The sequence below is a fragment of the Electrona antarctica genome, assembly GCF_951216825.1.
Source record: "Electrona antarctica genome assembly, chromosome: 16".
Classification (NCBI taxonomy): Eukaryota; Metazoa; Chordata; class Actinopteri; order Myctophiformes; family Myctophidae; genus Electrona; species Electrona antarctica.
The window spans coordinates 43,905,625-43,977,713 of record NC_136797.1 but is presented as its reverse complement, the minus strand read 5'-3'; the positions used below and the strand labels follow the sequence as shown (position 1 = coordinate 43,977,713).

Sequence of the window (72,089 nt, the reverse complement as noted above, 5' to 3'; positions counted from 1 at the left end):
CTCTCCGTCGCCGACACCATCAAGCCCACCGTCAACGTCAAGTCACGGTTCTACAACTTCTGAGAAACGGTCCCGAGACCAATTGACACCATCCAAAACGCCCAGGAGGGAGAAAAAAAGATGTCTAATTCCTCCGAGTCCTGGTCAGACCACATCAACCTCCGCACGGCGAAGTATTGTTGAGGTAAGGTTTTATTACAGTCTTTAAACAATTAAAGTTCTACTCCCTAAACGTGAGTGTTTATTAGGATATGCCCCTGTAAACAAGTTAAACTGTATGTGACGATTTCCCGTTTATCGACCTTAAATGTCCTGATGAATTGAAAATGGAGGACCCTGATGTAAAAAAACTCTTTGTTCTGGTTATATCCTCACAGTAACCGTTTTTGTGTTGACCAGTACTTTCGTTTGAACTGTCTGTACCCATTCTACAAACTGAATATAAATGTCAATAAATCATCCGTAATAGCATCTTGTAGTCAGTCCTGCCCCATATTAGTATGGCTATGCGAGGCTAATACAGTGCCCCAACCCCCCACATAGTAGTGTGGAATGTGGCTTTCATGTTTAGCAGAGATGGGGGTTGGGCAGTAACTTGCAAAAGTAATCGTTCAAGGTTTTTCATGATCCTTCAGGGTCATGGTAAATCCAGGGGTTGAAAGTTGGATTGCCATTAAAAATCCTGCTAAACTAATACTTAGAATGGATTCAGAATCATGAATAACCCCTAGTTTGACACATTACATGCTTCTTAAAGCATCATTAAAGTTAGATTTATTTTGCCTTAGGCCTATAGGTTTCTAATGGTACTCCAACTTTTAGCCCCTGAATTTAACATGATCCACAATTTATATAATACTCAATTTTTAATGTGTTATTTGGATGACCCTAAGAATCATAAAAAGCCTACCATTTTTATTTTGGGTCAGGACCTTTTTATCTTAGCTTGCCTGGCATGGTGGTGGAAATTAGTGATACTGGGATTATGTTTGATGGAATATTTCCTTCCTTTTTCAGGTAATCACCACATACCCTTCTAAAACGGTTGCCAAGTTTAGCCAGCCAGAAGAGGCTGGGATTGTAACCAACATCACCAATCAACAATGGAAGACGGCTGCTAAAAAAATTCTGAATCACAAGGATCTAGCAGAAGAGGTCAAGATTAAGGTTCTAGATATCATTGAAAGTGAATGTAAAACCCTCTGTAAGCATGACAGTGATTGCATGCTGTATAGGTCATCAGCAGAGGATCTGCAGTCTTTTTCTTTTGAACATTTAGAGTCAGATCTGAAACGTCTAGCGCCATTCATGATATCCATATTTGCCACCATCACAAGAAATTCTGTGCCTGCCACCTGTGCTTCAGCCGCTACGGCATTGAGAGGAAGAGAGCCCCGACTGTCAGCGTTTGCATATTTTTTGAACAGCATATTACAGCATGGGGGGGCAAAGAAGGCCGTTTTTCAAAGGCTGAGCAAAATGGGCGTCACAACCACCCACGATAATGCTGTACGGAAGCAGCAAGAGTTGGCTAACCTTTGTGGTGAGGATGTTCAGGGCTTAAAGTTGCAAATCGAAGAATACCTGAAGAAGTCTGGAGAAGAAGAGGACCCTGAGCCAGTAGTTGTCCCTGAGCCAGTAGTGGACCCTGAGCCAGAAGCCACCCATCGAACCATAGAGGAAGAGGAGCCAGAGTTTGAGCAGGAGCTGGACAGCCTCTATCGAAGCATGGAAGAGCTCAACGTGTTAGGTGAGTTTCCAGTTTTCACTTCTGGTTATGTCTTTGTGAGTAGAATGAGTGAGTAGAATGAAATGTGTGTGTGTGTGTGTGTGTGTGTGTGTGTGTGTGTGTGTGTGTGTGTGTGTGTGTGTGTGTGTGTGTGTGTGTGTGTGTGTGTGTGTGTGTGTGTGTGTGTGTGTGTGTAAACTAAACATGTATCTAAATGGTTGTTGCATTTATCCAACAGGGGAAGCCTCGGTGGAGGGTGGCGAAGAGACAAGCAGCACACACGAAGATGGCGAAGCTGTGTTACCATTCAGTGACCTCAATAACAATGAATTCATGGCAACTGTCATACCGGCCCCACACACATATTCCATTATTTTTGACAACTTAGATTTTTTTTGCAGAACACACCATCAGTCCCAAAAAAGCAGCAACCAGTCTTTTCACTGGATTCACCATATGGCTGTACGCGACAGAATTCCCATATTCCAGCTCAGCAATCGTAGACCAATCCAAGACCTCCTTCACTACGACGTTGGTAACTCTCTTCCATCTGTCCTAACGCAAGAACACATGCGGAAGGAGTTCATTGTCCTTGGCAGTCGAATGCTCACATGTCACCTGGATGCTTTCAAACCCCTTGAAAAGCTTGTAGTGCATCACATACCACACCAGTACTCAGATGAAATGGCACAGCGCTCCACTGATGTAAGTACTGTGACCTACATGTGGCCTGGAAAACTGACAAATCTGCTAGTGATATAAATAATTGGGTTCGTCTATTTGTCTGGCCATTCCAGGCAAAACAAAATGTAACATGCCTTCATATAATGTGTAATCCACTAGCAAGTCTAGCACGTTTATATATGAATGTCTGTCTTTGTTCACAGTATCCCCTGGGTCTCATATTCAAAAATGAAAATTTAACCACGGAATTGACTGAAGTGCTGTTCCAACTTCAGAACAAGTAAGTATCTCCACTGTCACTTATTGCACTTATTGCCAAGCGGGGACAGATTCTTGATTTAGTTTTGAGCCTTCCTTTCTGTGTATTCTAAGGTATGTGCCAAAGCGAGCAGGACTCAGAGGGGTGTTCCCAGTGTTCTTTGGCGGTGACCGGCTGACAGAGGCAAACTCCCGGACTATCCAGTGGTCCATGGTACAGGGAAACACCCCAGAGCAAAGACTGGAGGGCATGCACTTCAAGTTTGAAGACTGGCATGCCATCAGAAATCTATTTGAAGTGAGTGTCATTAAATAGTGGATATGTAATTTTAAATCGACTATGTTACATGGTACCACTTTTTTTTGTAATTAATTATCCAACTCTTGTGCAAAATCATGTGATAGTTAATTCAAATGATACTGTCCACACTTTAAAAAGTAGAACCTGAACCACAAGACATAGACATACAGTACAACAGTCATTACTTTGGACATACCATAGTAAAATAAACTTTAATTTCTAACTTTATTTTATGTAAATTTAGATCTATCATAAGGTGTTCTTCAAGGATGCGTCGACCAAAGATCATGGGACTCTTGTTGCTAACATGAACATGTTAAAGTAAGTTGCAATTTATTTAGCCGCATTACTTAGGACATTTTCAGTTCCCCCCCCCCCCCCCCCCCCCAACCAATATCGTCATCGGAAAAGTGTTGTATGTACTTTATGTGATTTTTTTTTTCACAGTGATTTGTCACCTGCAAACTGAACATGAACATGTCTGGATATTGAATGAATTGTAGTACTGCACACTGGGACGTGAAATGCAGTCCTGACAACATGAAATTGGCATAGTCTTGCCAGGGGAGGAGGTATGGATAGCACAATGTTGGCAGTTGTTAACGTTCTGCAGAAGACGTTGAGGACACACATAAGATATTTGTTTTATAGTGAGGGGTTATGTCCCTATATGCCACAGATTTGCAAAAATGTTGAAAATTAGAATGAACAAAAATTAACATGAGGTTAGTCATGAGAGAGAAAAAAAGGAACCCTGTGTGTCTCTGGAATACACTTGCATAAAGCAAAAGTGGGCAGTCAATGCACACTGCCCTTCATGTAAATGTACTCCAGTATTTTAAGTCTGCACAATGTAAAACAACTGCCCCTGTGTTATTACATTTCTAAATACACTGTGTGTGTATCTGTGAGAGAGAGGGTGCGTAGAGTGAGGGAGACAGTGACACATACAACTATGTATGTTTGAGTGTGAGAGACCGTGAGTTGAGTGAGGGAGACCGAGAGACTCAAATAAATATGTATGTGTGTGTGTGTGTGTGTGAGTGTGAGAGAGGGGTGAGCGAGAGAAGTAGAGACTGAATGAAAAATATTTTGAATTGAAATTAAAATCCAGATTTCTGATTGACAGATGCAGCAATGCTAAACAGGGACCAAAGAAGGCATACAATGCCTACAAACAGTTTGTTGTCAAAGACACAACTGCACTGTTCCTGGCAGCTGCGATGGAACACTTTGGCTTGACAGATGTAAAAGGTAACTTATATCTAATAACATTATATCTAACATAATGTCTCAGTAGTCAAATGAATGCAACTTAGTATATTGAATATACTTCAAAATGTATAAGAACTGTTGTGATTATTGTTGTACTGTTGTTTTTGTCAACCAAGAATTCCTTTTAATGTTTTGACAGAAATCCCAGACGATTTCATTCCACCTGCAGTTCTCGCTGGAACTAGGGATCAGCAGCGGAAGTGGCTGGCTGACATGGTAGCAGGCTGTGTCGACTGTTACCTCCACTTGGATGATGACCCAGATTCTTTCAGAACTTCCGATTTTCCGTGCCGCATGCAAGACCTTGTGTGTCAAAGAACATTCACAAGCAGGTCAGAGCGATCAAGGCATGAGAAGGACGTTCATGACATGGATATGACGCCTCCGGAACGGGACCACAAAAAGGAGCACACAGAAGCAAGAATGAGCTTTGGGTTTTTCCTGCTAGACATGTTAGATGCAGTGAAAGAGGGTGACGGTGAAAGGCTAATGAGATTGTACATACTGGCACTTAAGTTCTACAGGGCGTATGGTCACACACAGTATGCGTACAGTACATTTCTTTTGACTGTGCAGCTCCAAGCCACACTATCCCCTCGAATGGCTCACTCTTTGACCTGGAACAGATTCTGGAATGGTAGGGGGGGGAAAGGTAAAAACATGCCTCTCGACCTGCACCTAGAACACCTAAACGGTTTTTTGAAATCATTTTTGAAGGGTCTAGGGCCTAATCTTTCAGAGAGGTCAGCATCTAGGATCAGCCAGTCCATAGGAGTCCTCAAGCAGATGATGGACAAAACTGACAGGGAGCTGAAACTGTCAACTCCCAGTGGCATTCACCGTGCAGCTGGAGAGAAAGACGACATTGTGGCCCTGGTTAAGGTGTTTAGGGAGGCACAATTATTCCAATGCCAAGTCGGAAGACAGTTCAGTGCATTCCCTAACTTCAGTAGGGATTTGTTTCAAAATGTTCGCTATGCTGACTATTGTAAGTGGATGAAAAACAAGCTCAGAGAGTGGAGGAGAACCCCTATTTAAAAAGACAGCAAGGGTATCTACTGTACACGTCTTTAGTTTCAGGATTTCTGCATGCACCTTGTGTTTATTGTACATACTTTTAACGTACTTTTTGGAAACTGCTGGTAAATTATACACTTTTGTACCTGACCAGATTAATAAAAACGTCTTGATTACATCCTCTGCATTTATTATTTCGATTTTCGATGCATAATATTCATGATGCCATTTTATTTCCCATTTGTATTTTCAGAAAGAGGTCACAGTCTTCACTTGTATAACAGTTTAAGCTACTGAAGGTTTCAATGTTTTTGTCTCATGACCTTCAAGGTATCTAGCACCTGTCCTTGTAGGTTTGCCAAAGGTATCCCTGTATTTGCAGATATTTAACCTCTAGACGGGAACCACCTTTTGGTGTTCTAAGCATCGTTATACTTTAGATATTGACAAATAGCAGATCTACAAGCTCATAGCGCGGCACCGAGTGCCAAAATCTAGAAAATGTGGCGCAAATCTTTGAATATATATTCTTTCAGAGCGAACGTTTTTAACTCAAATCTTTGCTTCTGGGAGGGTTCCCCGGAAACAACATATTTTCAGATGGAGCTCCACGGCCAAATTCAAATAATTCTGGGGGTCCTTGACATGCAAAAGGTTGAGAACCACTAACATAGAAACATGAAGTTTTTCAGAAAACTGTCAGGATTTAGAAGACATTTTGTAGAATGTCAAATGTCCTCAGGTCAATGGGTTAATGTAGTTGACTGTCATTGTTCAATATATTACAAAACAAACATTAGTTATTAATTCTATTCAAATTGAAGAGACCATTGTATTACTCTTGGTTACATTGATTGCAATTAAGTGAGAATGTTATTGACCGTATATTCAATTCATTGCTTTTTCCTTGAAATAATGGCAGTCACAATGCATTTTTATTCTACATATCAGGACGGATTCTGCCAATGCAATTCAATTGTAATGGAGTGGTTTGATGCCGTGTGAAGATTTCTGATCCGCCCTCAGAATCAAAGTGTGGTGTGACTGTGCCCTTATATTCATTTCATTTGGATTCATGCATTTATAGACGTGATGAGCATGGATTCTCTTCCACATGCAATGCAACACATGGCTCTTAGATCATACCATAAATGTCTCACTTTCTAAATTTATCGTCTTTGTAATTCCATGAACCAACGTTATAACAACTATTTGCTCAATTATTGAAATGAAATATCCATAAGCTTTTGAAAAGGTGACACTTTATTAAACATTTGGCAATACAGGTTATACAATTCAATGTGATCATCCATTTACACAAGTTGCATAAATTATGTACATTTGGAACAACATTTTCAGATGGGAGTCAGCAGCCAATTACATATAATTCTGGCGGTCCTTGACATGACAAAGTTTGTGACAGTCTTGATTTGGAAGACATTTTTTTGAAGTACAATCAGGTCTAAATGGGTTAATACAAATGCATGATCTACAACTGCTCCCGACAGATAATGATGCAGCACCTTCTAGACTAAATGATGTACACCTTCTAGACTAAATGATGCAGCACCTTCTAGACTAAATGATGTATTTGCAAACATTCTGCAGAATAACAAAAATATGTCATTCTGTCATTTGACTAATTTCTGACACTCCTGAGATTCCTGACAATGACATTGACGACCCTGAGCTGCTGAGTGGTGCATGCATCTGGTCTACATCATCTGCCTCATCAAAGTAGCCAGTATAATACATATCTGGCAGTTCCAAGGGCGAAGGGTCACTGGTCTCAAAGTCAATGTCAATGTCGTGAAATACATCGTCAATTACTTTTAGAATTTGCCTTGCATAGCGCTCAAAGAACACAGGGATATTGCATCTTATATATGCCAAGTCAAATATCTTAGGGCTGTGTTGGATAACAGCATCAATGAGTTCAGTACCAAAGCCAGTGCAGCCTACTTTAGAAGTGAACAGATGTGCATTTTTAGGAACCAAACTTTCCTGGTAAACCTCCAGCTTCTCCCTTAGCAACAATTTATGTTCTTTTAGTACCTGCCTAGATCTAGTAGCAACCTCATCCAGTTCAAACATCTCATAATTGGGTGTCAATTCTTCACAAACTACACTGGGGCAAGAACATATAGAGTGACAATAGGTGCAACATAGATGTCCTGGGTCCACACTTGTAGTACCTTCTTCAAACCTACTGTATAGGGCCTTTCGAAAGCATCCAGTTTTGGATTTCAGTAGCAACACTTTCACTCCCTCATCAGTCCTTTTATGCTGTTTAACCACATACACTGCAGCATGTGACTGTGAGCCATCTCTGCCTGCCCGGCCTGCTTGCTGAACAATAGCTTCAAGGTCCTCAGGTGCCCCATACATTATCACATGATGTACATTAGGAAAATTTAAGCCCAAGCCTAAAGCTGTTGTTGCGACGACAACTCTACAACTCCCATCGCCAAAGAGAGATGACAGGATTCGGCTTTTGGTGGTGTCGTCCGTTTGGCTGCTGAACATTCCTATCAGTAGATTGTCTGGATTCTGTTCAGGGTCTCTTTCAACCCATGCATCCGTGTCCAGCTCTCCTTGGAAATAAGCAAAAACTCTGACAAGTGCCGGAATTGACCTGCAGTAGATAAGTATGGGAGACATGGAAAGACCCTTGTCCTTTACCTCTCTCACAACCCAATCCAGGCATTCTAGCGTTTCCTGAGAGACAAAAATCAATCCCAGTCTGATGTTGGTACGGTTGGGGCTAACTGTTAGAGTTACTGTATTGTCATTGTCCATGAGAAGCAATTTCTTCACCAAATTCCTGGAGTTGAGATCAGCAGATGCAGTCAGTGCCAGCACAGGTGTACCTGAAATGACAAATAATTGCACCGTCAGCTTAATTTGTAACATGCAAATGCTTAATAAAATATATATATATATATATATATATATATATATATATATATATATATATATATATATATATATATATATATATACACACACACACAACAAAATTGCACTGATCACACTGCCATCCGTCAACATATATTCTAACCAAAGTTAATGACACTGTTCAGCTACAGCTAGTCACAATATGGAATTGTCTACACCATTTGAATCTACAATTGGCAAAATTTACTTCACACATGTACAACCCAAGAATGTTGGAGTATAATTCACATTTTCAAAAGAATACTAAGGTACACGTGGTTGAGAAAATATTACATTGTGTGCATTTCTTTTTAAGATATACTGACCTTCCTTGACGAGCCCTCTCAATTCTTTCAACCTCGAAAAACTCTCTCTGAAAGCTACTGCGTCTTTGTTTGAGGGCAGTCCCCTGAGAAAATAACAGAACATTAAATTATAATCAATTGCAGACAGAGAATACACTGTGACAAGCTATTTGCAGCCACTGGGGAAAATAAAGAAAGAAAAATGCTGCTGGTATATACAATATACCAAGAACTATTTGCACATACATACATTAATGCTGCTATATACAATATGACAAGACTATGCACATTTGATGGATGTACATTACGCTCTTGAATCTTCTTTTTTCACCTTCGTCCCTTTTGCCTTCCCTCCCTTTCTTTATTATTTTACGTTTTTTTATCACTATTCTACTGTTGTCTATACTGATGATTGTCTGAAGGAAGCCTAAGCCAAAATTCGTTTTACTCTTATGTATAAGTATAATGTACCTGTATTCAAGATAACAAGATGTAACAATACAGTACAACCTTGAATACAGAACATTGCCTACTATAAATTATTTGAAATGCTATAGCATTTTCTTTGCAGCTTTCTTTAGAATAGTTTATGCTATCACTACAAGTACGATCCAATACTTGTACCCAAAACTAGCAAATACTAAATGTTAAGAATTATCGACGTGAATCCCACGTCTTGCTTTGTTTGTTCTGGTGAATTGGTGTTGTTAGCTTCTGTTAGCCACAATAAGCTAGCCTGGTTCCAGACAAATCTGCCATTGCTAGTTTATAGTTCAAACAATACAAACAATACATAGACGTTAGTCATGAGAATATTTAGCAAACATTACGTACCATTTGTATGCAAGGTGAACCTCATCCACGACAATACCCATTAAATTGGCCTTGAAAAAATCCGAAGAAAACATGCCTCTCCACTGTTTCTTCATCACCCATTGTTCCGGGCCACCAAATATAATTTGTGCATGGCCATTAAGGATTTCAGCGTCGTCGTGGACTCCGAGTTGATAGGCAGTAAGTCCCATCCTGGTAGCTTCGCTAATCTGGTCTTTCATCAGAGCGAGCAACGGAGAGACAACAACAACCAGTGGGTTTTCACTGAGTCCTAACTTTTTGCCGACGAGCGGAGCTAGTTGATAAATCAGGCTTTTACCAAAACCAGTCGGTAAAAGACAAAAAGTATCCCGCTTCCCAACAAAAGCCTTAAGGGCAACTGATTGTTCATCTTTTAGAAAAGAAATATGTTCCAACTCATTCACTACTGTTGTTATGGCGGCGTCCATCTTTGCTCGACTCTGGGCTCTTGCAAAGTACGTCAGAGGCTCAGCGCCCTCTGGTTGGCCGAAGCCTTTTCAGGCTCGGCAGGAATCTCGGATTCTTTTCAGAGTTGACAACCACCAGACTAAATCCGCCTCGGGGCATATATGCAATAGGGGCGGGTTTAGTGTGGCTGCGCCAGGCTAGGTGTGTCTAACCCACTGGACTGAGAGAGAGAGAGAGAGAGAGAGAGAGAGAGAGAGAGAGAGAGGTAGGTGTGACGGTCCCTCGTTCCTGCGTGAGTCGTAACAGATTATTTGAACAGTCTAACGTATACACATACGTAAGATGACATGCCATACCTATGTCTCAGACCGGTTCACTTCACTTGTTTGGTTTGTGTGCGCAGCAGTGTAGCTCTCCGCTCGAGATAAATTAATATCATGTGCTCAGGTTAGTTTTGATTGTGTTTGTTTATATTCAAGGTGTCCATAAAGTCTCTTTACAAAAAATCAGACCCGTCTGAAGTGAGTGGTGCTGTACTGGTAATGTACTGTAGTGTACCGCCCTCCTCCCTGGCCTATGTGTGCGTGTGTGTGTGTGTGTGTGTGTGTGTGTGTGTGTGTGTGTGTGTGTGTGTGTGTGTGTGTGTGTGTGTGTGTGTGTGTGTGTGTGTGTGTGGTGTGTGTGTGTGTGTGACGCTGCTCAACAGTGTGCCCTCTAGCGGTATTGGCGTGGTACTTCCATGCTCATCCGTGCTCATACAGACACACAGACATACACACAAAGCCACATAATAGGAGTGGATAGCACCATTCAAAAGTAGATTACAAAGGCAATTGAAGCTATCTTAATCAGACTTGTTTTTTTTGAGCGGTGCCTCCGCTCCATTACTGAGCTATGTCCGTCCGTCCATCTGTATGTCTGTCTCTGTGTCTGTATGTCCAAGCATGGAAAGCTGCAACATGGTAACTTTCTCGACCGTTTCGGACGCGGGCGGTGTGATTTATTTTACCTCATTTAATACACCATTAGTCGCACAAAGCACATGAAGACGGTAATGTTCGCTGTAGCATAGCCTCATCAATGGTTGCAATTGCATCTGTTATCTTTTGCTTTAGTTCAGTAATGTCCCGTACCTTTGTTCGATACACGATATCTTTAACATTGCCCCATAGAAAGAAATCCAGAGGTGTGATATCTGGTGAACGTGGTGGCCACGGAACTAATAATACATTTTAGAATTGTAAAGAGACTTTATGGACACCTGCGCTGCGATGTGTTGTGAGCTTGACGCTTGTAGATCTGCTATAATTCTTTGTGCGCACACTGTGCTCAATTAATGAAAGTGCAGATGCGCTCATTGCGCTAATGATGCGGCCAGGTTCAGATCCTCAGAGGGGCGAGAGGGGAATTATTTCAACCCCTGTTGCCCGCGGGACCTGCGGGCAACGGGCCGGCCCGCGCAACACTAGTAACAGGCATTTCTGGCATTCATGGCTGGAGGTGACTCTTTAATAATAATTCCTTGACTTGTAACATACACTGTGAGAAGCTGTGAGTCTGTGAGCTGTGTGTCTGTGAGAAGCTTTCAAAGTTGACTAAAAGTAAAAATAATGTATGCTAATTATGTTAACTAGGAAAGGTTGTATATCTTCACAATGGTAACGGATGCATTTCTGGACACCACAAACATGGACTTAGACTCTTAGATGACCTTAATAAGCTCCCTAGAAGCAAAGTTATTGCCATTTTCTGCTTTTGGCAAATAATTAGCTAATTATGCTAATTACTAGGGTTGTCCCGATCGGATCGGGTGACGGAAATCGGCTCTGATCACATGATTTTAAAAAGATCGGAATCGGGGAGAAAATATTTTTAATTGTAAATCTCAAAGAAAGCTCTATAAGCAATGAGATTTTGTAAAAACTGTTTATGCTAGTTATTTTCCTTCTGGTCCCAGTCAGAGATCATCTAACAAAGACTAGTCACACTCAGAGGCGTAAAAGACACATATGAAAATATGAAAACAAAGGAAATGCAACCCCCGCTATGCATGATGGCATAGGTGTCTGTAGTACTCTGAATGAGAGAGATACTCTTTAAGAGTTTTAACTTGACTTACATTAGGATATTTGCTATTGTGATATGGCATAAGTGTTATATAAAAAATATAAAGATCGGATCGGGAAATATCGGTATGTCTCAAAATCAAATGATCAGAATCGGATCGGGAGCAAAAAAATGTGATCAGGACATCCCTACAAATTACACAGAAACAATTGAGACACGTTGTTTTGGCATTCTGGGAACCCCAAGAATCAAGATATACCCGTCTCCAAAAATTTACATTCCAAAATTACGGCCATCAGAATCTGAATGATTGGCTCCCCTACTATTATATGGCAGGTACAGAATTCATTCCATGTTGATCTGACCCCCCGTGTAAAGCGCCAGCGCTCGCCCAGAAGTCTGCCGTCAACGAGGCGGACGCGTGCACCAAGGTCGCTTCTGGCCCTCAGGCGTCTTACTGGTGTAATTAGCTCTAGTGACTGTCAGTCTATCAGACCGCCATGTGAACTGCTTCTGCTTAAGGCGCTGCAGCCCCTTCATCCTGAGGCCAACAACAGAGCTGGCCTTCTTAACACATATAATGCCGGGGAATGATTCAGAAAAGGAGCTAGAGTGCCAAGTAGATGAGGGAGATTTTACTCTGAAAAGCCCCGCCTTCCATTTCCCCCCAAAACTATCCCCCCAGCATACCACTGCGTAAAAGAAAATGCTACAGAATATAACAGACAACACACAAAATACTTAAGAGTAGCCTACTGCACACATTCGCCTGGGAGACTGCTGGGCGAGTGCTACCGCTTTGGCATGGAGGGTCAGATCAACATTATGGAATTATGTACTGACCATATATGGAGCGTGTGTTGAGTGTACAGGGTTTGATGAAGTCAGATCAACATATGGAATGTCAGAACAGGCCAGCTCCATATATGGAGATCTAAGGGTGGCAGTGGGGGCAGTGTATTGAGAGTACAGGGTTTGATGAGGGCTCAGGTTAGGCTGGGCCTTAATTTCAGGGCCTGTTGAGAACTCTAGTTTTTGCCGGCTGCCCCTTTTTTCATGATTCTGGGTGCCTGCCATGCAATGGCAGAAACACGGGTTCAGATCCGCCATACTTAATCGTAATAAACAATACATGTTCCGCAAAGTTTGACGTTTATGGCCGACCGCACTGTTTACCAAAGCCCCGCAATGGCCTCGTGTGACGTTTAAATGTTTTGTTTTTTGTTTCTGCGTAACAGTATGCCAGAGTTATGTGGCTTGAACTTCATTTTCTGTTTGTCCCTGTGTCTTCCCATTGACTTTGAATGGGGAATCTTCGTGTAGTTTATTGCGAATTAAGTCGGCACGGTAACGCGAAACGGAAAGAAAGGCACAAGAACACCATTCCCGGCCGAGCCACAAGTTTTATATTGCGGGGCTTTGGTAAACTTTTGGAATAAATATTACGATGTTGATGATTAAGTATGGCGAATGCCACATAATCTGTAGTCTTTTTCCATACTATTTATGTCTTGTCATATGAAATGGCCATGTGAAAATGATGCCCCATCTCTCTTTTAAATTTGTGAGCTGATGCATTTATTGTAAAGGCAAAAGTTTCTGAACGTCTGCATATTTCCACGTGCTGAAAATAGCCGATCTACAAGCGTAGCTTGAACTTGAACCCAGGGGGGGGCGAATCCCCCAGACGATTCTTTTATTAATTATTTTGCCGTTTTTATACAATACAAATATTTACCTGATTGCTGTCAGTGTTGCCTTATAGTTCACTTTAGAAAACTGCGGAAATAAGTAGGCTAGTTCATTGCAGAGGGGCGGGCTGGCGGGGGCATCTTTGTAATGTCTCGAATGTCCACACAATGATTATAATCAAAATAGTAAAGTTTACTGAAAAGCTTTGGTAGGATAACAACACAGCAGCATGTACATAAGAGTCACAACAACTCACGTTAGTCACCCAGAGACGACCTGCTTTACGGCAGATTTGTAACCTTAGTGATGCCGGTCTCTTAAAGTAATGCTAAATGTCATTATAAATGACTACCCAGTACTGCTGCTTTGCTTTGTGGGACAGAGGCATAATGTTAAAAATGTATCTGGCTCTTCTTACAAGACTACGGAGAGGTTGACACCATGGCGGATGGAAGAGAAAGAGCGAACGTCATGTACCTTGCCAATGGCCATGGCAACAAATTGTACTACGCTAAATGCCGATTCGAAGTCCAAGCTACTCATTTGGATGTTCAAGTGGCTATGAGTTTGTGAGTCACACACTCACCTTGTTCTGTAACTCCATAGAGGCAATGGAGGCAAAGGCATTTAGCGTCACCTCTGTGTTCAAGCTGATGAGTGACCTTCATGGCAAACTTGAGAGGAGGCATGATGACCACTTCTTTGGAATGGCTGTAAACACCAAGACCAGACAAGGAAGTGTGATGCAGACTTCACTGCATTCTATGCCAAGGCCATGAAGTACATGGGAGAGAGATATGATTTTGATGAGAGCAGCCTTCACAGCAAAATATCCAAATTGGATCTCTCATGTGATGTTCTCTTTGAAGAGTACAGTGCTGCTGTCCAGGCCTGCAATCTAAAGGACATCAACTTTGACGACCTGTATGAGGAGTACGGGTGTGTGAAGGCAGTTTTGAGCTCTGAAGAAATGAAGGAAGCCCGCAGTGAGGAGCGATATCTGAAGCTGTTCAGCAGAAAATATGTTAAACTCAACAACATGAAGAAAGTGGCGGCATATATATTCTCCATACCATGCAGTAATGCCCACACTGAAAGGGTGTTTAGTATGATGACAACAGCGTGGAGGGATGAAATAAATCGTCTCCAAATTGACAGTGTCAAGGCAGAGCTGCAAATCTGCGTAAATTTCACTGAAGACTGCACAAAGATGTACACAAGGTGTTCCTGTCCAAATGGAAACTCCTGGAGGCAGCCCGCAAAGATGTAAAGTACAAGAAGAAATAGATGGTAATATAAGTACACATTCTATTTTTCAGTTATATATAAATATGAACCTTTATTGAGAAAAGGATATCCCATTGAGATGTATCCCACCTAATCACCCAGAGAATAAGGCACTTAATGCATCATGATACTCATATAATGAACATAGATCAAAAATCAGAAATCAAATCAAAAACAGACTGTTACATATACTGTATGCACATGCAATGCATGTGCCGTGTCGTTATGCATTAACGACATGAAATAAGTACACAACTACAAACGTTATCAATAACTCTGTAATAACTCTGTATAACAATGCAATTTTGACCTAACAATGTTGTATTGTGTGTTGCAGGATGAAGCCAGCAAGAGAGCCATCCACACCAGTACCATGCAGGCCTTCATAGTCAAGACTCCACTTTCACCTTTTTTATTTTTTTATTTTATTAAGAAATTACATTTTTAGATTTACATTGGCTTTTACCAAAGATACACTTATTTATTAAGATACACTTATTTATTACATTTGAGCTATTACATACTCGAATGTTATAGCCAGCTCGTAAAGAATATTACACATAAAATAATAAAGGTGCATTAGCATATATATGTTCCCTGTACTTTGTTGTCTCCACCAGGCCGAAGGCATGGGGAGAGAGTATGTTTTGCACTCCCTCCGTGTGTGTGTGTGTGTGTCCGTCCTTCCGTCCGTCTGTTACCAGCTAATCTCCGGCACCGTTAACCCGGTCGATGCCAAACTTTGCACACACACTCCCTGGATGCCAACGATGAACCTCTGCCCCACCTTTTCCAGAACGGCCTGTTATAGCGCCACCATGAGGCAGCTTTTCACATGTTTTACCTAAAACTGCACCGATCTGCGTGAAAGGTTGCATGCACACTCCCTAGAGGCCAAGGACAAACCTTTGACCTGCATTTTCCGCATCTGCCATTTATAGCGCCACCAGGAGGCCGACTTTTGTAAAACACATTTTTTGATATTACTCCTCCAGATTCTGTCCAAAAATCTCACAAATCGTTACACAGTATCTCTATGGTCATGTGCGCAAGTCAGATCTGTCCGACATTTCATATTCCATCCTAATTGGCTATAATTGGCTTTCACAGTTTGCAAGATTGTCCCATTTGAACAAAAGCCTCAAATCATGAACGCAGCGTGCAATTTACGTGAAATCTTTCACACATTTTCTTACTAGGCTGAGGAATATATCCCACCCTTTTCACATTGGCCTGTTATAGCGCCACCGACAGGTTGATTTTTGCAAAACACATTTTTGGAACAAAATGCCTCAAATCATCCAATTGCCATCAAAGGCGTATGAAGAAATGGCACCGTTTTCACATTGGCCTATTATAGCGCCACCAGGAGGCCACAACCTGACCTGCCCTGGTGGAGACCTGTGCCCCGAGGGGCACTTTTTCTAGTTTTAAACATGCAATGGACCTTGTGCTGGATATGGTGGTAAAAAGCAGGTATGTGGTGTAAATACATGCGAGAGGCTGCGTTGGTTACACACACAGCAAGCCCCGCATAAGTGTCCTCCTTTCTGAGGTCTTGCTCCTGGCCACCCTACTAAGCACAAGTGTGTATGTGAGTCTTACTCCAGCTCATAGGGAGTGTAATTAAAGTTGCACAATGGTGATAATCATAATAAAAGTATATACATAGTAGTTGGAGCCATCTGGCTGTCGTTCCATTCAGTGGGGGCTCCGATTTCCCATTTCCTCCTGTCTTAGTTTGCTGATACCTCTCCCTGGTTGGGAGAGGTATCAGCAAACTAAGGCATAGTGACACTATGCCATAGTAAACCATGTGTCGTACATTAGATTATGTCAACCTGGAGTGTTGACATTCAGTAATTGGGTCTCATGATGAAAATAAGATGTTCTTAAAATACACTTCTATATAGCCAAACACAGGAAATCAGAGGTAAAAAGGGAAAAGAAAATTCAGATTTTACAGGGGCCAGTTTAAAGTCAACTCATGTTGATATGGTGATGTAAAACAAACTGTGCCAACAAACATTAAATGCCATTAACAATAAAGAAACAATATGACGTAAATGTTCCCTTCATTGTCAATGGCGTTTTTAAAACAAACATTGAACAAAAACAAACATTAAACCTGTATATAGGAGGCCCTCAAAAATATTTGAAAAAAATGGCAGATTTACAAGCTCACAGCATGTCACATCCTGACGATTCTGACACGTTGTGAGCTCGTAGATCGGCTTATGTTTTTCTTTAAGCATTTGGAGTTTTTTGACTAGAGATGATAGTTTTATAAGATTTATATTTTTTCTCAACTTCCCTTCAACTATGCAATGTCCTTCCCCCACCACTAGATGACACCAGATACTGGTCTCTTATGAACCAAATCCCAAGAAAAAAGATGGACTACCCCATTCCTCATCCAAAGTGAGCCATGCAGTGATTTGCTCAAGATTGTATTAGATCATTAATTTCCATTAACACTGTTCCATTAACAATGATTCTCTTCCACAACAAATTATTCACTAAAGCCATGCACAGGTCTCTGCTACACTTATGATTAAGAATTTGACATGAACTCTGGTTCATGACCTCTTCCCGATGGCTAAATCTGGGCCTTGAGATCAACATAAGGTCACAAATTAAATTCAAACACTGAAAATCCCAGAAAATGTTTTTGAAGCAAGAATGCTGAAATGCGTGTATGAATAAATTGGTTCAACATGGTTTCTGTTGTGGTTAATTTGTTTTTGATGATTGCGTTTGTGGTTAAATATATTTAATGAGAAGTTATAAATGGCCTATACCTCCGATTAATATGATTATCTTGTATCTGATCAAATTTAGGAATAGTTTATGTAGATAGAAGTGTGCTTTTATTTGTGATCCAAGCAGTGACGTGCCTCACCTGTCATCATGAGAAGAAAAGAAAGGAAATAATAAAATAAAATAAGTATTAATATTTGTCCTCTGGTCTATGCTTTCAATGCAATTTTGGTGTGGTTCCTAATGTATTTTGATAATTTTTATAGTGAAAATCGCTGAAATTCTGTATTTTGCTGTTCAAAAACAACGGAGAGACGAGAGGTGAGGCACGGACGAGCGGAGCCTCCCTCCATATTGTGCAACTGGATTGAGCGCGTGCAAATGGCGCGTGCTTGTTGACATTTCTATGCATGGTGGAAAATGCTTGCCTTGAGGCGGCCAGTACCTCTGCCTCAAGGCAGGCGGCGATAGTGAGCCATCAGGCTCACAGCCTGAGCCTGAGCCTGCTCAGGCTCAACAAATGCGACGCTAGAGCTTAGCTGTGATTTCTCGCCCTGAAAATGGAGGATTTGATTTCTAAACTAAGAAATTTCTCAAAGCTGGACTTTCAGTCAAAGAAAGAACTCGTAAATATTGGGAGACCGACGCCAGAACTACGAGGTTTGCTTCAAACTACGGGAGTCGGGAACAGACGTGAAACTACTCGTTATTTTCAAACGGATTGGTATACTCGTAAAGACTGGCTTTGTGGCTGTGCTATAAAAAAACGTCTTTACTGCTTTCCCTGCCTTTTATTCTCAACGAGTGGACCCAAGCAGGATTTTGTGATTTGAAAAACTTGCCAAGAAGCATTGACAAACATGAAAGATCACAAGCTCACATTCAAAATCAGATTTCTTTAAAAACCTTTGGAACCTCACGCATTGATCTGGCTCTGGATGAACAACGACGACTTAATATCAGCCTCCACAATGCCAAGGTAAAAGAAAAAATCGTGAGATTTTGAAAGACCTCATACATACAACCTGCTTTTTAGCTAAACAGGAGATGGCCTTTCGTGGTAATGATGAGAGTGCAAGCTCTACCAATCGTGGAAACTATGTGGAACTAGTGCATGCATTTGCAGAGAAAGATGAAAGGTTAGCGAGACACTTGGAGACAGCCACTGTGTTTTCTGGCTTATCAAACAGAATACAGAATGATTTAATTGAAGCAGTCGGTGATGTGATCAAAAATGACATTAAAAAAGAGATTAATGCAGCCCCATTTGTCGCAGTAGAAGTGGATGAGACAACTGATGTCACAAATAATGCTCAGATATCTGTCATTTTACGTTACGTGGTTACACGTGAACAGCAAGACACTGACTCACAGGCGACTTCACTTGTAGGCTGTGAGGTTAAGGAAGCATTTTTGGGATTTGATGATGTGAGTGATGATAGACGTGCCACTGCTATAGCCGAGTATGTTTTTGGAGTTTTGGAGAGGTATGACTGTGTCAGTAAGCTGGTAGCCCAGACATACGATGGAGCGGCTGTGATGGCGTCACATCTTAATGGGGTGCAGGCTAAGATCAAAGAAAGGGTCCCAGAGGCCATGTTTACCCACTGTTATGCACATAAATTAAACCTTGTGCTCTCACATTCTGCAAAATGCATGCCTGAGACTAGAACGTTTTTTAAAACAGTGGAGGGACTAGCTTCATTTTTCGGCAAGTCAACAAAACGCACTCACTTACTGGATGAAGTTGTGAAGCGGCGTTTACCTAGAGCAGCGCCCACGAGATGGAGCTCAAATTCAAGGCTGGTGCAGTCAATAAGCATGTACCAAGCTGATCTGCGTAATCTATTCCGGATCATGAACGAAAATCCTGACAACTGGGATAACGACAGCCTGATGATGGCCACTGGGTATGATAGGTGGTTATCCAAAGCATCAACATGCTTTTACATTATGGCATATGAGGACATCTCTTTGAGGACTCTCTTTAGAGTGCTGCAGAACAATGGACAATGGACATTGGATTTTGTTGTGCACGGATACGTGAGACAATTGCTGTTGTTGAGCGTATGAGACAAGAGTTTGACAATTTCTATGAGCGGTTTGAGCAGAGATGCTCTGCACTTGGCCTGACAGATAATGAGAGAAGTAAAACGCCAGTCAAAGATGAGAGGAAACGGAAGTTTTTCAACATTCTGGACAATGTCAATACTCAAATGAAAGCTAGGTTTGATCATTTTGGTGAGCTAGCTTTCCTTGGATTGGTCGATTGTGCAAAATTTAATGAAATGTCACAACACTTTGATGACACCAAACTGCAGAGCTTGTCAAAGTATGCCAGGTATTTTACCTTTGTCAGGCTAAAGTCCGATCTGATTGGTCTGTATAGTTCACAAACGGTGAGGAGTGAATGCAATTCTCCTGTACAGCTTCTACATTTTTTAGCCCAGAATAATCTAATTAAGACTTAGTTACTCCAGCTGGTGCTCACTATACCTGCTACAACGGCATCTGTGGAAAGGTCCTTTTCTGCATTGAAAAGAATCAAAACATACAGTCGGAATAGGACTGACCAAGGACGACTTTCTTCACTCGCTATTATCTCAATTGAGGTAGAGAGGCTTTTAAAACTCAAAAGACAGGCGAATGGACATTTACAAGTAAAGGTAAGATACTGCAATACACAGTGGTGTTTAAAATGGTTTTCAATTTTATAAAAAATGGGACGACTGTAACGCCCCTGATAGGCTGGTGCCGGCGCCGCCCGGTGGATCTTTGCTAGCTGGGTATTAGCATCCTACTGTATGTTTGTAAATCTGACTTGTGAGTCAGTGCCTCCCCAACTCCAACCCTCACTGCACGTCAGGGGCGCCTAACTTCGTTTCCAGGTGGGGGAGCACAGATTTGGACTCATGCGCGCGCGTAGCGCGCGCGCAAAAATGCGCGTGCATGTGCCTCGTGCACGCGCGTTTTCGCGCATTTTCACAAGGAAAAGTGGCTTTTACTTTCCCTCTCCACACGCAAGTTATATGAACAAACTGACAAAATGCATCATAAAAAGGCATAGGCCTATTTAGGCTACACATGACATTGGCAAGGCGCCGATATCAAAACAAAACATATAAATTATAGCCCTATTATACAACAGACGAGCTGACAGCGCAGCGCGCTTGGGCTCGGCGACCCCGGTGTTGTATCGTCATCATTCATCATAGATCCCTCCCCGTCAGAATCTAATATCTAACATTAAATTGCAGCAGCATTCAGCAGTTCAGTTGGCACGGCGGCCATAGTAATTAGTAAATACTATATTATTTCTCACTGCAATAGTGACTATTAGAGAAATAATATAGTTAAATTGTAAATGCTTTACCTTAAACCCCAAATGTGCTCTTGCGCTCCGGGGTGGTTAATTCCCTCATCATGGCATTTACTGTATATCCAACGTGAGTTACGTGTCCAGAATGTCATTATGTAGGCTACGTGAGATGGACACTGCTGCTTGCGCTGCTGCTGCTGCTGTTGTTGTTTTTATTATTGTCCTCCTTCTCCTCCAACAACGTTAGCACTCGTTCCCTGCTGAACACTGCTGCTGGTGCCCATGAAGGCCAAGGGTTCATTAACTAGACTTGATTTGGGCTTGGACCCACCAAATAAATCACTCATTCTCTTCTGAGCCATGTTGACAACAACAACACACACATTCAGGCTGACCGGAGAAATTCAAATCCGTGCGCCCCGTGCGTAAAGGTAACCGGAAATAGCGTCAGCAGCAGAGCAGTAGCCTCGGAAACCCAGACGTTTTTATTTCCAGGGAGAAAAAGCAGAGCAGAGACGATGATAAAAAATAAAAAATAAAAAGTCACACAAATGTAGTTTAAGAATACTATTTATTTTATCCTCCAACCAGTCCACTTTTTATTTATATAAATAATAACGTGACATTATATCTATATCTTTTTTTGGTAGGCTACTGCACATTCATGTCATGAATAATAATTTAAGAAATCATAGCAGATTATATGAGTTAAAAAAAAAGGATCTCAATTCCACAGCTGTGGAAAAAACTTCCAGCTGTAGTACAGTCATGGCCGGCCTGTAGATGGCCACAAAAAAAAAGAAAAAGCTTATTCTGGTATTTCACACAGGTGTTGCCAAATAACTAATTAACTTGCCAGTCAGCGCATATGACATATCTAGGTCATATCAATTTAATCAGCAGAGCAGTGCTGCTTCTCTCTCTGAGTCTGCACACACTGACTGACCAGCTAAAATGTATGCCTACTTTAAAACATAATATGACAAACCTTGGATTAATTCTTCTGAAAACTAGCAGCAAGCACAAAGTAAGTGATTCACACAGGTGGGCAAGCCGGGCATTATTGGATGCAATGCGCGAATTAGTAGCCTATTTATTTTTTAACACGCAGCATCCCACTCTCTCTCCCTCTCTCTCTCCGCGCGTGCCGCGCTCACGCACACATAGACAAACACCCTCTCCTCCTCTCTCTCTCTCTCTCTCTCTCTCGCTGTCGCGCACCGTGCGCTTCGAGCGTGGCGGCGGCGGCGGCCGGGGGGGGGGGGGGGGGGGGGGACTGAAAGTGGTGTCGCAATGCGCCCCCTCTTTTTAATCTGGTGTCGCAGCTGCTCCGTTTGCTCCATGGCTCAGGCGCGCCTGCTGCACGTCACTGGATCCAAGCTGCCTCTGGGGATTCTAGTGGCCAAAGAAGCTCTGCTAACAGACTAGATTTTCAGGATTGCGGAACCCCTTTGTGTTTTAAGCATTGTTACACTTTAGCTATTGAAAAATAGCAGATCTACAAGCTCATAGTGCGGTGCCGCGCTATGAGCTTGTAGATCTGCTATTTTTGAAAAATCATGAAAATGTAATTCTGGGGGTCCTTGACATGACATAGTTTGAGAACCACTGACATAGAAACATAAGGGCTTTTCAGAAAACTGTTAAGATTTAGAAGGCATTTGTAGAATCGTCCTCGGGTCTAAATGGGTGTAAATTAACCATCCGTCAGGCTTAGGCTCAGTCCAAAACAAAGGGCACTTTAATCCCCAAGTAGGCTCTATATCAGTGTTCCTCAAAGCTGTTCCAAATGGACCCTTATACAGGTCTGTAACTTTGACGCGCGTGTACAACACAAGTGGAACCAAATGGACCCATATGTACTGTACTGTCAGAGTCATTTTGGATCAAGCATTAATCTCAGCAAGGCAGATGGCTTCTTGGTTAGAGTGGGTGACACTATTATCACACGAAAAGATGAAATGACCTACCTAGGTTCCATCCTGGAGGCCCCCCCACACAACTCTCAACCCAGGACCTTCTAGCTGTGAGGCAGTCCGGGAGCTAGGCCCAGCCCTCATACTAATTTTTGCTACCTTTTTTTCCACTATTATTTCCTGTTAGCATATACCTTGGGCCATCTAAAAATGAAGGGACCACCCCCAACTCGGGGCCGTTTGGTTTCAGGGGCCCTGGTGTGTGTGTGTGTGTGTGTGTGTGTGTGTGTGTGTGTGTGTGTGTGTGTGTGTGTGTGTGTGTGTGTGTGTGTGTGTGTGTGTGTGTGTGTGTGTGTGTGACAATGCCAATGTAGCTACTTGGCTAAATGTCTACAGACAATATCTACATTAGCAAGAAAGAAAAACAGCAAGTATCACTTGCTTTAGCAACCGCATGTTTTTTATATAAAATAAAAATAAATATTTCTTACGATAGCACGCTAACGTTAGTTCTGCTCCATACATGCAGCTAGAAGCTATGTTTACTTTTGCGCCAAACAATAGCTTAAGAATAAGCCTCAACGCGTCTCATCCGCGGCACACTGAGGGCTTTTAGGTATGCTATTTACGGTGCAAGTCTGCAAGACAACTTTATACAGACACCGCGTGGGAGACCATAGTTGGGCTAAAAGGTTAGCGTGCTAATGTTAGCATAGCATCTTCAACTAGTACACATACTTATAGCTTGTATTGGTGCTGTTACCTCTTTTTACATCTGCGTTTAGTTGTGCGTGGTATGGACGCTTCGTCGTCAACGAGGTACCTCTTGTACCGGACAAGTTTGTCCATTATTGTGTCAGAAAAAGTTAAATAATGTCTTCAGAACAGAAGCTTCTTTCTCATCTCTCGTTCTCAGTCTCCACTGCTGCTCTGTTCTCCAGTCTTCCTCTTCCTCTCTTAGACGCAACATCCGGTAGCGGTCAGCTGATCTATCAGGCATGACGTAACAATCTTTATTTGGTTATTACAATTACATTGTTCTACATTGTTATACACTTTAAGCACATTAATTACCTTCCTGCGCAATTTTCATTTATTTAATTGTATTATTTTATATGGCCTATGATTAATTTTCAGCCAGTACGTCGTCACATCCGGTGGCTGTCCGCCCAGCCAGCCCTCCATGCCCGCTTTTTTTATAGTCTTGCGTTGTCTGGAGATTGGAGAACCAGGAGAACGCGAGACTTTGTGGTTGCCCGCTCGAGCTTCTGACACTGACAGACAGGAGAGACAGAGAATGTCCGTCAGTCCGTCGTTTAGTCAAACTAAAGTAAAGAATAAGGTAATAAAATAAGTTAAACAAAATGTTTGCGTTGCTGGAGTTCCTGGAGGATATGGACAAGGGAATGAGAAGCATTGTTCCATTTGCGTGGATCAGAAATGGCCAGGAATATGAAGACGAATATCTAGCTGAAGGAGAGCTGGAGCTCTCTGAGCCAGTTTTGGTAGAGTGGAGAGAGCACATACCAGGACGCAAAAAGAATAAAGAAACGCCATGGCCAGTCTACCAAGCAAACGTCCTCAGTGTTTCAAGTAAGTGAACAAACAGGCAGACATACATTCCCTCATTTATGTTAGACAGTCGGCAGGCATAGCCTGTTAATGTTTGTGCCTTTACTTTTGGCGTGAAGTATACAGTATGCGTCATGTGAACCATGGCATAATTACAGCATGAATGACACGTCACGGTTCAACTTAATTTACAGCAAAGCCTAAACATACATCAGAGCGTCATGTGAACCAGTCATTGAATTACAGGAAATAAAGCAGGAGTTGACTGGCGGTCAACTAACAAACTGTCTAGCTTTATTTCCTGTAATTCATTGTTGTGCGGTGTCGACATGTTGTATGTTTGTGATTCATGTTATATTTACTAGCCCTTACCCGTTGTGAGATATTGCCCCCACCTTGTGGCCGCAGGGGGTACTTTCGCATTTTGAATTCACTAATAAATTCATTATTAATCATTAATGTGTAAAATCGAAAAAAGGGCTTTGTTAAGACCTCCATAGTAGTCAATGCCTGTGTTCAGAATAATATAATATCTTAGAACATTTAAAACGATTTTAAACAACATAGACCGTACATACTTCAATGCAGCCAGATAGCAGATAACGTCAGTCAGTCTTTCTTTCTGACTCCCCAGCCCGATTGGCGTGATTAAAAATCAAGATATATCCCTGAATCCATTTTTGTTTCCGACCCCTAATTCGGAGGGCTAACTTAAAAAAAGATCAGAACTCATTTATAGTTTCATAACACTTATTTCCATGTTCCAGCTAATGAGAAGTCTCTGAAGAAGATCTTGGCCGAGATGGAGAGACAAGAGCAACCAGGGCAGGGCAGTAAACGGGCCCCCAAGCCTAACCTGAAATACGTGGAGGAGGAGGGGGGAATGGATCTTTCTAAGAAAAAGGTAAGTGTGGTCTTTTGTGTGTTTATTATGTACATGCTACCACAAAGTAATCCAAGATTCTAATTAAACCAGTATCTAATTCTAAATGACACGTCATTAATGCGCTCAGATATTTTTCGTCATCTGTCTCCCAATTGCCCTTGAAGAGTATAGTCAGATTTTTCCATAAATGGTAAATGGTGCATTTATATAGCGCCTTTATCCAAGGCGCTTTACATAGATTGTGTATTACATTCACCCATTCACACACACATTCATACACCTTTAAATAGATTGTGTATTACATTCACCCATTCACACACACATTCATACACCGATGGCAGCAGAAACCATGCAAGGCACCAACCAGCACATCAGGAGCAATTAGGGGTTCAGTGTCTTGCTCAAGGACACTTTGACACTCTAGGCCCCCAGAGTAACACCCTAGAGTCTAGGGTGTTACTCTGGGGGAGCCCGGCTTCGAACAGGCAACCTTGCAGTTACCATCCAGCCACTCTACCCCTGAGCCACCGCCGCCCCATGTTTTGATGTGTAATAGTAGGCGGGTCCACTGCATGGCAGCAGAATATTAGAAGGCTTTCTTACCCAATTCAGAATTGACCTCTGGGACATAACATTTGAAATGCTACACTGGTACCCCTGGAGTTACACCTGTCTATATGAAGACGAATATCTAGCTGAAGGAGAGCTGGAGCTCTCTGAGCCAGTTTTGGTAGAGTGGAGAGAGCACATACCAGGACGCAAAAAGAATAAAGAAACGCCATGGCCAGTCTACCAAGCAAACGTCCTCAGTGTTTCAAGTAAGTGAACAAACAGGCAGACATACATTCCCTCATTTATGTTAGACAGTCGGCAGGCATAGCCTGTTAATGTTTGTGCCTTTACTTTTGGCGTGAAGTATACAGTATGCGTCATGTGAACCATGGCATAATTACAGCATGAATGACACGTCACGGTTCAACTTAATTTACAGCAAAGCCTAAACATACATCAGAGCGTCATGTGAACCAGTCATTGAATTACAGGAAATAAAGCAGGAGTTGACTGGCGGTCAACTAACAAACTGTCTAGCTTTATTTCCTGTAATTCATTGTTGTGCGGTGTCGACATGTTGTATGTTTGTGATTCATGTTATATTTACTAGCCCTTACCCGTTGTGAGATATTGCCCCCACCTTGTGGCCGCAGGGGGTACTTTCGCATTTTGAATTCACTAATAAATTCATTATTAATCATTAATGTGTAAAATCGAAAAAAGGGCTTTGTTAAGACCTCCATAGTAGTCAATGCCTGTGTTCAGAATAATATAATATCTTAGAACATTTAAAACGATTTTAAACAACATAGACCGTACATACTTCAATGCAGCCAGATAGCAGATAACGTCAGTCAGTCTTTCTTTCTGACTCCCCAGCCCGATTGGCGTGATTAAAAATCAAGATATATCCCTGAATCCATTTTTGTTTCCGACCCCTAATTCGGAGGGCTAACTTAAAAAAAGATCAGAACTCATTTATAGTTTCATAACACTTATTTCCATGTTCCAGCTAATGAGAAGTCTCTGAAGAAGATCTTGGCCGAGATGGAGAGACAAGAGCAACCAGGGCAGGGCAGTAAACGGGCCCCCAAGCCTAACCTGAAATACGTGGAGGAGGAGGGGGGAATGGATCTTTCTAAGAAAAAGGTAAGTGTGGTCTTTTGTGTGTTTATTATGTACATGCTACCACAAAGTAATCCAAGATTCTAATTAAACCAGTATCTAATTCTAAATGACACGTCATTAATGCGCTCAGATATTTTTCGTCATCTGTCTCCCAATTGCCCTTGAAGAGTATAGTCAGATTTTTCCATAAATGGTAAATGGTGCATTTATATAGCGCCTTTATCCAAGGCGCTTTACATAGATTGTGTATTACATTCACCCATTCACACACACATTCATACACCTTTAAATAGATTGTGTATTACATTCACCCATTCACACACACATTCATACACCGATGGCAGCAGAAACCATGCAAGGCACCAACCAGCACATCAGGAGCAATTAGGGGTTCAGTGTCTTGCTCAAGGACACTTTGACACTCTAGGCCCCCAGAGTAACACCCTAGAGTCTAGGGTGTTACTCTGGGGGAGCCCGGGTTCGAACAGGCAACCTTGCAGTTACCATCCAGCCACTCTACCCCTGAGCCACCGCCGCCCCATGTTTTGATGTGTAATAGTAGGCGGGTCCACTGCATGGCAGCAGAATATTAGAAGGCTTTCTTACCCAATTCAGAATTGACCTCTGGGACATAACATTTGAAATGCTACACTGGTACCCCTGGAGTTACACCTGTCCCTCTAATTCACACTCTCCAAAGGTCATTGGACAGGTCAGGTATGTGGGTATAGGTTATGCTGAGGCTTGGCACATGGTAAGCTGATGAACTCTGCTCTTCTACTATTAGCCATCCCACTGTCCTGTGACTCCTCTGGGTGAAGAGGGGGATGAGGAAATCCCTGGCCCTTCAAAGAAAAAGGTAACTTCAACTGTGTAGGTTGTTCTTGTAACATTACAATAACTTAACACTTTCTTTTTCCTTTAATGAAATCCCGCCTGTCTGTCTGTCTGTCTGTCTATCTATCTGAGAAGAATCAGAAAAGGTCAGCTGATCTGGAGATGGAGTTAGGTGAAGGGCTTTCAAAGAAAAAGGTATTATCATGTGTGTTGGATAGCCTTGTACACTACTATAAGTTCAAGATGATCTTTTTAATGTTATATTTGTCATGATCTGTCTCTTCACAGACCATGTCAGCCCTGGCCACTCCCACTTTCCATTCCACACTGCAGTCCCATTCACTCACCTTTCTCCAACTCCCTCGTCATCCCACCTGTGAACACTCTACAATCAGCCTTCCCCCTATATAACTGGACTCATTGCAAACCACCTTTGTCAGTTCATAGTTTGTTGTTTCCGATGCATGTTCTGGTTTCGTGTTGTTCCTGTTTGACTACATTGTCATTCTTCTGTTTGATTCCTGCGTTCTGGATTTACCTGCATACAACTTCAGTGTAAGGTTTTTCTTCATTAAATACTTTGAAATCTGCCCTTGTTTGCTGTGACTCTGCATATGGGTTCAACTCTCGCTGCATCATAACAGTATGAACTGACCATAATCATGAACCCAGCAGAGTTACTACTTTTCACAAAGAAGGTGTTGAATTTTGAAAGTGTGGTGAATCGTCTTGTGGCCTCTCCTCCTAACCTGCGTGCTGAACTTCGAAGGGAGATTTCTGTCCAGCAGCAGTGGTTTATAGAGAGGCCATGGGTGAGCCATTTTGTCCCCCATTTTGATGTGGTTTGTGGGAGGCTTAAGAACTTTGAAACCAGCTCACTACCACATGCTTCTCAGCCAGCTACCCACTCCATTAGGGTTGGAGTGTTGAGCTTGCATCCCACTACCCTGGATGCTAACCAGCAAAACACTCACTATTTTTCCCATTTCTGTGGCAATGAAGAGGTTCCCGTTTTTTCCAATCAACTTCACGCTCAGAATCCGTTTTTTGGCACCCGTCTGGCTCGGGGAGGTCCCCGTTGCGTCAACAGGCGGGGGGGCGTCTCCCTGGGTCTCCCAGTCACCAAGCCCACCCGGCCAGCCTGTCCTGACAGTGTGGGGAACCGGGGGCCTGCTAGGAAAAGGCATGGCCGCCTACACCGCCAGGAACCTCCACCCAGCCTACCCAGCTCTCCGCCGTCCTGTTCAGGCCGCCCTCCTGAGACTCTGTGCACAGCCCTGGTCTCCCTCCTCCGGACCCTCTCCACCCACCCTGCTCGTTCCTCATTGAAGCGGTGGGACGTCTGGAATCCGTCCCTTGAGAGGGGGGTACCCCACGAGCCCTTGCCAGCTGTCTCCATTGGTGACCTGCCTGCGCCCTCTGCACCCTCACCGGCTGAATCTCCTGCTGACCTGCCAGAGCCCTTGCCAGCCATCTCCCTAGATGTCCTGCCTGCGCCCTCTGCACCCTATACAGCCATATCAGCCGATGACCTGCCAGAGCCCTTGTCAGTCGTCTCCTGTGGTGACCGGTGTCAGCCTGAGGTTATGGAAGCTCTGCTCCTGGGCTATCTGGTCGGCTGCTTCCTACAGCTGCCAGGTGTGTTGGGCGATGGCCCCTCGTCATCCCACCTGTGAACCCTCTACAATCAGCCTTCCCCCTATATAACTGGACTCATTGCAAACCACCTTTGTCAGTTCATAGTTTGTTGTTTCCGATGCATGTTCTGGTTTCGTGTTGTTCCTGTTTGACTACATTGTCATTCTTCTGTTTGATTCCTGCGTTCTGGATTTACCTGCATACAACTTCAGTGTAAGGTTTTTCTTCATTAAATACTTTGAAATCTGCCCTTGTTTGCTGTGACTTAGCTCCTTTCGGAACCCTACGTTAAAGTTTCTGACATTTTGATGACTTTATGTAGGGTTCCTTCTCACCGGATTCAAGCGACATGGGATGCAATCTGATTTCCCCTGACTTACCCCTGTGCTGCGGTGTGGGTGTCACGCTGACATATTCCAAAAGAAGCATATGGACGCTATAGGATACAACGAACCCTCTCACCCCCCCCCCCCCCGAACGGCACAGAAGCCGTTAAGTATTTTTAATGTTTGTACGACCGTTTGGCAGCTCTGAAATTCTCTCTTCGGTCCCTCCTTGTTGACATCTCGGTTGGCTAGCTGCGCCTACGAGGCGCGTAGGGAGGCGCAGCTAGCCAACCGAGCTGCTGGAGGCGGTACAATGGGATGTCAACAAGAGAGAATTTCAGAGCTGCCAAAACGGTCGTACAAACATTAAAAATACTTAACGGCTTCTGAGCCGTTCGCGGGGGGGGTCAGAAGGTTCGTTATCTCCTATAGCGTTCATATGGTTCTTTTGGAATATGTCAGCGTGACACCCACACCGCAGCACAGGGCTAAATCAGGGGAAATCAGATTGCATCCCATGTCGCTTGAAGCCGGTGAGACCGGACCCTACGTGGTAGGTCCAAAGGAGCTCAACCCGGGGGGTCCGGAGACGGGCTAGCTGTGACTCTGCATATGGGTTCAACTCTCGCTGCATCATAACAATATTTACTTAACCCATTCAGAACGGGAACCCCTTTTGGTGTTTTAAGCATTATGTTATACTTTAGCTATTGAAAATGGCAGATCTACAAGCTCATAGTGTGGTGCCGCGCTACAAGCTTGTAGATCTGCTATTTTTTCTTGTAGATCTGCTACACTGACAGAAAACTGTCAGTGGCATTTGTGTTCTTGTGGTTAATTTAACATTTGTTGAATTTGCACCCAGATATCTGCCACACAGACATAACTTCCTGGACTGAACAGAACAAAACAGGAATATAACAACTGTAGGATATAACAACTATAATATAAAAAAGGCCCACAGAATACACACTCCATTATTTATTATGGCTTCAACTTTATTAAAATGAGATTTGGATGCAAAATGGGAGCGTTGTTCCTTTAACCAATTATACCTGGACTGACCTAAGCATGCATACATTGATTGATGTTCATTAAGATAAATGCGTTGCCTGCCTATCTGACTACTTAACACAGTCGCCTATAGTGGTCAGATAGGCAGGCCACAGATTCGTTTTAGATTTAGAAGGGGTTTTCAGGTTTCTAGAATTGGCATCAGGTCTAAATGGGTTAAGGGTTGGTATGCTGTCGATTTTAGATTACAAATGAAACAATTTAAATTAACCCAGGTATTACTTGGCGTGTTATTGCCTCATCAATGTAATTTGATGCTCTTGAAAAACAAAAAGAGGCAGATGCAAAGCTGTGGCAGGAAAAGAAGGTTGCCCAGTTCCAGAGGACCATGCAGGAGCTGAGGGAGGAGAACTTAAGGCTGAAAGAGAAAGTGTCTCATCTCCAAGACATTATCTCCACTCGTACGTTATATTTCCATTATTCTATTGCTATTAGCTGTCAGTCAGCCCAAGTCTATTTAAGTAATATTACATGAGAGAATGTTTATTGTAGAGGTTATTCCACAAAAGTGATGCGGTCAAGTCATAATCATCACTGCAATTATGCAACAGTTAGCATATAAAACGTGTAATCATATGATGGGGAGATTTTCTGTGGGGGGGAAGGGGCTTTGCAGATTCTCTCGTTTCCCTGTAAATGGAACAGTTAGTCTCAGATAGTAGTTGCTGTTTATTTATCCAGCTCATGATTGAGATAGGTCTGGCAAGCAAACATATCCCGGACCCAAAATGAATCGATACTAGTACGACACATTATGAAATACAACATGACTCCATAGCTCCTGTGTTGTTGTAACAAATATCTCCAGGTAAAATAATTACTGACCTGATGAAGATTGTGTGAGTTCGAAACGTTGTCTTCTCAATAAAGTAATTATTTTACCTGGAGAACGGTGTGCGGGCCCTCCCTCTTTCCATGATTGCCTTATTGGCCCTGCACCCACTGTCGAGGTGCGGGTAAATACAAACGGGTATGCTATGTAACAAAGACATCCTCTAAAATAATTGTATTCAGTGACAGAATCAGCCATTGCTGTATTTTTTAACTGCAGCCCTCTGCCAACAAGGCTATGTCTCACCGGCTGTGCTCAGATGTCAAAGTGGGAAGAGCCCGAACCGCAGCAGCACACATTATGGGCCGTTGTGTGACGGTGTTGCACACTGAAAATACCTACAGCTCTGTGAGCTTGTAGATAAGCCATTTCAGGCATGCCATCAGAAAGTGCACATCATAGGATATCATCGTGATTGATCCTTTCCTTTTCATCCCTACACTAGATATACCTCAAATTAAAGACGACATCGCCTTTCTGGCTGGTAGAGTAAGTTCTTATTTTGTATTATTTTGTATTTGTATTATTTTACTTGTTTTTCACCATAGATCTGTAGTATCTTGAATACGGAATACGCCACACAAGGTTACTGTAACAATATGTTGGTTGTTTATTTCTCAAGGGGGAAATACAGACTTGCTTCATAGACACCGCGCCAAGTATAACTAACACTTCCTCCCAGGAGGTGGTTGCCTCCTACTGACTTGTTGTGCCCCCTCTTGGCCCGGTCCCGTAACAACAGTCTCTGACATGCTCACAACATAACATCCCCTTCCCCTTAAATTGTCACTACTAAAGTCAACCAAGGTCAACAAACAAAATACATATACATATATATATATATATATATATCCAGTACCCAGCCTAGGATAAGACACCGCAAACAAATAATAATAAGTTCCTCCAGGTCTGATAGTGTGGGTGGACTACCACACTACCTAAAGGAGACATGGGCGCATTCTTGCCCATAAGCAATATCTCCTTTACCTGGTAAAGTCCTTCAAATGATCTGGTGGTTTCCTCTCTCTGTGAGAGCGTCTCAGCTCCCCTCGCGACGCCCCATTCTCGCCGTCATTCTCCTCTGCCGGTGTCGCTGCAGACCCTTCCTCGGTCCTTGCTGCGCCGCCGATATCCTGGGGGGGATCCTCGTTCCCGCCACCTGCCTCCGCCGTGTAGCCGTTTTCCTCTGCCCCGGCTGCTGTTGCTGCTGCTGCCGGGTGATCTATCTCCTGTCTGCTGAATAGTTGATCCACGTGTCTCCGGACCACTCCGCTGTTGCCCAACAACACTTTGTAAGACACCGGTCCTGTGATCTCCTGTACCAATCCTGGAATCCATTTAGGCCCATACCCAAAGTTCCTCGTATAGACTGTGTCTCCAATCTTGAAGTTACGAGCTGATGCATGCCTGTCATGATATGCCTTCTGACGTAGCTGCCTTGACTCCACTTTCTGCTTTAGGTCTGGGTGTATTAAATCCAATGTGCATCTCAGTTTTCTACCCATCATCATCTCTGCCGGAGACAACCCTGTCGTAGACTGGGGGGTAATGCGATAACTGAACATAGCCCTGTGCAGTCTTTTTTTTTTTTTTTAAGATTTTCTTTTTTGCGGCTTACGCCTTTTATTGGTTTTTGAAGGGACAGACAGTAGGCTGACAGGAAACGGGAGAGAGATGGGGGAAGACATGCAGTAAAGGCCGTGTCGGGCTCGGGAGTCGAACCCGCGGCACACTGCGACTGGATTACCAGTCGGGTGCCCAGACGGTTACGCCACCGCCTGGGCCGCCCTGTGCAGTCTTGTCTCCAATGTGTCCCCTGAACTCTTTCTCATGAGGTCCTTCAAGATCTGCACCGCTCTCTCCGCTAGTCCATTCGATGACGGGTGGTAGGGAGCTGCTGTAACATGTGTGATTCCGTTCTTTGCCATAAACTGCTTACTTGCCTCACTGACAAAACATTGGGCATTATCCGAACAAATTATTTCTGGAAGGCCGTGAGTACTAAAACTGCTCCTCAGGCAATTTATGGTAGCTGCCGATGTGGCTGAACTCACCGGGTACACATCCATCCACTTCGAGTGTGCATCTATTATTACAAGAAACATTCTACCCATGAACGGTCCTGCATAATCCATGTGCAGCCTCCTCCAGGGTTTGTCCGGCCACTCCCAGGGGTGGAGAGGTGCACTCGCAGGAGCCTTTCTGTGTTCTTGACATGTGGTGCATGACTTGACCTTCCGCTCTATGTCCATGTCCATATTTGGCCACCACAGATAGCTTCTGGCCAAACTTTTCATTCGACTCATACCTGGATGTGATTGATGCAGTTGCTCTAACATTGCCGTTCTGCCTTTCTGCGGAATGACAACCCGGGCCCCCCACAGTACACACCCATCCTGAACACTAAGCTCCTGTTGTCTCTGTCTATAGGGACTAAACTCAGACCCCAGGTCACAAGGCCAACCCTTCAGCAAATACTCACGTACCCTTGCCAAAATGGGGTCTCTGCCTGTCCAGCTCTTGACCTGTGCCCCAGTCATTAGGGGGAATGGGTCTTGTGTCAGCATCAACACTTGGTCCTCTGCGAGAGCCGCCTCTGGACATTCAGGTAATGGTAGGCGGCTGAGTGCATCGGCATTTCCATTATCCTTTCCCGCTCTGTATCTGATCTCATATTCATATGCTCTCAGTGTCACTGCCCATCTCATGACTCTCGGCGAAGCCATCTGGGGCACCGCCTTCATCTCGTTGAATAGACTTATCAATGGTTTGTGATCAGTGCAGATTTGAAATTTCCTTCCATACAGGTATTTATGAAAACGTTTTACTCCAAATATCACAGCCAGCCCCTCTTTGTCCAATTGTGAATAATTCTTCTCTGCTGGATTTAGGGTGCGCGATACAAACCCAATGGGCTTTTCAGATCCATCTGTCATGCGGTGAGCCAGTACCGCCCCTACCCCATACGGTGAGGCATCACAGGCTAGTATTAACTCCTTGGTTTCATCATAGTGCACCAATACCCTGCTGGACTGTAACAGTTCTTTTGACTGCTTGAACACAGCTTCTTGTTCTGGTCCCCATGACCACGGCACCTCCTTTCTGAGCAGCTTGTGTAAAGGTGCTAATAAAGTAGACAGATTTGGTAGGAACTTGTTGTAGAAATTCAAGAGCCCTAGATATCCTTTCAGCTCGGTCACTGATGATGGTGTGGGTGCTTGCTGCACCGCCTTCACCTTCGCTGGCACTGGGTGAATGCCTGTGGTATCCACTCGATGCCCTAGAAACGTTACTTCTCTCTCCAAGAACTGGCATTTGCTTCTCTTTAATCGTAGCCCCGCTTCCTTCAGACGCTGTAGCACAGAGTCTAGTATTCTCAGATGATCCCGGTCATTCTTTCCGGTTAGTATTATGTCATCTAGGTAGATTGATACTTGAGGAATGCCCCTCAACACGCTCTCCATGGTCCGCTGAAAAATAGCTGGACTAGAACTCACCCCAAATGGTAATCTGGTGTACACAAAGAGCCCTTTGTGTGTATTTATTGTGACATATTTCCGAGATTCCTCATCTAACACTATCTGTTGATATGCATGACTCATATCTAACTTAGTGTATTTCTCTCCTTCTCCTAGGGTTGCAAACATGTCTTCCATTTTTGGAATGGGGTACTGTTGAAGTGGTGACACCTTATTTACAGTCAATTTGTAGTCCCCACACAATCGAACTGTGGCATCTGGCTTCAACACCGGTACCACGGGTGCCGCCCACTCTGAGAAGGTCACTGGTTCTATTATTTTATCCTTCTGCAACCTATCTATTTCTGCCTCCACCTTTTGTCTCATTGCAAAAGGCACTGCTCCTGTGCTTGCGGTTATGTTTAGGTTAGGATTAGAGATAGGGATAGTAATTTCGGAACAAGGAACCTTCTGACTAACGACACGGCACCCTATTTCACTCGGTTTCGGGTTGAAATGATCTCTCAGTAGACTCACCAACTCATCATAGGATCGCTCTCCAGGGCGCTGAGGACTCAACAAGTTTCTCATCAATGTGTATGTCTGCGCGCCCACACAGCTTAGCAAAACAGCCCGTTTCTTCTCAGCATTTGCCACGTCATTTGCTATGAAAAAATGATCAAGTATTTCACAGTACTCCTCCCACGTCTGCACACCACTGTCAAAGTGTGCCACCGATCCCACAGTTCCAGCCATCTTCACAGACACAACCGCCGGCCCCGAGCTGCTCGCCACCACAACACTGTCCTCGTTCTCCACCGATGACTGTGTGACATGTGTCCGTCAAAAACGCTATAAAACTGTCCTTGTACTCAACCACACAATCTCTCGTCACCCGATAACTTCTTCCGATTTGTCCTCGTCGCCAATGTAGTATCTTGAATACGGAATACGCCACACAAGGTTACTGTAACAATATGTTGGTTGTTTATTTCTCAAGGGGGAAATACAGACTTGCTTCATACACACCGCGCCAAGTATAACTAACACTTCCTCCCAGGAGGTGGTTGCCTCCTACTGACTGCCTAGTCAGTCTGGTGTAGTTGTGCCCCCTCTTGGCCCGGTCCCGTAACAACAGTCTCTGACATGCTCACAACATAACAGATCAGTTTGTATGATGTTGGTCTCATGTGTAGGGTAATTAACTTGCTGCATTTGTGTTTATAATTGTTTAAGAATCGACCAGTTAGAGAATTGACTGTGGAGTCTCAGGACATGGACAATGACAGAGACACACAAACATTGCAGGTGAGTAATATATTTGACAGAAGGATTGTGATTTACTTATATTTTACTAGAGGAGGCAAATTGGTTTGTTAAGGGCTGATCTCACAAAATGCTCAATGTCAAATTTGCACTGCCAGCAGGTAGGGATGTTAATTGATCAACAATTGATTTTTTTAACTTGAATTTTGAAAATTAGAATTTTGAACTATCCTCAACTTTGCTGCTCTGCTTTTGGACCTCCTGGAACAATGGTTAATTATCTGTAGACAATGCATTGACCCTCATTACTTTCTCAGATCATGGCAGCCAAATAATACTGCTGGTGTAAATGTGAAGGCAGCATTAGGGCCGATTCATACTCCTATTTTACCGCTGTTTCGGCACTGTAGTGCCGAAATGATTTCGGCTCATCAGAAATTTTCAGTAGCAGCGAAGAGCCGACTTTAGGACGGTACCCGCCCCCCCGAACCTCAAATGATGTCACATTGTAGGCTCTACAGCGCCGAACCGACTTTTATTTCGGCTCTAAAATAGGAGTATAAATCGGCCCTTATGCAGCCTGCTATGTTTTTGTCCCACAATAGTTTTCAATCTCAACCAAAAAAGTCCATATAATGCGGCTGCAGTTTTATTCCGTTTTTAAAAGCCTCCATATAGGCTAGGTTGTTCAGGAAGCAGTTTATAAAAACGTAACCTCGCATCACCAGGCTTTCCAACTCGGAGGAAAGCCTGGTCTGTGTTACAAAAGTGCCGTGTGAACCCGAAAAGGAATGCTGGCCAGGCTAATAAAAACGGCAGCAAAGTAACTGAAGTTTTACAGTAGTAGAGTGCTGTGCTGCCCACTACTGTAAAAGTTAACACTTTTGTCATGTCACAGTTTAATTTTAAGAGCCATCCATCCATCCAGCCGCCTACCCCTTATCCGGGCCGTGTTGTGGGGGCAACAGCTCCAGCAGAGAGCTCCAGACCTCCCTGTCCCGAGCAACACCGGCCACTTAATGCACCTGAAGGTCCCCCGAAAGTAAGTACATTATGTCATTGTACATGAAATTGCTATCTTAACAGTGTTTCATTTTTTGGTGCATACAATATCAAACTGAAAAACAGTTGCATTATAGCAGGGCCCTTGTGTTAGATGAAGTTTTTCTATTGGAGTACCTTGACAAGTCATCTTCAAACATCAACACAAACTATATTAGTTACTTAGTAACCAAACTTGATATTACATCAAATATATTTGTTAAAGTTGTAGGTTTATGTGATACACATTCAGATCTGGAACATCTATACTGTACATCACTGTTTCTCAATGTTCGTGCAACATCAGTGGGTCAAAATGGACGCTTTCACCTCTGTACACGTGGAACCAAATGGACCCTAACTGGTTACATTTGTATACTCTCAACGCTAATTGTCTCCACCACCAGGCCGAAGGCATGGGGAGAGAGTATGTTTTGCACTCCGTCCGTGTGTCCATCTGTGAACAGCTAATCTCCGGCACTGTTAACTCGGTCGATGCCAAATTTTGCACACACACTCCCTGGAGGCCAACGATGAACCTCTGCCCCAATAATATCCAGAACGGCCTGTTATAGCGCCACCAGGAGGGCGCTTTGTGCAAAACACGTTTTTGGACAGTACACCTACAGATTTTGTCCAAACATCACGCAAATTGGTACACAGTCTCTCTAGAGCCATTCAACGAAACGGGTCTTTCAGATTTCTCAGACTCTATCCTGATTGGCTAAGATTGGCTTCCAAAGTTCGCAGGAGTGCTCAGTTTCAAACAAAATGCTGCAAATCATGAACACATCGTGTGATTTCTGTGAAATTGTGCGCGCACATTCCCACTAGGCCGAGGAAGAAATGCCACGTGAACATTTTCAACTCAGCCTCATGGTGGCGCTATAACTGGCCGATTAGTGTTTTTACCTCAAACTGCACGGATCTGTGTAAAACTTTGTATGCACACTCCCTAGAAGCCAAGGAAAAACCTTTGCCTGGAATTTTTTCCATCTGCTCTTTATAGCGCCACCAGGAGGCCGACATATGTAAAACACATTTTCTAATATTACTCCTTCATATGTTATCAAAATTTCACGCAAATCGGTACACATGCTCTCCATAGTCATGTGATCAAGACGGGTTTGTTTGATTTCTCATAATCCACCCTCATTGGCTACGATTGACTTCTAAACTTTTCAGGAGTAGCCCGCTTTGTACCCGTTTTGTACAAATCGCCACAACTACTCAACGCAGCGTCCGATTGTGGTGAAACTGTGCATGCATATTCCCACTAGGCTGAGGAAGAAATGCCACTTGACAGTTTTCTAATCAGCCTCATGGTGGCGCTACAACAGGCCAAGCCGCGTCTCACACACACACACACACACACACACACACACACACACACACACACACACACACACACACACACACACACACACACACACACACACACACACCATATTTATATTACTCCTAAACATTTTGCTAAACATCACACACACTCCTATACTCTTGGTGGAGACCTGTGCCCAGAAGGGCACTTTTTCTAGTTTACACTGGATTTTACAGATTTTGTGGTCCTAAGGGGGCTGCCCATAAGTCAGACATCCCGTTACCATAAATAACCCATTGCACACACAGACCAGCAAGGGAAGGCTCCATTTGGACCTCCTGGTGGTCCCCAAACCCAACGTTGGGAAACAGTGATATACGTTGTCTGGGAACACCTCTACATCATTAATTTCTGCATCTCTTAAGGCCCATTTAACCATATAATGCATTTGGATGGCAAAAATGGCATATCTGCAAGTTCAGTGTCTTGAATGAGATTGCGCTGTGAGTTTGCTATTTTCCAGCATAGGACCACACAGTACAGTGAAGTATAAACAATGCTTTAGGATTTATAAGTCGTTTTTAGAATCCTCCTCCTCAGGTCTAAATGTGTTAAAACTTAAATGTAATATTTTTCAGATTGAAATTGTGAAAGGATCAGGAGTCCTCTGCAACAGGGCAACCTGGTTTTCCGCCTCCAACAGCACTACTCCAACCCAAATGGTGCGATTGCTGCTGATCGGCGTGTTCCCTATTGAGGAACTCCTGGAGAGCAACCTCAGCGGTATTTCTTTTTCAAAATCTCTTAAATTAACTAATTCTGCATTAACTAATGCAGAATTAAGATTTGAACCTGCTTAGGATAATGTATTTCCATTTGTACCTCCATAACATAAATCTGAGATATTGCTTAAGTGAAACATAATGTAGTTAGGGGGATTTCCCACCTTTCATTTGAAAAATAATGTTTAAAATATCTTATGTAGGTGGGATGCCAAAGCGTGGCAGTGGGGAACATTTGAAGGCCCTGGATCCCGAGAAAAATAACGCCATAATTGGTGAGTAAATCAAATTAATTCAAGAAGAAAAAGAACAGTTCATAGATATGCATTGAGTTGACTACTTTAACCATCCCTATGTTCACTATTTATTAGCCATCAGTGGTAGTTTATCACTGGAGACAGAAAACATCAGGTAAGTGATGACACCCATTGCAGAAATCTGCACGGCGTAGCACCTGGTAATTACAAAAGCCTAACTTAATTTGCTCACTTCTTCATCGAAGCTCACTTCCAATATATTCTATATTCTGGGCTAGTGTGCTTCCACTGAGATAAGTGTGGCCCTCTGGGTTGTAGAACATGTAGTTGGTTAGTCAATAACAATTGTTGTCCTACAAAAACATGCAAAAGACGAAGTTTTATGAAAACTTCGTCTTTTGCATGTTTTTTGAAAATCCACTAGAGGGCGCTCTTCCGCACCAGCCCCGTTTAGATCCGACACCTGGTTCATATGAGAAAGGCCAGATATCACGTGATCAACACAGCAGCCCATAAAAACCCCACCCCCCCCTCCATTTTCCTCTGGGAGTAGGTACGGATAAAGCGGAGGAGTGTTGGAGTTTGATCAGCGTTTTAGGTATATAGTATAGTAGTAGCATAGTAGTAATAGTAGTAGTATAGTACATGACACACACACACATAGTCTTAGCTTAGTTTGCTCGTTTAGTTTAGTCAGTTAGTGTCGTTCACGTTTGTTCGTCTAGTCTAGTTTAGTGTTGTCTCGTCTTGTAGTCTTAGTGTTTAGATCGTTTAGGTTATTTAGTTTAGTTCAGTGTCGTTTGTATAGTTTTAGTTTAGTGTTCACTGTTTGTCTCGTCTTGTTAGTCTTCTTTGAGCCATCATGGCACCAAAGAAGCCGCAAGGCAAAACTCCCGTCTCCCGTGGGCGCTCCGCGGATCGTGGAGACCCTGTCGCCCGAGGCCGCTCCTCCGGCCGTGGAAGAGCTCCTGTCCGAGGGCGCGGCTCCGCTAGAGGCCGAGGCGATTCCTCCGTTCCGGGCGGATTGAGACAGAGAACATTGGAGGAGACTCTCCGATTCTGTGTCAGAAACGCCTAGGTCGAAGAGACCTCTGAGATGTCTGGTTCGGACGAAGAGGCCGGTGGTGAGAGCCCGGATCGCAGTAGCTTCCCCGACGCCCAGGAGCCTGGGACCCCTGGAGGAGGCCCGTCGGCCAGTCCGCAGCAGCGGTCCGGTGGTGAGAGCCCGGATTGCAGTAGCTTTGTCCCGGCCGCGCAGGAGCCTTCGCCTGATAGCTCTACAGGACACCGCCCGCGCAGGCAGGGTGGAAGACTGGCTGCTAAGAAGGCCAAGGTAAACTGGCGTCGGGCTGAGCAGGAGTACCCTGACTCAACCTCGCAATCCACTCCGTTTTGCTCGGGGGACGAGTGGTCACCCATTAGGCAGCGGAAACGCAACCGGGACAGCGTTACTGGTAAGCTAATATATCATTATCGTATATAACGTATATCCAACCTAACGTAATGTGATAATAACCATCGTCGTTGTGGTGTTATGACGTATACACTATTCCATCCTAAATAAATAATTATAATGTTTGCTGAATGACTCGGATCATTTTTATAGCATCGCTGGGCTTGGCTGGGTTAGCCGTTAGCTCCTTCCCCAGCGAGATCGCCTCTTGTGGGGTTGGGAAGAGAGGCCTATCCAAGCCCCGGGCTGGTAGTTTAGCTACCCAGAGATCAGGCTTTGTTGAGCGGGTAGCTACCAGTATTCCATTACTTTTTTCCCCCATCTGTTGAGTGGGTAAGATCATCCATTTTATTCTCGCTGGTTGCTGTGTGGCTACCCAACGGACTAGTCCGTATTTTTTGTGGCTAGGCCACAAAAAATACGGGCTAGTCCGTCGTGTATACGTCATAACACCACAACGACGATGATGATGATTTCACATTACTAGCAAACGTTTAGGATGGAACATGTATACGTTATGCTAGGCTATAAAAATGATCAGTCATTCAGCAAACATCATAATTTATTTAGGATGGAACATGTATACGTTATGCTAGGCTATAAAAATGATCCGAGTCATACAGCAAACGTCATAATTATTTATTTAGGATGGAACATGTATACGTCATAATACCACAACGATGATTATGATTATTTCACATTGCTAGTAGCGAGTCATTGAACAAAACTTGGCGATAGAGGAAAATGACGATGATGATGATGATACTTTTTCAGATAGTGCGAGTGATGGTGACGCGAGTGATGGTGACTTGATGACCAGCAGTATGTCGTCTCATCTCGTGTGGCAGGTAAAGCATGAACAAAATGGACTCTCTGTATATTTTATTTTTTGTCACTTGGCTGCTATGAATCAATTCAATGTTGATTTAGATCAGGTGAACTTGTTTGAGATCAATGACTCTACTGTAGCATGCGTTTTACTGTATCTATGCGTGATGAGTTCTTTTTTTATACACTTATTTTATTTCAATTCAGATGATGATGGTGGATTCACTGGGCCTGGGAGAGATATCAGTCATGGGAGTTCCAGTGAGGGTAAGAAATTAACAAATATTTATTTTACCTTCTAAAACTAATTTTATATATATTTTATGGTAACTTATTTCTTTAATTTTACAGATGGTGGCACACGTGGTGGACGTCGCTGCCCTCAGAGCCGCAAGAGGAAGCCTCCAGCTACAGATGAAGGCTGGAGTGACTGCCACTGGGAGCCAACAGAGATTCCCTTTGAGATAGAGACTGGGCCTAACGTCGCTGCATGGGGCAATGCGGAGCCAGTGCAGTTCCTTGAGCTGTTCTTGAATGATGAGCTTATTGAGTATCTCGTTCTCCAGACCAACAACTATGCAGCGATCCGTATTGCTCAGCTCAGCAAGGTAGAGCTCCCTCATTCTTGTGTGTGGAGGTGGGTTGATACTAATGTGAAGGAGATGAAGAAATTTCTCGGCCTGTACTTCCTAACCGGAATCGTGGAGAAGCCATCGCTCCACCAGTACTGGACAAAGACTCAGTCTATAGAGACCCCTCATTTCTCCCGCATCATGAGCCGCAATCGGTTTGAGCTTCTCTTGAGGTTCATGCACTACTCCGACAGCACGACCGTCGATGCCAACGACAGGCTATATAAGGTACGCCATGTGATGGATGCGTTGCTGAAGACCTTCAAAAAAATGTACACGCCCACAGAAAACATTAGCATAGATGAGGGTACATTGCTATGGCGGGGCAGATTAGGTTTCCGCACATTTAATCCCGAAAACCAATCAAGTACGGCATTCGCTCGTACATTTTGGCTGACAGTAGCAACGGGTTCTGTTACAACATGAAAGTGTATGACGGAACACGCAACTACTTGCCAGGGATCATAGAGTTCCTCTTAGACGACCTCAAAGGGAAGGGCTACAAACTGTACATGGACAATTTCTATAACAGTGTCGACATGTGCAGTCTGTGCCTGAGCTGGAAAACCAACGTCTGTGGGACGCTGAGACGATACAGAGGTGAACCCCCTGCCCTCCAGAAGTTGTCCAAGAAAGACCTGAGAGAGGGAGAGCGTGTCATGCGGCACAACGGCAGCACAATGTGTCTGGTGTGGAGGGACAAGAACCTCGTCAAAATGGTGTCAAACTTCCACCCAGACACCATGGTCAACGTCAAGACCAGAAAAAAAGGCGTCAGAGGGGGGTTTGTGACAGAGTCCAGACCTGCATGTGTTGCGTCCTACAACAAGTACATGCTGGGGGTCGATCGAATGGACCAGCACCTTTCCTATTACCCCTTCCCCAGAAGGTCGATCAAGTGGTCCAACAAATGTATCATGTACATGTTTCAGATTGCCGTTTTCAATGCCTGGGTTCTTTACCATATTGAGTGGGACGGAAGCAAGATCAACACCTTATTGAAGTTCATGATTAGCATTATCGAGGCCTGGACCATGCCATTGCCGGAGGAGAGTGAGGAGGAGAGTGGAGGAGTTGAGGAGAGGAGCGGAGGAGGAGAGGAGGAGGAGGATGATGAAGATGGAGAGGAGAGGAGCGGAGGAGGAGAGGAGGATGATGAAGACGAGGAGGAGAGGAGAGGAGGAGGAGGAAGACAGGAGAGGAGAGGAGGAAGAGAGGAGGATGATGAAGACGAGGAGGAGGAGAGGAGAGGAGGAGGAAGACAGGAGAGGAGAGGAGGAAGAGAGGAGGATGAAGAAGACGAGGAGGAGAGGAGAGGAGGAGGAAGACAGGAGAGGAGAGGAGGAAGAGAGGAGGAGGACGAGGAGAAGAGGAGGAAGACAGGAGAGGAGAGGAGGAAGAGAGGAGGATGGAGGAGAGGAGAGGAGGAGGATGAGAGGAGAGGAGGAAGAGAGGAGGAGGACGACGAGGAGGAGAGGAGAGGAGAGGAGGAGAGGGGAGGAGGAAGAGGAAGACAGGAGAGGAGAGGAGGAAGTCGGGAGAGGAGAGGAGGAAGAGGAAGACAGGAGAGGAGAGGAGGAAGAGAGAGGAGGAGGAGGAGGGAGGACGGGTGACCAGGAGTGTGAGCAGGAGTGAGCAGGAGTGGAAGCAGAGGTAGAGTTTGCAGTGTCTCACCTGCAGCCGCTCCAAGGGCACCACGACAAGACCCTCGGAGCAGGCTGTTGGATTTCACCCCAACCCGCGCACGCACGCACGCACGCACGCACGCCATTTACTTGAAATGCATACAGGCATTTCAAGTACATTTTTTCAAGTAAATTTTCCATAACCCACCATGCAACAATAGAAAAACTGGACCAAGAACAAACCATCGAAATTTACCAACATTACAAAGATTACCAACAAATGTAAGTTTAATTACCTACATTCACTAATCTAACATTTATACACATAGACCTACAGTAAAATAAAATGACTACCAAATATTACCGTAATCAATAAATGTGCATTTTGTCTTACAGTTACCAACGCATTCAACATCCAACTCTCCGGCAGCAGCAAAATCCAGTTCACATCAGCCCCCCTCTTCCAAAGAAAATCCCCGACAGACACCCAGGCAATAACTCTAAAGGAAAAACTGGCAGAAAGTAAGTATTGAGTGTATTTTTCAGTCTAACTACCGCAATATAGAATACATTCACATAATGAAGTTAATTTCTGAAGGTGGATTCTAACAATAGTTTTTAAAGAGTAGGCCTATAAAGTGTTTTTGTTTGAGTGGTGCAACCACTCCTTACGGAGCTATGTGTGTGTGTGTGGGTGTGTGTGGGTGTGTGTGTGGGTGGGTGGGTGGTTGGGTAGCTGGGTGGCTGGGTATGAGCACGAAAACATGGTTGTTTTTCTCCACCTGTGCACAACCTAATGCACACACAAACACACGCACATATTAACTGTATATATGATGCTTTCGGGTGTGCCAGTATAGTACAGTACAGTACAGTAGAGGCCAGGGTACAGTAGAGGGACTGCTGCACGGTAACTGTCATTTCTCAACCATTTCGGACGCGGGGCGGCCCGCCGGAACCGGCCCGCCGGAACCGGCCCGCCGGAACCGGCCCGCCGGAACCGGCCCGCCCCCCTGGGCGCGTTCCTGGGGGTCTGGAACTCCCCCCACCACACACCCCTGGGGAACCCCACATGGTAACTGTCATTTCTCTACCGTTTCTGTCACGATATCTGTCTGTTGTATACTTTTATTATGTAGTCATGTCCTAGTGTTTCCTGTTTTCCCTAGTTACTGTTTCCTGTGTTGTCTCACCTCCCTGTGATTACTAGTTTTCTCCACCTGTGTCCTGTTAGTCTCCCAGCCTATCCCAGTGTTGATTGTAGTTCTGTTGCACCTGTGTTTAGTCTATTTAAACCTCCCTGTGTTCAGTGTTTCCTTGCTAGATTATAAGTTTATGTTATGGTGTGTCCAGCCCGTGTATGTCCTGTGTTAGTCAATAAATATCAATTGAACTTCATCTGCCTGCCTTCCTGTGTGGTTCTGCACTTGGGTCCAACACTTGTCTCATGCCGTGACAGTATAATCTAGCCAACATGGACCCAGCAGAACTACAGGGGATTGATGAGGATCTGCAAGTCATTGACAGCTACGTAAATGCAGTTAAAGCAACAACTTGTGTTAAGCAGCAAGAGATGGCTCTCAGGTTGGCCTTGAAAGAGACTTTTCAGTTTATGAAAAATAATCCACAGTTTGCACAACTGGTGGATGGAACAGCCAGGCAATTAAGAACTTTGTTAGCATCTTTGCTATCCATGCCTGCACCTGTCACTCCAGCTTGCCCTGCATCCCAGCCTGCTCTCCTGTCAGCTAGCACCCAGCCTACTAGCCTCCAGTTGGCTAGTGACCAGCCTGCTCCTGCTGTAAGACTTGGATTCATGAGTATGGAACCTGCCTGTCCTGACCCGGTGCTTTCTGAACCTGCCTGTCTTGGGTCTGCCAGGAGAAGACGGGGTCGCCATCGGCCCCGCCAGTGCAACTGGCTGCCCAGAGTCCAGGAGCCCAGCGACGCCGAGTCGCGGCCACCGCCGCCCAGCGACGGCGAGTCGCGGCCACCGTCGCCTCAGATGCCGTCGCTGGCACACAGCGACACACTGCCAGAGCTCAGCGCCACAGAGCCCCCGCCGCTGCAGCTCGCCTCCACTGAGGCTCCGCCTCAGCCTGCTTGGATTGAACAGTTGTCACCGCCCCCCGTTAACTTTCTGCCAGGGGCTTCAGCAGCTTTTAGGTCCCCAGCCCCCTCAACCTTGCCCTGAACAATGTAATCCTGTGAGTGGTTCTTTTGGTCCGCCGGATAGTCCTTTGGCCACTCTACCTGTCGTTCTGTCTACCTGTCTCCCGGTTTGTATGTCTGCGTGTCTGTCTGCCAGTATACTTGTGCGTTTGTCTGCTCCCCAGTGTTTTAGTCCCCCTAATCTGTTTACCCACATGTTGTGTCAGACCGCATGTTTGTCTGCCTGTCTGTCCGTTTGTCAGTTTATTTGCCTGTCTTTGGGTTTGTCTCAGTTTGTGTCTGTCTGTTTGTCTGTGTGTCTTCCCACCTGCCTTTCTGTGTGACTCCTTGTTTTGCCCTGCCTAGAGCCAGTCCTGTGTTTTGTTACTACTTGTTTTGTGCTTGTAGAACTGTCTTTTTAGTGTTTTTGTCCTACAAGTCCTATGGCCTATGTTCCCTCCTTTCCAACTCCCCTCCACCCACCCTGCTTGTTGTTCTGACAATGTTTTTTGGGATGTTTGGAACCCATCCCTTGGGGGGGAGGTACTGTCTCGATATCTGTCTGTTGTATACTTTTATTATGTAGTCATGTCCTACTGTTTCCTGTGTTGTCTCACCTCCCTGTGATTACTAGTTTTCTCCACCTGTGTCCTGTTAGTCTCCCAGCCTATCCCAGTGTTGATTGTAGTTCTGTTGCACCTGTGTTTAGTCTATTTAAACCTCCCTGTGTTCAGTGTTTCCTTGCTAGATTATAAGTTTATGTTATGGTGTGTCCAGCCCGTGTATGTCCTGTGTTAGTCAATAAATATCAATTGAACGTCATCTGCCTGCCTTCCTGTGTGGTTCTGCACTTGGGTCCAACACTTGTCTCATGCCGTGCCAGTTTCGGACGCGGGGCGGCACGCCGGAACCGGGCCGGCAGACATCCTACACTATCACCAATCTAAAAGTATACTGTCTGTTGGTCACAACGTGCTATGAGATTCTACTACGACGGGGAGTAGTCAAGTTCACCCCTGAACAAATATGCGATTTCGTAGGCTATCGTCTCTAACTCCGACACTGACTGTCAGGCAGAAAAAGTACTCCCATGTTTTACTTATTGTAAAAGTATCAATACTGCAATGTAGAAATCCGAGTGGAATAGTAAGAGTGGCGACACGCTTTGATCTCGCCACAAAGAGGGTGCCCATGTGCTATAGTTCCAAACATTGGAACTATCCGGGAACTATCCCATTGAGAAAGAATGAGCACTTCCGCATTCCGTTGTTACAATGGGAGTCAACGCTAGTGTCGTCACTCATACTATTCCACTCGGGTAGAAATATACTCTTGTTACAAGTGAAAGTGGAACCCTGGTCGACAGAGGTTTCAAATTAATGATTGAGTGGTTGTAAATTTCACTGACTGTATTATCTTTATCACCTCTCTTTAGGTGCTTCCTGTGATGCCTCTACTCTAATGCAGTAGTGCGCCAAAGGAACATCATTTTCTAATTGTTCTTCCTTGAACAATGTTTTTTACTCCAATGAGGTATGTAGGTAATCAAAAACATGTAAACATATGGACTGTATTCAGACAACTGACCCTCAGCAATCTACAGCACAGGTTCCCAAAGTGTTTGGGTCCCCAGGACCCAAACTAGTGAAAGTAGCCAATTATACAAGCTCACCATGTGATGATGTGTTACGGTGTAACACAATTTGAGCTTGTACATTGATCAATTGAATTGATTCTTTTTGGGGGTCCCCAGATTAAATATGATTATTTTGGGGGTCCCCAGTTCAAATATGAATAATGTGGGCGGACATGGCCTGAAAAGGTTGAGAACCTGTCTGGCCCAAGTGGATATTTTTTAAGTGGTGCAACCACTTCCTTAAAGGTATATTCAGTGATTTTACTTAATTCAAATATCACTTATTTTTTATTTTCTTCTGGATAATTCTCCCTACTATAGAGTGTGCTGACCATATAAGGAGTTCCTCCCTGTTCCCAGTGAGCCCCTGGGGTCAAAAAACCCTAGTTGTGTCAGATGTGTAATTTGGATGAGCTGTACAACATATCAAAACATTGGATCGTAAATCCAATATCTAACGGACACATTTGTCTGTGTGTACGCCGGACATACACACCGCCGGACATACACACACTTTACACTGTATTTGTTACTATTGGTCGTTTGTTGTCTCTGTAAAATGCAGAGCGACTTCACTGTTTTAGCTGATAACTAGATCTTGTCCGTTTTAAATTTCAATGATCTGTTTTTATTGTATACATTTTTGTGTGGACCCCAGGAAGACTAGCGGCCACTTTGTGGAAGCTAATGGGGATCCGAATAAAGAATATTGATGACCTCTCACTCTGGCCTGGTGTGTTGTTATTCGAGGTACCGAGGTGCTCACATCCCTGCATCATGGAGCCATGGGAACTGCTGCCTTCACCATTTCTCCCTTCCCGGATGTCTGTCAGGGAGAGCCCCTATTGGCCGGACCTACAGCGCTCACCCTCAGACCACCCCCCCTTCACAGGGTAACTCCACCCCTCCAGAGGATAAGGGAGGGGCCGAGTTAATGAAGGAGCGCGCCAAGGCTGCCTTGCAGGTCTATTTGTTGTTCTGAATAGGGAAATTACATTCGACTGTACCTTTTTAGTTTGGTGATTATGATTCATATTACTACTTAGACCCTGATTTTGATTGATTTTATTTGGATATTCTACTATTGGACTGATGATAGATTCTTGGTTTATTACCTTGTGTTGTCCTCGCTTACTTTACTTAATCCAGAGCGATTTCTGGATTAAGAGCGTCTGCTAAATGCCTAAATTGTACTTACTTACGATTATCATTTTTATCACATTATCATTGAGATGACATCAGAGTGACCAAAGTGCTGTACACTTACTTACAGCACCTTTTCTTTTTCTGTATTATATTTTTGTTTGAATAACAGTTGTTCTCCTCCTGCAGCATGCAGGTGTGTTGAGCAGACAGTGGGGGCAGTGGTCAGCTGCGACTGCAGGGGCGTCCATCAACGACTGGTGGGAGAGGTACGAGGACCCTGTCACTGACGTCCGACTGGCACAGAAACAAGTCGCCGAGGTTAGTCATCGTTGCTGTCGTCAGGCAGAAACCTCTTATCTCCCACATTTTAACCTTTTGTGTGTAAATTAACGCCCTATACTTGATCATACTACAGAGTCACACAAAACTAGCAGATCTGCCAGCTCGAAACGCGGTGCGAAGTTACACGCTTGGAGCTTGTCTTGTACATCTGCTACTTTTGATGCTTTTGAATTAGAATTCTGAAAAGTACCAGTTTTGGACCCGACAGGGACGATATACATAACGGTCAACTATGCTCAGAATGGACAAACCATCAGTGGTGGAAGAAGTACAAATATTGGCCCAGGCGGTGGCGTAACCGTCTGGGCACCCGACTGGTAATCCAGTCGCAGTGTGCCGCGGGTTCGACTCCCGAGCCCGACACTGCCTTTACTGCATGTCTTCCCCCATCTCTCTCCCGTTTCCTGTCAGCCTACTGTCTGTCCCTTCAAAAACCAATAAAAGGCGTAAGCCGCAAAAAAATATCTTAAAAAAAAGAAGAAAAAAAAGAAGTACAAATATTTTCTGTGTGTCCGTCCTTCAGGCAGAGGCAGCCTTCATGATATCCAGAGGTGTGGTGCGGGACGCAGACGGCAGGCTGGAGGCCATGCGGGTCAAGCTGAAGGAGGTGAAGAACAAGCTGGACCGCGTGGGCAGAGAGGAGGCTACGTTCGTGGAGCTGGTCACACAGGAGCATAGCCTACGACAGGTAAAACCTCTCATCTGTAGTCATTCACTGAACCCTGTGTGTCCATGGATTAAAGTTCCCCGGTCGCCACGACCAATGTCATTCTTTTGGATTGTTTTAATTTTGTTATATTTACTCGACTGTATTGCATATCCAAACCAAACATTTATTTGACTAAAAACTAAAAGACTAAGACTAAAATATTTTGATATTTAGTCAACTAAGACTAGACTGAGACTAAACAATTTCAGATGACTAAAATAGGACTAATTCTAAATGCTAGTAGATATTACAAGCTAGTATTTTTGGTGATTTGTTTTAAACATTTTGAAGTGGTCAAACTAGCAATATGTTTAGGAGCATTTTCCATAAAACCCAAATGGTCTCGAATATTTCATAAAAGCAAAGGTTAAAGCAACGTTTTTGAACGACGCTCCTCCGCCCACATTTCGACTATTGCCTCTTCGCCTGCTATCGCCAGACAAAACACACCGTTCCATTCCACTGTGTCCGTAGGAGGAGCGTCTGCTGCAGAAGGCCTGTGACGACGCGTCGGAGGCCGAGAGGGAAAAGTTTGCCGTGTTCTCTGCCTGCGTCAGGGAGAGTCACGAGAAGGAGAGGACACGCGCCGAGCAGACCAAGAACTGGTCCATCATCGGCTCTGTTCTGGGAGCTCTGATAGGGGTCATGGGGTCGACATACATCAACCGCGTTCGTCTCCAAGTAAGGATTTCTCTGATTCAATGTATTCAATGGATGTAACCCATTAAAAATGGGAAAGCATCTGTGTCATTTTATTACTTGCGCAAGCAGTGCGCGCAAGTACTATAATCGGCTGGGTATGTCGGTGGTGTCCACCGTCCAATAGGGGACCACCATTCTTGATGACTTAACTAAGGTGTGTGTGTGTGTCTCACTCACCGCACACACCCCACTTCATCACTAACCACCACCACATCCTCCACAATCACACCCCTTCATACACCACTTGTCATCCCCCCCTCAATTTGCGCACTTACCCTAGACACCCCACCATCGAGCACCTTCACTATCACGGGAGAAATCGTAGGAGAACCAATCACAGATAACATACAATGTCATCACTTCCACGACACATTTGACCACAATAAAAATAACACCTGCACTAAATGTCACATGACACAAAAAACTCACCACTTTAACACAATCAGCTCAGGAATACTTGCCATAAAACCCCCAAATGACACACAATGGGCATGATACGCACTTAGACGACAATTGACGACAGACGGAGCTAAATTAGCTCTTCAAAGTGGCATGTTTCAATCGTCTGGGATCACACCTCAGTCATAAAGAGAGACAACGACAACATGAAGGCGACAGCCCTGCTCATCATTTGCTTCTCTCTCATGTCAGTTGCAGCCCAAGGGAAGCCAAAGTTCCCTGACCAAGAGAAAGATCCCAAGTTCTGGAATGCATGGGCCCAGCGGACTCTGAAGAATGCTCTACAACTTCAGAACCTAAATAAGAACAAAGCAAAGAACCTCATCCTCTTCCTCGGAGATGGAATGGGCGTTTCCACGGTGACTGCCGCACGAATACTGAAGGGGCAGCTGAGCGGACACAGTGGGGAGGAGACCCAGCTAGAGATGGACAAGTTCCCCTTTGTGGCTCTGGCCAAGACTTACAACACCGATGCACAAGTGGCAGACAGCGCGGGCACGGCAACAGCATATCTCTGTGGGGTCAAGGCCAACGAGGGCACAGTGGGCGTGAACGCAGCTGCCGTTCGCTCCCAGTGTAACACGACGGCAGGCAATGAGGTCACCTCCATACTCCGATGGGCCAAGGAAGCAGGCAAGTCTGTGGGAATAGTGACGACAACCCGTGTGAACCATGCCACCCCTAGTGCTGCTTATGCCCACTGTGTGGAGAGGGACTGGTATTCTGATAATGAGATGCCGCCAGAGGCACTACAGGCAGGCTGCAAGGACATCGCCAGGCAACTCTTTGAAAACATTCCCAACATTGATGTGATTATGGGTGGAGGGAGGAAGTACATGTTTCCCAAAAACACATCAGACGTGGAATACCCTGGAGAACAAAAACACAGCGGGACCAGGAAAGATGGAAGAAACTTAGTTCAGGAGTGGATTGACAGGACTAAAGAAAACGGCCGTTACATTTGGAACCAGAGGGAGCTGTACTCGGTGAATCCTAATACCGTGGATTACTTGTTGGGTCTGTTTGAACCAATATACAATATAATCTCACTCACCTCACAACAGCAGCCACTATCATAGAGCACTTTTTGGACCAAGAATACATCACGATTTAACACACCCCATCACTGATAATTACATCCATCTCACACTCCCAAGCACCCACACAGCACGAGAGCACCAGCCCCAGCACATCCTATGATTTTGTTGTAAATTAATGAAGTAATGTTTTTTTTTATGCAACTTAGTTTGTTAATTAATTAAATTGTTTGTTTGTTTTTGTTTAATGACATTTAAGTTGGAAAAACCGTTTTTTCAAAATAATCATTTTTGTTAATATGTTTTTTTATGTTTTGAAGAAAGTTATGTTCACTTTAGCACTTTTTGCATTTTACAGTCAACCTAACACTGACAATCATATATCAAAAGTATAACTAAATATACTAATGTCTTTTCTTTTCTCATCAGATTGGACAGATCAACTGCACCATCACCAAGATACACCTCTGCACACCCGGATACACTCGCACCAATGGACCCATGAACCAACAACTAATCGATATTGCAGACGCCACCCACAAATCCCAACTGACAATCTGGAACACTCAAACGGACACATTGCACAAAGACACATCCTACACTATCACCAACCTCACTCACCGCACACTCCCCACTTCATCACTAACCACCACCAAATCCTCCACAATCACACTCCTTCATACACCACTTGTCATTCCCCCCTCAATTCACGCACTTACCATAGACACCCCACCATCGAGCACAATCACGGGAGAAATTGTAGGAGCATAAATCACAGATCACATAGAATGTGCACTTTGTCATCACTTCCACGACACATTTAACCACAACCAAACCACAAACACCTGCACTAATTGTCACATGACCCAAAAAACTCGCCGATTTAACACAATCAGTTCAGGAACACTAGCCATACAACCTCCAAAAGACACAGAAAACACAAGACTTACTCACAATGGGCCCTATACGCACTTATTTAAACAGATACAATCTCACTCACCTCACAACAGCAGCCACTATCACAGAGCACTTTTTGGACTTTTTTATACACCCCATCACTGATTATTACAGCCATCTCACACTCCCAAGCACCCCCAGAGCACGACAGCACCAGCAACAGCCCACCCTTTCCCTTTGATGATTTAGATTTAGACTTAATGAAGCAATGATTTTTTTTTTTGCAACTTGTTTATGTTATTGAAATTGTTTGTTTTTTTTATGTTGGAAAAACTGAATTGAAAATAAATTCAATCTTTTTGTTAATATGTTGTCTTATGTTTTGAATAAAGTTATGTTCACTTTAGCACTTTTTGCATTTTACAGTCAACCTAATGAAGAAAGTATGTTCACCTACTAATAATTACAAAAAACAACTTATCCTTAAACCGGTGTTTTTAAGCTAAGATGACTTAATAGCCAATAGGCATAGCTTAACTTGGCCAAGACTGCAGTGCAAATAACAATGAATATGCCTATTAACTTTAAGTCTTATGGCTTCTTAGGCCTCATTCAAACACCAATCAAGCAAAAGTGTGGTCGTTTTTTTTTAGGCCACAATGCTTTTCCAATGGGAGTCACATGGTTTGACCAAACATTTGTGTTTGATTGCTGGTGCTGTTCTGCAATAGGCATATTCATTGTTATTTGCACTGCAGTCTTGGCCAAGTTTTTGTTTGGTGTTTGATACGTGTGAGGACTCACGCTGTTGATGAATTTGGAGTGATCTGAGTACAATTAACTAGATTAAAACTTTAAATCCAACCCAATATGAACTAATCTTGCAAATCATGGCAATTGTCAGCAGTGGAGCTCCACCCAACCCTCCCCCCACTTCTCACAAGGCTAAAAAAAACACTTCTAAAAGTATCTAGACGCACCTGCACGACATGAGACTAATTAATTAGAGCGACAGGTGTGTGTGTGTGTGTGCTGAATTCTGATCGTCTGTACCTTTTGTTAAATTGACGCAGAATGATCAACATTTGCCCTACTCTATGCTGAATTGAAGTGGACTCTGTCCCAGACATTTTTTTTCCTCCCTGGAAATAAAAATGTCTGGGTTTCCAAGGCTATACAACACTGACAATCATATATCAAAAGTATAACTAAATATACTAATGTCTTTTCTTTTCTCATCAGATTGGACAGATCAACTGCACCATCACCAAGATACACCCCTGCACATCCGGATACACTCGCACCAATGGACCCATGAACCAACAACTAATCGATATTGCAGATGCCACCCACAAATCCCAACTGACAATCTGGAACACTCAAACGGACACATTGCACAAAGACACATCCTATACTATCACCAACCTCACTCACCGCACACTCCCCACTTCATCACTAACCACCACCAAATCCTCCACAATCACACTCCTTCATACACCACTTGTCATTCCCCCCTCAATTCACGCACTTACCATAGACACCCCACCATCGAGCACTATCACGGGAGAAATTGTAGGAGCATAAATCACAGATCACATAGAATGTGCACTTTGTCATCACTTCCACGACACATTTGACCACAACAAAACCACAAACACCTGCACTAATTGTCACATGACCCAAAAAACTCGCCGATTTAACACACTCAGTTCAGGAACACTAGCCATACAACCTCCAAAAGACACAGAAAACACAAGACTTACACTCACAATGGGCCCTATACGCACTTATTTAAACAGATACAATCTCACTCACCTCACAACAGCAGCCACTATCACAGAGCACTTTTTGGACTTTTTTATACACCCCATCACTGATTATTACAGCCATCTCACACTCCCAAGCACCCCCAGAGCACGATAGCACCAGCAACAGCCCACCCTTTCCCTTTGATGATTTAGATTTAGACTTAATGAAGCAATGATTTTTTTTTGCAACTTATTGTTTATGTTATTGAAATTGTTTATTTATTTATTTTATGCTGGAAAAACTGAATTGAAAATAAATTCAATCTTTTTGTTAATATGTTGTCCTTTTTGTTTTGAAGAAAGTTATGTTCACTTTAGCACTTTTTGCATTTTACAGTCAACCTAATGAACAAATTATGTTCACCTACTAATAACTACAAAGTAATACACAATTATTACAAAAAAAAACGTATCCTTAAACCGGTGTTTTTGAGCTAAGATGACTTAATAGCCAATAGGCATAGCTTAACTTGGCCAAGACTGCAGTGCAAATAACAATGCATATGCCTATTAACTTTAAGTCTTATGGCTTCTTAGGCCTCATTCAAACACCAATCAAGCAAAAGTTTGGTCGTTTTGTTTTAGGCCACAATGCTTTTCCAATGGGAGTCACATGGTTTGACCAAACATTTGTGTTTGATTGCTGGTGCTGTTCTGCAATAGGCATATTCATTGTTATTTGCACTGCAGTCTTGGCCAAGTTTTTGTTTGGTGTTTGATACGTGAGGACTCACGCTGTTGATGAATTTGGAGTGATCGGAGTACAATGAACTAGATTAAAACTTTAAATCCAACCCAATATGAATCTAATCTTGCAAATCATGGCAATTGTCAGGTGTACTGGTGCAGTGGAGCTCCACCCAACCCTCCCCCCACTTCTCACAAGGCTAAAAAAAACACTTCTAAAAGTATCTAGACGCACCTGCACGACATGAGACTAATTAATTAGAGCGACAGGTGTGTGTGTGTGCTGAATTCTGATCATCTGTACCTTTTGTTAAATTGACGCAGAATGATCAACATTTGCCCTACTCTATGCTGAATTGAAGTGGACTCGGTCCCAGACATTTTTTTTCCTCCCTGGAAATAAAAATGTCTGGGTTTCCAAGGCTATACAACACTGACAATCATATATCAAAAGTATAACTAAATATACTAATGTCTTTTCTTTTCTCATCACATTGGACAGATCAACTGCACCATCACCAAGATACACCCCTGCACACCCGGATACACTCGCACCAATGGACCCATGAACCAACAACTAATCGATATTGCAGACGCCACCCACAAATCCCAACTGACAATCTGGAACACTCAAACGGACACATTGCACAAAGACACATCCTATACTATCACCAACCTCACTCACCGCACACTCCCCACTTCATCACTAACCACCACCAAATCCTCCACAATCACACTCCTTCATACACCACTTGTCATTCCCCCCTCAATTCACGCACTTACCATAGACACCCCACCATCGAGCACTATCACGGGAGAAATTGTAGGAGCATAAATCACAGATCACATAGAATGTGCACTTTGTCATCACTTCCACGACACATTTGACCACAACAAAACCACAAACACCTGCACTAATTGTCACATGACCCAAAAAACTCGCCGATTTAACACACTCTGTTCAGGAACACTAGCCATACAACCTCCAAAAGACACAGAAAACACAAGACTTACACTCACAATGGGCCCTATACGCACTTATTTAAACAGATACAATCTCACTCACCTCACAACAGCAGCCACTATCACAGAGCACTTTTTGGACTTTTGTATACACCCCATCACTGATTATTACAGCCATCTCACACTCCCAAGCACCCCCAGAGCACGACAGCACCAGCAACAGCCCACCCTTTCCCTTTGATGATTTAGATTTAGACTTAATGAAGCAATGATTTATGCAACTTATTGTTTATGTTATTGAAATTGTTTTTTTTTATGTTGGAAAAACTGTGAATAATTGAAAATAAATTCAATCTTTTTGTTAATATGTTGTCTTTTTATGTTTTGAAGAAAGTTATGTTCACTTTAGCACTTTTTGCATTTTACAGTCAACCTAATGAACAAATTATGTTCACCTACTAACAATTCCAAAGTAATACACAATTATTGCAAAAAACAACTTATCCTTAAACCGGTGTTTCTCAACTTGTTCAGGTCTTAATTCCCCAGAATAATCATTCTTAAACACCCTAACAAGCACTTGTAAAACCCCAAAAATGTAAAAACCCAAACCACACCTTTGAGACAACCATTTTCCTGGTAATGGCTCGTACACACTGCCCGATATTTGCTCCGATTATGCTGTCGGGGAGCATTTTTGGCGCTCGCCGACAAAACCCCCGATCTGACGTAAAATCGGGCTTTGATCGGCGTGGTTTTGCTCGCTGTGTGTGAAAGGAGCTGCGAGAAGATCCAGCGCCGATAAAAGCGCTCGCCGACGCCTCCCCGACCATTTCTGAACATCTAGCACGTTTGATATTTGACTCTGTCACCGACTGGATATCATACAGTATGAACTGGGTTGCGACAGCGCCCCGATAAGGCCTGTATTACAACCAATGAGAGCACACTGCTCACAGCATTGCTGTCTATCTGTCTGTCGACTGTATGATCAGATATATATTAGAGCTGGGACTCGATTAAAATTTTTAATCTAATTAATCAGAGGCTTTGTAGTTAATTAATCTCGATTAATCGCATTTTAATCGCATATCATTATTTGACCCGAGAACAGTGAGAAAGCTATTTTTTCAAATGGATTTTGGTATACTAGTGAATCAATGAATAGTGAATACATAAGTTTAAGCAATAAAACATTGTTTTTGTAGTAATAATAGGGGTAATAAATTATAATATCTCAAATGTAATAATTTATATAAAGCTTTTCTGAGTACCCAAAAATGCTTTACAAGGGGGACATGATAAATCAAAAACAACTTTATTAGAGGAAAAACACTAAGGAATTAAATAGATGAAATAGCTGGGGAAAGCAATATTGAAGGTTTGGATGGTGGGGGCATGTCTCTGAGAGTTTGGGGAATGCATGCCACATGGTTGGGGGGGGGGGGGGGGGCTTGGTGCAGCAAATATGTGACATGACCATAACAAAGCACCTGTGTTTCTTCCGTGGACATACAGTAACAGCCATTAACAGATTTTACATTTTATTTGGCCATAACCGTTTAGTTAGAAACCATGTCATCTGGTCGGGTCCTTGAATTGCTACTGGTAGTTGGAATAACGTTAGCTCTGATCCATAGTGTTAGAAGGAGGAAAGTAGGCTTTCACATATTTTTTTGTGCTAAAAACGAGGGGCTGCACAGCCTGCACTTCCGTGGGTGTGAGGGGAAAGGATCAAATTAAGTACCATAGAACTCCTCCTGAGTCCTAACTACGCTAAGGACCAGAGCTACTGTTGTTGACGTTAGCTTCCAGGCTAGGCTCGGTGCAACATGTTTCGCATCGAGCCGATACTGGAGGCTTGACGAGGTGCGGTCTTCGGTGATATGCGAATTCTTTATTGAATAATTGCACACAACTGTGCTGTAATCCACGCTATCATCGGATAGCCTTTTAAATCCTATTTCCAATCCACGGGGACAAGCAAAGTGATCTCAGCGGCTTCCCCCGGTCTGGTGAACTGTCTGGTGGTGTTATTGTTCCCAATGCTGCTGGGGCATACCATTTTAAAGGGGGGTGGTTTCCACTCCCTGTAACAACGGACACTTCACTCGGTGAACTGGGTGGTGCGCCGGTCCATCTGAAAACTGTCCAGTGACAACGTTCCGCGGTGAAAAAAATAGTGCGATTAAAATGCGTTAATTCTTTTAACGCGTTAATTTTTCTGTAGTTAATTAATCTCAATTAACGCGTTAAAGTCCCGGCCCTAATATATATACCTATATATAACCTTCATTCCGTCGGTAAATCCCTGTAGGCTACCCACATATTAGTAGCCTATATTAGCCCAATATTGCCGTTACGCATTTCACTTGAATAATGTTGATACAACGGTAAAAACGCATCGGAATCAGAATCAATTGCAGAGCAAACTTTTGGTTTGGACCTCGTGCGCTGTGTGTGTGTGTGCGTGCGCGCGCGTGCACACTGAGAGAGACAGAGTTATTTAATGAAACTCAAGATTATAACGTCCTGTCTCGCTATCACGCGTTATCACAAACATGCCGCCCTGTGTGTAGCCTCAGCCTGCATGGCTATTCCTGTGTGTTTGTGGCGTGCCGTGCACAGAGAGAGAGAGAGAGAGAGAGAGAGAGAGAGAGATGCGCCCTGTGTGGGTCTCGCGCTTGTACGGCATCCTGCACGTCCATGTCAAAATTAATTGGAATAAAAAAAACAAATGATGTAGCAGTTACCTATATGTATTATGTATCGGGTCTGGATCGCATCTTGGTGAACTCTTGCAGTGTGTGATCCCTGTTCGGCGATCAATCGTTTAGTGTGAAAGCCACAAAGATATAATGACAGCCGATTTAAAAAAAAAAGACTCCTGCAGTGTGAAATACACAACGATCTGATGACTCGCCGACAACTTTAAAACTCCTACAGTGTGTAGGGGCCATAAGATCTTTGCTGTGGTTTATCTTAAACAGATCGCATCCCGACCCTTTGGTGTGGTTTGGGCTTAAATGATACAAAGTTTAATTTGACTGGTCTCCTCTTATTTCAAATATAACATAGCATTTAAACAACATCCACAATTAATCATGAATCTCAGTCTTCTTCTCTGCCCTTGATTTTCTATACTGCTTATATTTACATTGTTAGTTATGATTGAATTGATGAATTTGGATAAATTCTTTCCATCTAGATGACCAAGTGGGGTCTGGGGACCCCCAGGGGTCCTTGGAGTTCCAGGGTGTCCCCAGCTAAATGATAGTTGGTAACCAAATGGGTCTGTAACTCAGAGAGTGTACAAAGGGAACCAAATAGACCCGTTGGTTCCATTTGGTTCTCTTATGGGGGTCCCTGGCATATTAGGTGACATTCACACCAGAAAGCTTTACTGCGATTAAAACGAATCCTGCTGCGCATTGTCCGAAAGTTCGCTTCGTTTGGCAGGTGTGAATTCGAATCCTAATGCGCAGCAAAGAACCGCATTCTACTCCGCCCAAAAACGGGGGTTTCGCTTCGCTTCCAATCGCACTTGATTTCGATTCGGTGCAGGTGGGAATGCAATCCGCAGCAAATAAAGGAAATTAAGCAAACGATGTGGCGGGTGAGGAGCTGAACACAGTTGGAGACGGAGAAGGCATATTTTACGCAGCGCAAAGATGTCCCGTTACCGTGGATAGACGTGGTCGAATGAGGAGACTTTAGCCCTGATCGAAATGAGGACGAGTACATTAATCAATTGCTTAAGGAAACACATACACTGCAGTGTATTAGCCTACAGAATATTATGTCTGTCTGTCTGTGCGTGCCTTAAACATGGAGTGCTGTCACTGTGTGGGGACTGGGGAGTAGTAGGGACTTTCAGTCCCAGGCGGCACAACACATGCACGTTATGAGTATAATTTTATCACCATAGATTTCACTGTGTAGGCTAGTTTATGAATGGAACATATTGATAAAGGTCCCCCCTGCTGCGTTTTTTTTGCCCAATTTGGGGGCCCATGACATGAAAAAGTTGTTTGCACGTATCGGAGGATGGCTGGTATGTCCACAAATTAAAAGAGGGGGAGTACAGTACCCTAAGAAGTCTGAGGGACGAGCTGCAGCCATATGTGCCTTCCTGCCATGGGACACTAAAGAATGACGGGAAACAATATATAAGACTGGATAATTTGTATTATAATTATTAATGAATACTGTTTGTTAACCGGGGCACTTGGGGCAGGGTTGTGTGTGTGTGTGTGTGTGTGTGTGTGTGTCTCGAAGCTTTAAAGTGAGCAATAAGCGAGTTCACAATTCACATGCTTTTCATTAGGCCTGTATCTGACAATGACAGTTTTATATTAAAATGTATTTTCTAGACAGTATTTTATCCACAATAACGCCAATGCAGTTGGTTTCGTAGTCGTTTGACGACAGCCGCCATCTTGCAGGTGAAGCCCACATGGCCAGCAGTTAACCATTCAACCATCTTTTTGGTTGAACCGGCTTTTCTTTTTTTGCAATTCATGGAGGCATAATAGGTTTTTGAGATGTCCATGATTATCTTTTTCAGACCAAGATGCCAAGATCAAGATTGTATTACTGTGTGACTGTTGACGTAACCAGCCGCCCGGGACGATGATCAACGTCCCCATGCGTTCAAACTCAACCTTTCTAGTTCACACCACCCAACGCGTCAGCATTAGGGATGTCATGACACAGGTCTTCGAGCAGGTAAGACTGAGACATTGAAAAATGTATTGATTCTCAAAAATGTAATGGATACTAGTGAATTTTCGATTTGTATTTTACGTTATTTTAATTTTTATATGGGGTATTTCATTTAAAATTTGAAGTTTTATATTTGATCGGCAAAATAATTCAGTGTTTTTAAAACTGGTTCACCGCCAGATGGCGGCAGAGCTGCCCAGTCGTTTCTGCCAGACAGCTAAAAAAACAAGCCCCGAATATCTCATTTTGAGCAGATTATGAGCCATAATGAACAAAGACTGTGCATTATGGTAGTATTTGACCAAAACCAGAGCAGAACTCCCACCACGGGACTCTGGCAGTCAATTAATACAGTTGTAACCACTATATTAATGTATTTCATAAGCTTACATTTAAGATGGGACACAGGTGAGTGAGGGAACTTCTAAATTTGTTATGTAATCCTCATCTTTGTCTCAAAACCAGAGTTAACCAAATTGACACCCAGACGCCAGAACATGTCCCGAGTTGGAGAACGCCAAAATCAGAGCAACCACAGGTAGGCCTAATGTAGTAATTGATGTATCTGAACTGTATTTGAACTGTGCGTTGCATGCTGAAAATAGCAGATCTACAAGCTGAGCTTGAAGATCCACTATTTCAGAGCGCAACACCCGAGCGCAACCAAACATAACATTACTTATAGACAAAAGGTATCCTTCCTCCACGTAGTACTGCTTGTCAGGGTGTAAATTGCAGACTTGAAAAGAAAAGAGTCCAAGGCACTCCGTCTTTGGTGAAGAATTAAATAATTTATTTTATGATGAGCAAGGCAAATAAATAACAGGACCTACGCGTTTCGACCAAAAGGTCTTCGTCAATAACATTACTTATGTTTTAGTTCTACTGGATCTCTTCTCCACTAGTCCCTCCCTAACATTTTAGTCTAGTTTTTATTTATTGACGAAATTGTCAATATACTTAGTCTTAGTCAGCATAGCTTAGTTTGTATTGCTTTTATTTGGTTTTCATCAGTGAAGGGTAGTCGACGAACATTTTTTTGTCATACGTTTAGTCGATAAAACACTGGCTGAGTGGGATGCACACGCAGATCCGACACACAGATCGGGAATCACCCGTCGCTCCCGACAATGCATTGGTCCGACATGTATGTTGCGGTTAGCGTTAGGTTAGGCTTTTGGGTAGGGTGTCGGTCTAATGACTGTCGGACCATTAGTATGTCAGAACTAAAGCCTGTAGGCTACCCGGCTGAGTAGCCTGTTGTTTGATGAGACTAGAGAGAAGTCACTATCAATAACTCAACATTAATGTAAGATACAAGATTTTTTAAAGAAAGGGAGAGATGTCAATGGTATTGTGGTATCTGGTGGAAACACAATTCACATTAATATAGCCTAAATCATGTTAAACTAGACATAGACTAAATTCACATCTAAATTTAGGCCTGACCAAACAGGACGTGTTTGGGTAGACGTTTAGGCACCTTGATCACAGCTGGAACTCTATGGTAAATAGGCTATAGGCCTACTTTGATCTAGCAGCATCTCAAGAAAGGTCTTGTTGTGCTTACTGTGACCACAACTAGTGACCTGGGACCATTTGGTGACTGTCTGTTTCAAATGTGTATTGGGCTTGTATAAAATCTACTGAAATAGCTGTCTGTGGGGAGTGTCCTGAAGCCGTTTAGGCTGACGGATGTATGCATTGCATGGGGCTCCGGCCCCATGGCTGTGACTTGTATAGGCTACTCTTTGCAATAAATCTGGACTCCGAAACCCTCATTAATTTGCCTGTTTGCCTCCGACTTTCTGAGTATTTTGGTATGTCGGTTTATGAGCTATAGGGAGAGAAAAGCAGTCTCTCTGTTTAGTTCAGATACTTCAGTTGGTGCGTCGAAACCGGTCGTTTTTGGTGCGTTCTTGTGCCAGGCGAGAGGACCAGCGGACTTTGGAGTTTTTCAGTCTAATTGATATTTCGATTTTTGGACGGAGGGGACTGCGACGGCGATGATGTGCACTGCACATGACCAGCGGCGTTCAACACAATGGCGGGTGGCGACGTTCACCGCGGTGGAGACCACCTCTCCACCGAGGAGCGGCGATGCTCAGCGGCGATTCGAGGGGAATCCTTGGCTACTCAACTTGGCGATCAGCGGTCGAAGGGAGGCGGGGGACCGCTTCATCTGCTCGACGGCGAGGCAGCTGCTCTACAAGCTCGCTACGCGGTCTGCTTTGGTGACCAACGCGGTTCTCGTGAATTCGCTTTTGTCAGTCATGTGTTGTGATTCATGACTGAAGGGAGGAGGGAGGTGTAGAATTAATTTCGAAATGGACAAGAGGACAGTGTCAACAAACAGCGGCCGTACTAGTGTGCAGTGTACGGATCACACATTGCACACGGCACGGGCCAAAGAGGACACACTCCGTGCGACGCGTCAAGGAACTGCAGCCTTGACTGCCCGTGCGTGGTGACTGATGGACATTGAGGTTATGTATTGTTGTGAAAGTGATTTTAATTGCATACTAGGCAAATTGGACAGCCGAGAAAAATATATTGCAGTATAGTATAGGATGTTATTTCGCTTTATAGTGGTGTCTAGTATTTAATGTGATTGATTAGCTTAGTCATTGTGTAAGTTAGCTTAGTAACTCTTTGAAGGAGAGTTTCATCTTAAGTTTCACCCGGCTGCTAGTATACGACTAGTGGGGGGTAAGGATCAATCAACATTTCAGATTAGATTTTAATAGAACACTAAAAGATTCTACTTATGCTGAACCGAAATTTAGTTATGTATAGTGTGTGTAATGAGAATTGCCTGAAGAAGTTATGTAACCTTGAATTCCGTCTGTCTCTGTAACCATTTGAATTCTAATGTAATTGTTTGTTTGTCATAGGCCTATTTGTCATTTTTTTAATTTTATCTTTTCTTAAGTGTCAAGGGAGGAGGGTCAATTGTGGTTCCATATTTTGGTATGACCATCTTGTGGACGGTCATAAGGGAGGAATGTGGTATCTGGTGGAACCACAATTCACATTAATATAGCCTAAATCATGTTAAACTAGACATAGACTAAATTCACATCTAAATTTGTAGGCCTGAATAATACTAGCTATAGGCCTGACCAAACAGGACGTGTTTGGGTAGACGTTTAGGCACCTTGATCACAGCTGGCACTCTATGGTAAATAGGCTATAGGCCTACTTTGATCTTGCAGCATCTCGAGAGAGGTCTTGTTGTGCTTACTGTGACCACACCTAGTGACCTGGGACCATTTGGTGACTGTCTGTTTCAAATGTGTATTGGGCTTGTATAACATCTACTGAAATATCTGTCTGTGGGGAGTGTCCTGAAGCCGTTTAGGCTGACGGATGTATGCATTGCATGGGGCTCCGGCCCCATGGCTGTCTGTCTGAAATTTCTTTATTAGGAACAATCCCTTGAGATGAACCATCTCGATTTCAAGGGGGTTCACTTCATACATAAAGACACTTTTTACAGACAATTCAACCAGACAAAAACAAGACAAGACAATTCAATTCATAAATAAACAAACAGGAAAAACAAAAAACAAAAAAAACACTCTTTGCAATAAATCTGGACTCCGAAACCCTCATTAATTTGCCTGTTTGCCTCAGACTTTCTTCTGAGTATTTTGGTATGTCGGTTTATGAGCTATAGGGAGAGAAAAGCAGTCTCTCTGTTTAGTTCAGATACTTCAGTATCATTCAGACCAGCGAATGTTGCTTTAAGAGTGACTATCCACAATGTTTCTCTTTAGAGTAGTTGCTATAGTCTGTCCCCCCCCAGACTAAAATGACCACAATGATGTTTTGTTGTTGTGATTGTGACATGTCCAACACACTGCTCTGCTAACTACAGTGTGTAATAGCTGGTTCGTTGTACAAGCGCACCGCGCTGCACTGCAAGCTTGTAGATCAGCTATCTTTTATATTAACTCATTCATCTTCTCTTCTCTGGGGGGTCCCTGGCACGGGAGGCATACTTTGGTCAGAAATAGCATTGGTTAGACATAGTATTGGTCCGGGTTGGGAGAGGGTTAAGGTTACAGTAGGTTTAGGTGTGCTTCCCCGTGGGAGGTTAGGGTTATAGGGTGAGGGTTTGATATATCAGACCAATGGTATGTCTAAACAAAAGCATGTGCACCCCCCTGGCACAAATCATCTTCAGATGGGGGTCCTTGGAACTAAAGTTTGAGAAGAATTACTGAAGGCATTGTAGATCAGGAGGACAGCACAATTAGACAACTGGAAACACCTGCCAATTACTTAACCCTGGCACTGCTCTGAATCACTCCCACTGCAATCTTGAGTGAGTTTACAAAAATTGCTAAATAAATGGATTTATTTCATGGATTTAATTTAGGCAGAGTGAAGAATATGTCTTGGTGCACTCTTGCCATGCACTTCAGATCGGTCAATCCACTGAGGAAATAAGTGGATGAGGACAGAATGACTCATTTGAAAGTAGAATTAAACTCGGGAGTCAATCAAGAAAGAAAATAACCAAAAGTGACTGGATATATCAGCCAAACTGAAAAAGAAAGTAAAGGAGAGGAGCTAGGCAAGTCCCACATAGGACCATTCTAACCACTCTCCCAAACAAAAATCCACTAAACTTAAAATTGCATAGATTAACAGGAGTCATGCTGTTCTGTGCTGCATTGACTGAGTGAATGAATGAAAAAGCTGGAGTGTGGGACTCTCACACTTTTATAGGGGTGTTGGGCGGGGCAACATTTGCAATCAGGAATGAGCAGCAGGTGTGCAGCACAAGCTAGTTAACCAGATTTTAACCCATAGCATGATCTGTCCATTGCAATGTTGAGATGATTCAAAGGGTTAGTTTTTGATTTGTTTCTCCGGCTTGGAGTAACTACTGTATCAGCACTGAAAGAACACTAAGAAACACTAAGAAAGGTCTTTCAAAGACGCACCCGATGCCAGTGTGATTTTGTATGGACTTTCGTATGGACTATGGACAATAAGCACATATGGTCAGAAAGTGACCAAAGGTCATATTTCTCATCTATCACTAGGGTTATCTTATATGAAAATAATAGGCAATTCACACTGAGAGGGACTGAATCCGTTTCATTGGAACCGTTTCCGAATACGGTTGCCTGGTCCCCGATGGCCATGATTCACATTGCCCGAGATTCAACAGCGCACCCGGGTACACTTGCATAACACACTTTGATCCTCCAGATGACTGGTGCGCACGGACACTGACCATCAACTCTGCGACATTGTCTCCAATAAATCCAGACACTGCATTGCATTGCCTCTTTTGGCTCTTTGCCGTTATACTACGTCACTGTCAGCCTGCCTGCTATTCACTGTGTCAGTCAGTTCTGTGCTCCAGTGTCGTGTTTGATATTAGTTTAATGGATTCTACTTTAGCATTATTATTATTTTGTTTTACTTTGGAAACTATGCCAAGCAAAGCCCAAGAGCCACGTGTAGTCCAAGATCAGCACGTACTGCGGTGCTGCGTGTATAGCAGATTCAACATAGCAGATCTGCAAGCTCACAACGCGTCGCAGCGCGACGCGTTGTGAGCTTGTAGATCGGCGACGGGCGGCGTTGAGAAATGAGCTGGTGTTACGCGTCGTGCAGCGTCTGTTTTTTTTTGTTGGCGCTTGGCTCGTCGACTAGAGATCATGTCACGTTCTTAAAAAAAAACAGTCCACTTCCTTCTTTAGGTACGCATGCATTCACATTGGAACGATCCGTATCTGAATACACTTCAACGGTCCAGATACCCGCCACCCATGCGGTCTCGGGGACGTTTGGGCGATCCGCTCCCGGGAACGGTACGCATCATTCACATTACCACAACATCGGCCAAGTGGTCCCGAGTGCGCACCCGGGACCATAGTGTGAATTGCCCCTTGATGTATGGTTCAGGTGCTTCTAAAGCTGCAAGTGACATATTTCTCTGATGTTTGGTTCAACAGATAATGGTCTTTGTTTGACGTTAAAACCTATTTGTCAATTTCCCTGTCTCAGAAAAGTGTGAACAACCTCCATATTGGTTATTTGGCCTCTGACCACTATAAGTGGGTGAAATTTGGATTTGAATTTAAAATGAAATCACACCCATGTGAAGTGAGGGGCGCTCTTACGGTATCATTTTGATTGATTGATTGAAAATTGTATTAACAGTTTGCAGAATTACAGTACATTTCAAGCACAAACTCAATACAAAGGCTGTTAACTGTGAGTGGACGACCCAATTAAGCATTACACTTGTTTACAACAGGGTCCACCATGTTCAATTCATCAAAACATTTAGAGACGTACAAATAGACACTTCTATATAGACAAAGAACAGAACAGGAATTCATCATAATGGAGGTAAAAAGGGAAAAGAAACATATACAGTGAGGGGAAAAGGGGGGGCGGGGGGGGGGGGATTCAGATTTTACGGGGGCCAGTTTCGAATTGCAGCCATCCGTAGGTGCCCTTTGAGAGCGGTTTTGAAGGAGTCAAGGGATTCGCATGTCTTAATGACTGTTGGTAGGGCGTTCCACATTTTGGTGGCATAGTAGCGAAAATAATTTAGTCCCTTGTTTGTGCCGAATCTGGGTTGTACATGGTTCGTTGCACTCCCTCTGGTGTTGTGGGTGTGGACTTCGTTAACATTAAGGAAGTATCTAGACAGGTACATGGGTATCTTGGTGGAGTATCGAATCTTGTGGACCAGACCCATTGCAAGATGCTGTACTCTGTCGCCGACCCTAAGCCATGCCAGTCTGTCAAAGTGGGCAGGGGTAAGGTGGGTTCGGGGGGTGAGGCCAAGTAGGAGCCTGACCAGTTTGTTTTGGGAAGTCTGGAGCCTAGTTTTAAGGGCCTTTGAGGTGCTGTGGTACCAGGAGGTGCATGCATAGTCAAAGAAGCCTTGTACGAGGGCTCCTGTTAAGGTCTTCAAGGTGTTTTTGTCGACCAGTGAGGAGATCCTGTAAAGGAATCTTGTTCTTTGTTTGACTTTTTTGATTACGTTGGTGGCCATTTTATCACCGGAAAGATTAGCCTCCAGGATGGAACCTAGGTAGGTAATTTCATCTTTACGTGTGATAACATTGTCACCCACTCTAACCAAGAAGCCATTTGCCTTGCTGAGATTACAATTAGATCCAAAGAGAATGGATTCAGTTTTTCCCAGGTGTAAAGATAGTTTGTTATCAGCGAGCCAGGTGCAGATTCTACCGAGTTCAGAGCTGAGGGCATTTTCAACCTGCAGTTTGTCCCTGTCCGAGACCAGCAGTGCCGAGTCATCTGCGAACAGGAACAAGTTGCAGTCACAAGCTGAAGTCATGTCGTTTACATATATTAGGAACAGTAGAGGCCCTCGTATGCTTCCTTGTGGAACGCCACAGCTCACTGGGAGGGGGGGGGGACAGTGTTCCGTTCACTTCCACCATCTGTTCTCTCCCCTCCAGGTAGGATTGCATCCAGCTCACTGATGTGCTATCAAAAGCCTTTTGGAGGTCCATCATGACCATGCCGCAGTATTTGCCAGCATCCACCTCTTGTTTGATGTGGTCGCTCAAATAGAGAAGGCATGTGTCAGTGGAGTGGGATGTTCTGAAGCCAGATTGTAACTCGTACAATAATTTATTAGTGGCAAGATACTTTTCAACCTGTTCATAGACTATTTTTTACATCACTTTCGAGATGGAGCTTAGAATAGAAATAGGGCGGTAGTTGCCGGGGTCTAATTTACTCCCTTTCTTGTGCAGGGGGGTTACTTTGGCCAGTTTGAAATCTAGGGGCACCCATGTGGGTGATGATTGGAGCTATAGAGATGGCTGAGTCTCTGAGAAATTTGGAGGGAATATTGTCATGGCCAGTGGCCTTGTGGGGTTGGAGGGCACTCAGTTTCTTAAGTACCTCATCAGTTGTTACCATAACTAGTTTAAAATCGTCTTTACAAACACCTAGGCTTCTGTAGAAGGTTTTAATGTGCTCTACACCAAAGAGCCCAGAGTGGGAGGGCAGATTGTTAACCAGCGTTGTTGCTATGTTTGTAAAGAAGATGTTCAAGTAGTTGGCCACATCAAGCTTGTCAGTGATGAGAGTGTCGTTAGCTTTAATGTTTATGTTTGAAAACCTGGTTTTCAGTTTCTGACCGCAGCCTAGTTGGTTGTTGAGTAGCTTCCAGAGCTCTCAAGGATTGTTTTTGTTTTTTTATTTGTATTATTAATAAAGTTACTTTTGGCGGATTTGGTCATGGCAGTAACAATATTTCTTAGCCTGTTTCGTTGGGTTTTTAGGTTGTTCAGCTGAGCTTGGAGATCCCTGTTGAAGCGCTTGGCAAGTTTTGACTTGCATTTTAGAAATTCATTTTTTGTCTCTGGCATTCGTTGCAGTCAGTATGTCCGAATTCATCCATGGCTCCGAGCGGGTTTTGACCCTGATGGTTCTCAGAGGAGCCATGTTGTTCAGTACTGATGTAAATTTGGTTTTGAAGCCAAGCCAAGCTTCTTCGACAAGTGTGCTTTTAAGCTCATCGGACCAATCCAGACTCTCCAATTCTTGGTTAAAGACCTCACTAGAGTAGGTTTTGAGGTCCCTTGATATGATGATTTGTGGCAGCCAGACTTTGTTTTTTGTTTTTTGCGGGTACAGAATATCATGAAATGATCACTAAGCCCGCATACAATAACACCTTTCTTGGAGATTCTGGATTTTCATACATCACCTCATGCCGCCCATCACAATATGCGTCCTCGCCAATGTCTGTGTTACACAATGTTTGTGTTTACACAAACACTCAATGGTCCATTCATTGTCAATGGCATTTCATATTTGTGTTGGGACAAAAATTGCGTTACATGCACTAAAAGCTGGACAAAACTGCCTCAGCCTGTAGTTTCCGTCCAGGAGGGCCCTTTAGGGCGAGGTCGCTTCTCACCCGTAGGCTGTTACTGGTTATACCCTGGGAAATACCCAGGTTGATTGATTGATTGATTGTGTGTGTGTGTGTGTGTGTGTGTGTGTGTGTGTGTGTGTGTGTGTGTGTGTGTGTGTGTGTGTGTGTGTGTGTGTGTGTGTGTGTGTGTGTGTGCGCACGCATGTGTGTGTGTGTGTGTGTGTGTGTGTGTTTGTGTGCATGCGGCGTGCTACTGCTAAAACAGCTCTCTTTGTTGACTAAAATATGACGAGACGTGCCTGTGTTATCGTTGACGAGACGAGGCTAGACGAAAATGTTAGTGGGTTGACTGACACATTTTCAAAATGCATAAAAATGTTCCGCCGTGTGTGCAAAAAAATATCAGAAATGTTTTGCTGCTACTACTGCTCACTGCATCCTCCTGTCCGTGGTCGTCACGCCCATCACCTTGCACGCACACACGCACACACACATGCACGTGCGCGCTGTGTGTCTCAGCACCCGCAGTGTCGCGTCAACAGGGCTTGGTTGTTGGAGAAAACGACAGGATTTGTGGGTGGGCATGACTCCGCCAGATTGCGGCAGTATTGAGTTCACAAGTTCCCTCCTCCTGCCTGCATCTGGTCTCTCTCAAGCAGAAACGATGAACCGGAAGCAGCGGGACAAAAATCTGTTATCTCCATAATCATTTCGAGTTGTAGTCTTGTTAGGTTGTGTTGACATTTGCGCTGTGGCAGCGCGTCAATACATCAGTCTCACGTTGATCCCACCTCTAGCAGCCGCATACCGCCGCATATCGCTCCGATCAGCATTTGATCAGAGTACATATCGTCTCTGCCCGAGAGTGTCCAGATGGGAAGCAGGAGGAGGAACTCACTGCTGCCGCCATCTGGCGGAGTCAGGTTAATTTGAAATATAATTCAGCGGAAAAGTGCCTACCAGCGTGTGTGTACGGGCAGCAAGTTAAATGCTTTGCTCTTACTTTCGGTTCCTTAACGTGTCTCTCGATAAACAGCTGCAGCACACGTCTCTGCTGTAACAGTAGCAGCATGTTTAGCGGTCGTCTATTGGTGTTCGCAACGTTGCGATATGTTATGAACATCCTAACAGCTTTTAGGCTAAAGCCAAAGCGCTAGTCAGTGACGTCACACAGCCCCAGCCAACAAACTGTGCACTGTCTCCTGTATGAAGGTGACGTCATGTCACATTAGTTGACTATCACGTTAGTTGACCGTGTGTTGGCTGCCAAAAACAACACTGATTTAATGTTTACTGTGTTGTGAGTAAACTGTGTTTACTGTGTTGTGTTCAGGAAAATAAGAAGTCTGCACACAGCCTAAGCTCCAACAGTGTTTAATATATTAAAATACCGTCATTGTAGTCAAATAATAATATAATAATAATAATAAACCTTTATTTATATAGCACCTTTCAAAACGAGGTTACAAAGTGCTTTACAAAAAATAAAATAAGAACAAATGCAGTGCACACCAAAAACAATTTTTTTACAATAAAAAAATAAAATAAAGAACAGGCAATGTACAGAAATGCAGTAGGACATAAGAACAATAGGGAATGTTTAGAAAACGTTT

At 43.7% G+C, this 72,089-nt stretch overlaps 2 protein-coding genes and 4 long non-coding RNA genes across 7 annotated transcripts; 5 read left to right on the top strand and 1 right to left on the bottom strand.

Annotated features, from left to right (window-relative positions):
* Positions 1-2,033: 2,033 nt before the first annotated feature.
* On the top strand, positions 2,034-4,654 carry LOC306940176. Of its 2 annotated transcripts, XR_013791986.1 has the most exons (7): positions 2,034-2,434; positions 2,617-2,693; positions 2,786-2,969; positions 3,217-3,293; positions 3,420-3,544; positions 4,102-4,226; positions 4,387-4,654. It is a non-coding gene; the product is annotated as an uncharacterized lncRNA (long non-coding RNA). The 2 variants fall into 2 exon arrangements; XR_013791987.1 differs by having other exon boundaries at positions 2,034-2,693.
* A 3,169-nt stretch (positions 4,655-7,823) lies between these two features.
* LOC306940177 lies at positions 7,824-9,680 on the bottom strand. Its single transcript, XR_013791988.1, has 3 exons — positions 9,341-9,680; positions 8,528-8,610; positions 7,824-8,134 (listed from the first exon to the last, which is right to left on the bottom strand). It is a non-coding gene; the product is annotated as an uncharacterized lncRNA (long non-coding RNA).
* Positions 9,681-32,100: 22,420 nt separating this feature from the next.
* Positions 32,101-37,309, top strand: LOC306940179. Its single transcript, XR_013791990.1, has 3 exons — positions 32,101-32,144; positions 36,350-36,421; positions 37,290-37,309. It is a non-coding gene; the product is annotated as an uncharacterized lncRNA (long non-coding RNA).
* Positions 37,310-39,433: 2,124 nt separating this feature from the next.
* Positions 39,434-39,934, top strand: LOC306940178. The gene is made up of 3 exons (XR_013791989.1): positions 39,434-39,524; positions 39,727-39,798; positions 39,895-39,934. It is a non-coding gene; the product is annotated as an uncharacterized lncRNA (long non-coding RNA).
* Positions 39,935-48,817: 8,883 nt separating this feature from the next.
* LOC306939512 (mitochondrial potassium channel-like) lies at positions 48,818-51,329 on the top strand (the record flags this gene model as incomplete). The annotated part of the gene is made up of 5 exons (XM_079524099.1): positions 48,818-49,069; positions 49,438-49,569; positions 50,117-50,281; positions 50,777-50,983; positions 51,285-51,329. The coding sequence occupies 5 exons, from the start codon at positions 48,818-48,820 to the stop codon at positions 51,327-51,329; spliced, it is 801 nt and encodes a 266-aa protein (XP_079380225.1).
* A 196-nt stretch (positions 51,330-51,525) lies between these two features.
* On the top strand, positions 51,526-62,051 carry LOC306939511 (alkaline phosphatase-like; the record flags this gene model as incomplete). Its single annotated transcript, XM_079524098.1, has 4 exons — positions 51,526-52,480; positions 52,930-53,190; positions 61,528-61,583; positions 62,046-62,051. The coding sequence occupies exons 1-4, from the start codon at positions 51,610-51,612 to the stop codon at positions 62,049-62,051; spliced, it is 1,194 nt and encodes a 397-aa protein (XP_079380224.1). The 5' UTR covers positions 51,526-51,609.
* Positions 62,052-72,089: the final 10,038 nt, after the last annotated feature.